The sequence below is a fragment of the Leptonychotes weddellii genome, chromosome 9 (assembly GCF_054177405.1).
Source record: "Leptonychotes weddellii isolate Sample4059 chromosome 9, ASM5417740v2, whole genome shotgun sequence".
Taxonomy (NCBI): Eukaryota; Metazoa; Chordata; class Mammalia; order Carnivora; family Phocidae; genus Leptonychotes; species Leptonychotes weddellii.
This window is the reverse complement of record NC_138377.1, coordinates 79,079,600-79,151,688: the sequence shown is the minus strand read 5'-3', so window position 1 is coordinate 79,151,688 and position 72,089 is coordinate 79,079,600. Positions and strand designations below refer to the sequence as shown.

Below are 72,089 nucleotides of genomic sequence, written 5' to 3'. Positions count from 1 at the left end.
CTTCTCATGTTTAACATCCCTCTGCGAAAGAGAATTCTTTGATTCCTGTGGCCCTTCAAGGTGCTGGACATCAAGTTGTGTGATGTAGTCACTCTAAGATGTGAAAGGTTAGATTTGTAGGAGCAGATTGTTTTGTTTGTTTCTGTCATCTGAGTAGCTTGCCCCTGATGGTCACGTCACACCTTAACATAGTTTTGGTCAGTCACTTGGAATTTTCTCAGAGTAACCTGAAATGTTTGGGGCTACAGCTGAGAATAGCTCAGATCCATCTATTTGTGCTTTTTTGTACCTCTAAAATCATACTGAACACCTTTTTATTAACATATCATCATAAATATTGATTACTCACTATGACATATTATATATGGCCATACATTTTTTTACTGCCCCTTCCATAAAGCAGTGGAGTCTGTTTCTCCCACTCCCTGAATCTGGACTGGCCTGATGACTTGCTTTGATCAAAAGCGAGGGGCAGACATGATTTTGTGTGATTTCCAGCCCTCTGCTTCAAGAGCCCTTAGATAAGCTTCTACTCTCCCTCTCTTGGACCTCTACACCTTGAAACAAGCCCGGGTTAGCCTCTCTGAACACAAGAGAGCCTGTAGAGAGAGAGAGAAACAGAGAAAGACCATGTAGTAATAGAGGTCCAGCCATCCCAGACATCCTACCTGAGGCCCAAGATGTATGAGGTCATCCAGGACCAGCCGGCCTCACAGGCAGCTCTACTAACTGACTGAGTGCAAACATACCAGTAAGCCCAGCTCACCCCATGTGGAGCAGAGGTGAGCTGTCCTAACTGAGCCCAACTGCCAACCTACAGATTTGTGAGAAATAAATGGTTATTGTTGTCAGCCAGTAAATTTGGGAGTATTGTGGTAGACAGAATTCTAAAGATGCTCTCCTGCCAAGATTCCCATTCTCTTGTTATTCAATCAAACACTAAAGTAGGTACTGTTGTGAATGGAGTTTTCAAATATAATTAAAGCCCCAAGTCAGCTGACCTTGTGAAATGGCCCTGACATGATGATTTAAAATGCCGAAATGAGCACTTTAAAAATCAGTCAGGTTTTCTCTGGCTTATTAGAGAAGGGTGCATCATAGAGATTCAAAGAATGAGAAGGAGTTGTTGAACGCTTGCAGATTCACGGATAGAAGGCGCCACGAGACAAGGAGTATGGGAGCCTCTGGAAACTCAGAGCAGAGCCTCAGCTGACAGCTAGCAAGTGGGCTGGGACCTCAGTCATACAACCACAAGAAATTGAATTCTACAAAGAGCCTGAAAGAGTTGAAAGCAGATTCTTGCTCAGAACCTCCACATAAGAGCCTTGTTTAGTCACAACCTTGATTTCAGCCTTGTGAGACTCTGAGCAGAGAACCCAGGCCAGCCTGCCCACATTATCTCTGACCTACAGAACCATGTGCTAATAAGTCTCTATGTTTGTGCTAATTTGTCATGCAACAATAGAAAATTTATACAAGCAGTTATTTTTCATAGTCCTAGATGACAAATACACACACTAACATTTTTACAACACATGGAAAGACACAACACAGAGTAGAGGATTTCAGTTCTGGCTGCACATCAAAATCTTGTGGAGAGAACTTTAAAAATACCAATGCGTGGGCCCACCCCAGAGATGCTGATTTAATTGATTTAATTGTTCTGGGATGTGGCCCAGGCATTGGTATTTTTGAAAAGCTCCCCAGGTGATTCTAATATCCAGCTAGAATTGAAAACCACTAATATAGAACAAAATATATATGGACAGATAAATGAGAGAGAGAGGATGATTTCCAGCCCCTCAGCCCCCAACCTCCTCCACGCTGAGATAACCACCTTAAGAGTATGCTGGGGACTAATATTCTACTACCAGTTCCAATATGTGGGTTTCTTCCTCACACCCAGCAACTCATGGACACTGGCAGGCTGTCCTACAATTCAGCTCAAATCTGACACAACCTACTTGAAAGTAGCGTCAGATTCCACAGGTTAAGGATTCAGTCCTACAAGACTGCTCCACATCTCCCCACTTCAGATGTCAGTTTGGGCTGTTGCCTGTGCTTGGACTAACTAGCTACAGACTGGAGATTCCAACAACCTCCCTTCTTGAATTCAATTAATTTGCTAGAGTGGCTTACAGAACTCAGAGAAACATTTTATGTACTAGATTATGGGTTTATTACAAAAGGGTTTAACTCAGGGACAGCCTGACGAAAGAGATGCACAGGACAAGGTATGGGGACAGGGTGCGGGACTTCCATGCCCTCTCCAGGCATGCCACACTCCCAACACCACCACGTGCTCACCAACCTGGAAGCTCTCTGAACCCCATCCTTTTAGGTTTTTATAGAGGCTTCATTACATAGGCACAGTTGATTAAATAATCAACCATTGGCAATCAATTCAACTTCTAGCCCCTCTCCCTTACCTGGAAATGGGGGGATGGTGGGGGGGCGGTAGGGAGTGGCAGGATGGAAAGATCCAACTTTTTTTTTTTTTTTTTAAAGATCTTATTTATTTATCTGACAGAGAGAGACACAGCGAGAGAGGGAACACAAGCAGGGGGAGTGGGAGAGGGAGAAGCAGGCTCCCTGCTGAGCAGGGAGCCCGATGCGGGGCTCGATCCCAGGACCCTGGGATCATGACCTGAGCCGAAGGCAGACGCTCAACGACTGAGCCACCCAGGCGCCCCAAGATCCAACTTTCTTATCACGGTTGACTCCACTGACATCTAGTCCCCATCCTTAGATTACCTAAGGGCTTTCCTAAAGCTGCCCCATTAGTATATATATATATATAAAAGACATCTTTATCTTTCTCATCACTGGAAATTCCAAGGGTTTTAGGACCCCTGTGCCAAGAGCTGAATGACCACATATATATTGTTTATTATAAATCACAATGTCATAATGGCTCTATCACTTAGGGGACTTTCAGCTGGAAGAAACAATATTAGATCAGCAATGGGAGAGCAAGAACATTAATTTCTCCCTTAATAGCAAATCCAGATACCGGGGTCTTTAAAGTTGGCTAGGTTCAGGAGCTCTATGCAGCCGTCAAGGGCTTTCCATCTCTTTGGTCTGCCATCTTCAGCATGTGGGCTTTCTCCTACTTTGCCTTTATTGTACCAAGATGGCAGCTGCTGATCCATGGACCATATGTCATGCCATCATCCAAAGGGCTGAACTTTCTCTTCATGTACTCCCTTTCTATTAAGGAAGGAAACCTTCCTCAAAGCCTTCCCATACTTTCACTCAGGTTCTACTGGCCAGAATTGGGTTATATATCCATGTCCTCACTGTAAGAAAGACTAGAAAAGATGTATTTGGCATTTTCAGCTTCTATAGTGGGAAGTGGGTGTGCTCTCCTAGCAAGTTAGAAGCAGGGGAAGGTGGGTGGATGGTTAGTGGGTAGACTAATAATCATGTCAATTCTTTCACCTCCTTATGCTCACATAAAAATACTTACTTACGTTTGCATATGTAGATATACACACGTGAATGAGATTATATCATAGATGTCCTTTACTGTGGTCATCCTCCTCTCACAATGCTTTATTGTTATTATAGTTTGGACTCACTGCACTTTATGCAGTAACAAATGTTCTCACCTGGTGTTTAATAATTTTAATAATTTTCTCGGTGCTGGGGTACCTGGGTGCCTCAGTCGTTAGGCGTCTGCCTTCGGCTCAGGTCATGATCCCAGGGTCCTGGGATCGAGTTCCGCATTGGGCTCCCTGCTCTGCGGGAAGACTGCTTCTCCCTCTCCCACTCCCTCCCCCTGCTTGTGTTCCCTCTCTCGCTCTGTCTCTCTCTGTCAAATAAATAAAATCTTTAAAAAAATAAATAAATAAAACATGTCAAACAAAAATTAAAAAAATAATTTTCTCAGTGCTTATATAAAGCATAAAAATGCATACACTTATGTGATGGAGGTGGGGGGTGTCATTTATTTAACAAATAGGATCATGTAGCATATTATGGCAATTCTTTCAAGTCAGGTACATGGAATCACTTAGGTGTCTTGCCTACTAATCTCTAAATGTTACCCATTAATGCCAACTTTTCCCCATTTTACCTCTTATTCAACTCTCCACTTCCTTCAAAGAGCCCAATTAAGATTGAGTACAGAATTCTCTAGCCTAACTCATGCTTTGTTGTTTGGGATGTCAGGGCAACAGAGTTATGAAGCCAAGTGTTCTCTAAGTACTTCTCTAGTTTTAACTAGCTATTGTTAACTAACTTTATCTAACTAGCTGCTCACATGCAGAGAAGTTTTCTGGGTCTCTTGTCATTAATTTTGTCCCTCCTAAGCTTCTGGAAGCTGCATTATCTCCTAGGGGAATTTAAGACTTCCAGATGTTTTGCATTTCTAAACATGCCACATTTTCCCATGACTTTTGCTACCCAAATGGTAGAAGTTTCCTATTGCAGGCTGGAGAGGAATTCATTCTTTTAAGACTCCCTTCCTTCTCTTCCCATGTTTATTCCAACGGAGGGTTTCTTCACAAAGCTCTAAAATTCAACTGTTCTGCCAAGGATTTCTGTTTTGTTTTATTGTTGTTTATTTTTAGGAGCTATGGGCTTTCTGTTATTTTTTAGTTAGATGTGAACAAAACCAAACTGTTGTTAGACAAATTTGTATAGGAGTTATGTTATAGATCTCTGTCAAACATAGTTAGCCTGAATCTTTTACGCGTTTCTTCTAAACAACTCCCTCCATATACTGGTGTCTGAGGAGAGAAGAAAAGAAGCAAAAGACCTGATCACTGGAAAAGACATAAAACCATTCAAAAAGGATTACAGCAAAATGTGATTCCCGGCCACCTATAGTTCAGGCACAGGGCTTTGTCAGATGGGGGCCTGACCAGATTCTAATCAAATGTGACTAAGGCCTAGAGCAGCAGGGGGCTTGAAAAGTTGTAACCAATGTGTGTTCAGTGTGCCCACGTGACCTGTTTTAGGAAGTGGAGACTTAGAAATTAAAATTACTCAACGGGGGTGATTTCATATGTAAAAATGGGAAAAGTACTCTTTCTTAAGAGATATCTCTTAATTACCTGGTAGTAGGTGACTAATCTAAAATCAAGAGACAAGTCCAGTTATGTGACTAATTAAAGTGTTTTTCATACTGAGGGTAATTTTCTCTATAGTGGCTTCATTCTCCCTTTTACATCTTAAGCTTATTCTCAGAGAACAAGAAATTGAACTGTCTTGCTAATTGACACTCTTGATGTAAGTTAGGACAGTGGAAACACCAATGAGAAAAGATGATAATACAACATCACTTATCATCAGGGAAATGCAAATCAAAACCACAATGAGATATCACCTTACAAGTGTCAGAATGACTAAACTCAAAAAGACAAGAAAAAACAAGTGTTGGTGAGGATGTGGAGAAAAAGGAACCTTCCTGCACTGTTAGGAATGCAAGCTGGGGTAACCACTGTGGAAGATAATATGGAAGCTCCTTAAAAAATTAAAAATAGAACTACTATATGATCCAATGATTCCACCGCTAGGTATTTACTACCCTGCTCCAAAAAAAAAAAAAAACCACTAATTTGAAAAGACATATAGACCATTACGTTTATTGAAGCATTATTTACAATAGCAGAGATATGGAAGCAGCCCAAGTGTATATCAATAGGTAAATGGATAAAGATGTGGTATACACACACACACACACACACATATATATACACACAATGAAATATTCGTCAACCATGAAAAAGAATGAAATCTTGCCATTTGCCACAATATGGATGGAGCTAGAGAGTATTATGCTAAGTGAAATAAATCAGTCAGAAAAAGACAAATACCGTATGATATCACTCATATGTGGAATTTAAGAAACAAAGCAGATGAACAAAGGAAAAAAGAGGCAAACAAACAAACAAACCAGACTCTTAAATACAGAGAACAAACTGGTGGTTGCCAGAGGGGAGGTAGATGGGAGGCTGGGGATGGGTGAAACAGGATTAAGGATTAAAAGCACACTTAACCATGGTGAGCACTGAGTAAAGTATAGAATTGTTGAATTACCATATTGTACACCTGAAACTAATATAACAGTGTTAATTATTCTTCAATTAAAAAAAGAAAAAATATGATGGTATACAGCTAAATGATAACTTACAGGCTGAATTCCATTTTGGCTGCCTACACCAGTTAAGATGATCCAAACACATCTTTAATCTCTGTGGTCCACAGCTATGATAGATAGGAGGGGCAAAGTCCCTTCTTCAAAGAGAAAACATGTTAAATTGAGAAAATTCTTTTTTTTTTAAGTTTTATTTGTTTAAGTGGGGCTTGAACTCATGACCTGGAGATCAAGAGTCGCCTGCTCCTCTACCTGAGCCAGCCAGGACCCTCCAAATTCATTTTTTTTTTTAAAGTAGGGGGAGGGGAGGAAACGCAGGGACTTTTGGGAGGGGGTGTGGCTTTCCTGACAGCCTTAACAGGCTCAAAGTCACAGAGAGGATTTTGCTCTACTAATTATTTTGTATTTTCACAAGTTATCATTACCATAACAATCTCATTGTCCTCAGATCTACCTGCTCTCTCTATTCATTAGCTTCCTTGCTTTTTGTTATTCTCGAAGCCAGGGACAGAAGACAAAGGAGTAAATGGGGCTTTGCAGGTTTCTGTGTCCTGCCATTGAGGCTGACTCAGATTCTCTGTTCTGAGTTCCTGCTCTGGGCTCTGAGGCTGCTCATCCAGCTGTCCTGGCTATTCTGCCTCAGTGATAGTTCTGTCCCTTGGAAGCCTCTTTTCTGCCTTTCAGTATTTTCACAATTCCCATATTTCAACAGTTCAGTCCTAACATCTCCCACTAAAAGAGAAATACTGTTTAGACCCTCTAGAAGCCAACGGACATCTAGGTCTATCGTAATCACAGACATCTCCCTTGTAGCTAAATTATACCTTCTAGGAGTTTGTTTTTGACCGTGGACTTCATCATTTCTTGCGACCAGATAACTAAATAAAGTCAGAGGCTGTTTCCAAGGTTTTTTTTTTTTTTTTCTTTTTTAGAGTAAAACTTAGAGACTTTTCCACAGTATATGTTTGAGTGGAGAACATTTCAAAACGATATGTTAGTTTTAATGATTATAACCAGTTTTCAATATTTTTGTATGTTTCTTTCTAGAGTCCTTTCTATATGTGTATATTTACATTTAAAATGATTTGAATTCTATTGCTTTCTTCAGGTTAGTATTTTGCTATTTTCATTAAATAAATTTATAATAAATATTTATGTTAATTAAGCAAACATCAAGAGTTCAACTGTTTCCACCTCTCTGAATGTGGGCTGCAAAGGTAATTGGAAATAATCTCTGAGTAAGTCCTGGTGATCGGATGGACCTATTAAGGGGCAGCCTTAACTGAAGAGTCAGTCATCAAGTCAGGTTGAATCCTAAGTTTGACTTCAATTCTATGAGCTGCTGCAGGTACATAACGCCTAACAAATATCCAGTTGCCTAGGCCAGCAAATAGTCTTATTTTTCACCCTGAGCTGTTATTGAACTTTGGAGCCTAACTCAGATCCCAAATGTTCACTAACACTAGAGGCTTTCACATTTGCAAAAGTATTCCAAGGGTTCCATTTCATTTTTACAGTTTCTAAAGTTTGTCCCCCAAGGCCATGGAATGCTCCTTTCAGAATGTTTAAAGAATTCTATAATCCTCTTATCTGGGGACCTGATTTTGCAAGCGCTAAGAGTGGGTGCATGCTTCTACTATCTTATTAGTATTAACACTGTTGCAAATGTCCAGCCAGGCCATGCTACTTGACCTAGGACGAAGCTTTGGAGCAGTCATTAAATTTGGTCCTTCAGCAGACCTTTTCTATGTGCTTACTCTATGCCTCATGGAGGGCCAGGCAGCTCAAATCATCAGGAAACATTCTCCTTTAAGATAAAGTCTCACTCCTATAGTTCCCCCAATCAGAGGGAGCAGTCAAAAAATTACAACCATATTTAACTCCCAATATGTCACCCCAGAGCAATATGAAGCCATTCCAAAATAAGAAATAAAGTGAATTCTCCCCTGAGACTCTGACAGTCCACAGATGTAGATCTGGCAGGATGCCCAGAAACTTAGATGGGTACAATTTGGACACATCGGGTTAGTTTCTTTTAACATCTCTGCATTCCATCCTCTTTGGTTGCTTTCAGCCTACACTGTGTCAACTCAATCCATGGACTTTTTTCCAAATAATTGATTTGGCGTGTTCATTACGATGGCCCAGCATGTGACTGATTCACTGAATGTTTCATTTTTCACTGGATGTTTGGCACTTACTCCTGGATACTGTAATTATTCTACCTTTTTTGTTTCTCCTCATTATACATGAAGCGTTGGAGAGAGGCCATCCTTCCTGATTGAACACTGATATTCCCTTTCAGCCTTTCATGGAGGGTGTTGGTTTGTGCACAGGGCATGAGTGTGAGAATATGTGAATTAGTCCTGAGTTGTGAATTGGCTGTCATCTACATTTCCATAGTTGTCAGCCCTGTTGACCTCAATTTCTGTCCCTTGAAAACGTGAATGACAAATCTTATCCCTTTTCAGCAAAAAGCATGTTGCGGATTAACTGCATAGGGCTCAAAAGCACCAGGAAAACCCAAGAGGAGCCTGTCCACCCAAACCAAGTGCTGACCCTCTCTCGGGTACCAATGGATGGGCTCATAATAGTTTCTAAATAAGGAAAAAATAAAAACCCACATCCTCCAACTAGGTCTGTGATTAGGTGATCAATTGTGAGCCCAGCTCACCATGAAGCACAAGGGTGGATATATAAAATGCGCAAGGTGTGTCTCATCTTTTAATCAGAGTCAAATTTGCCTTGGAATTGCTATATTCCGAGCAGCAGTCTGACCTCTAATAGTTGTGGCAGAAGCGGCAGTGGCTTTCTGGACCAGTGGTGTCCAAAATAGCATCTCAGTGGCATTGGCTATATTCCAAGTGCTCAGAAGCCATATATTGCATGCTAGTGGCTACCATATTGGACAGCACATATGCGAACATCTTCACCATCACAGAAAGTTCCACTGGACTGGGTTGCTTGACACTGACAAATCTTTCCTCTCACTACTACACTAACTAGCCTCAAGTCCATATTTAGCATCACGTGGGTCCATCTCATACAAAATGAAGAAGAGTCCTAACTAGCAGTGCATATGTAACAAAGTCATGTTTTCATACTTTCCTTCACCCAGCATAAGAAGCTAAGATAAACCAAAGGGCATGTTACAAGGAGATTTATCAACCAGTAATCAATACCTCATTTTAAAAAGAATTACATCATGGGCCAGGGTCTAAAAATATTCTATTTTCTTTTATATGTGAATTCCAATTGATTCATAGTCTGAATATCCAGGATTTGACTGTCCCCCACCCCATCCTCTCACCTCCCCCATTCCTCTGTGAATTAAAGATTGATTTTATTATAGGTCTATTTCCTTCTTGTTTATGGTATCACATCTATTTGATAGAGAATGCAACATTGGCAGAGATTTAAGTATTTTGCATGTTATATATGCAAAAAGGGTAAACATCAACTATAGACCCAAGCTGAATGTCTTAAAGTGCATTGTTTATCAAGCCTGATTTTATTGCTAATCTCACATATATCTCACATCTAACAGGGAACAGGCCTCACACACCCATAAAAAGCCTACAAACCAAGCTATTGAAAGAGTAGTATTTAAGCATAGCATTCATAAAATATGTAATGGAATTGTAGAGTTGACAGATACCATAGAACTGTCAACAAAATGGATGCTGAGCCATCTCTTTTCAAAAATGAGAAAACTGAAATCCACAGAAGTATAGTGCCACAAAGTTATTTGCTGAGTGACGGAGTCAGGATTAGAACCCAGCTCCCACATGGGAGCCAGGGCTATTTTGGACACCTCCTTTGTTGCCCTGCTCTGACAAAGGGGATGGAGAGGATGAGCTGGGAGGGGAAGACAGAAAGATGGCCACTCTAAGACGGCAGGAAATCGAGTCCTCCTGGTACCTGGCCAGCACCCAGGCTACCCAAGGCCCACTACCTTGGATGGGAGATACTCTTTCTTCTTAGCCTACATAGGCATCTCAAGTGTTCCACATGGCTTCAAAATTGCCATTTCCCAGAGTAACCTAAATGCCAATCAATGGGATTTCTGGAACGAGAGTACAGGTGGTCTGTCCCGGTTAATTTATTTTTTGAGTGTGTCTTTATGATGTCTTCCTCATGAAAAGCTCCAAGTTCTCTAATCCCATATCTCTCAAGTGGCATCTAAGCATTTATCTTGAGGATTCACAGATGTGGTTTTAGGGGTCTGTAAATCCCCTGAAAAGGAAAATGAAATTCAGCTCCCAGTTTGTATTATTCATTAAATTATCAAAGATATCCATGATTGAAAAAAGCCAAGAGAAATCTCCTATAAAGGGAGAAGAGAAAGATGCACTTTTTTTTTTTTTTTTGAGAGAGAGAGACAGAGAGGGAGAGAGCACAAGCAGGGGGGAGGGGCAAAGGGAGAGGGAGAAGCAGACTCCCCACTGAGCAGGAAGCCCGATGGGGGGCTTGATCCCAGGACCCTGGGATCACGACCTGAGCCAAAGGCAGACACTTAACCAACTGAGCCACCCAGGCACCCCAAGAAAAATACACTTTTTAGAAGAAAAAAAAATTACTAAACCCAGAAAAACTGGCATGATGACCATAAGGCATAATAACCACCAATTTAATAGAAACAGGCAATGTAAATGAAGGAGAAATCAATGGTTAGGAAGCCCAGGAAGAAACAAGATTGAAGATAGAGTTTCCTTAATTGTCTCTTCCTTCCTCCATTTGCCCAAACCCTAAGAGTTATAAACCAACTTCTGCAAGTCAGTGGGTTGGGAGAAAACCTTCCACCTTCTCCAGCACTGCAGAAGGGCTACAGGCTGACCCAGACTTCCTGCAATGGTGGGGCAGGGTTTCGAGTACCAAGTCAGGCTCCATGACCTGTGGCAGGCACCGGCTCACTGACTACCAGCTGTAGCGGTGGTAGCTGTACAAAGAGGCAAATCACCGCCCCCCCCGCCAATCTTTTCCTCTCATGGGAGAATCCCTGCAAACCCTCCCTCGCATCTCTAGATGGGAGTACGCCATGACAGGAATGAAAAAGGACCCCGGAATACCACTGAACGAATAGTGAAATACAGCAGCCTAATTAGATGACACCACGAAGGAGAACAAGGCCCCCGGACAGGAGTATGGCAGCTCCAATTTCTGTAGAGATGCTGCTGGGGCTCCGGGAGAAAACAGGGCCAGGGAGGAGGTACAGAGGGGCTTGGGGCAGGAGCATAGCTGGAACCGAGGGCACAGAGATTGCTACAGACACTCCCGTCGTCTCTCCCACAAGTGTCGTGACACCTTCAAAACCCCCAAGAGGCAAGGACAGGGGCCACCAGCTCAGCCCATGCTAAAGGCAGGACCAAATGGAATCGTAATTTTGTCTCCTAAAATGGGATCATGATTTTGTCTCCCATTGCCATATTTGGGGAAGGTACCCCTTAACGTAGTCTGTTCGATTAAAACAATGGGATGGAGAAAGGCCGTCTACCAAATAGCAAGAAATGTTCACAGGAACCTGGTTTTCCAGCTGTAATTTTGGACTAAAAGGACATCAAAATTTTCACGTGGGAATACAAATCATGCATTTTAAAACTGCCTGTCGAACTAGGTGTGTGGACAAGGCGAGTCGCTGGTACGTCTGCCTGAAGCATTTGCCTATTGATGGGGGCGCAGTTCATCGGGCTTTCTGCCTCATTTCTCAGTTTCTCAGGGGCTCTGCCTATCAGTATCAGCTTCCCAAGAAGAGATCAGTATCAGCTTCCCCAGAAGAGAACAGTGGCGGAACCATGACCAAGTAGCAAATATTCCAGATAAGAATATTCTGGTACATTTTAAAAGAAACTCTCAGTGGTGCTGATTGACTCTAATAAACATGGTAAGTCATAAACCTCTTCAGTATCAAGAGGCAGGATATAATGATTTGTATATTTTATTTTGACTTTACATGCGGTGTTAAAAACCCAAAGTACATATTATTTACACATCCACAATACAAGTTTACAAGATATCTATACATGTTAAAGTACTCTATAAAACAGTATAGAGCCACTTCACTTTAGGGTTACTTTTTATGCCGTACCATTAAAAAAGATACAATCTGTGTTTACCTTTGCACAAATGGATAAAGCATTTAAAAATTAAATTAACAGGATAGAGACTAGATTTTATGTTAGAAATTTCAACATAAATACCGATAGAACTCACATTACAAACTACAAGGCAGCACAATGTTACAAAATGTTATCCGGGTTCACACAGAGTTACTGTTTCATTTTCCGCACGCTGGGATTAATATTGGTAAGGTGAATTCAAACACGTTTGTTGGCGGTGGACTGAATAGTATTTATCGTTGGTTGGTTTAATTTATTATTAATCTGTAATATTTTAGTTGCAAAGCTGACGTGTTTCAAGAACAGAAGTTCTTCCTAGTTTTTGAGTTTCCAGAGATCTCAGGGAATCACGTTCCTTATAAAACAATATTCTCAAAGGAAAAGAATAACTGTATCAGTATTCTACAATCTGTATAAAAATGCTCTGGTCTTCTGCAACCCATCCTCCCCCAAGTGATACAGATCATCAGTGTTATCACAAGAAATCAGCTGAACTTACTCGTCTAAGTCAGGAGCATTCCTCTGCCTTGGTACTTTCTAGATTAGGTTCAATAAACCATGGTGTGGTGTGCAGCATATTAACTGAAACAGTCATCAGGGTTACACATCATCAACTGTAAGTGGCTTCTGCAAAACTACGAATAAATGACCCTACGGTTCCCGTAGGTGTCACATTACCCGAGAAACCTCATTTGACTTCACATTATCACTGTTTCATCCTTAGGAAAGCAGGAGTGGAATGTTTATCATGGCAAAGGATGTAGTGCCGCTATCTGGGTGGACTGTTGGACAATTAATTGTTCTAGGTTGTTTTCACGATTTTTTAAAAGTCTTTTCAGGTGCTGGTTGAAAAACATTTACAACTGGCACTCTGTAAATGATGTGCTATACTGAAAACACTTGACATATTTTAGTACTTCTATCATTCTCATGAATAAGGCACAAAATGCACAGATTCAGGTAAACTCACATGTAATATTTACAGTATATTGTCATTACCTGCATGACTTAAAAGAAAATTCTCATATAACACAACATAGACAACATGATTGCGCCACTGTTCGGTTTTCAGAGACTCTCTCTGTTAGGCCAATTAGAAATCCTTTCACATCTCCTTCTTTTGTCTTCTGTTTTGTTTTGTTCTTTGATCTTGGGGGTAGGAGGAGTTAAAGGAAGAGAAATTATACTACACAGGAGAAACCAAACAACATCAAAATAAAACCTTATTAGTGTGTCCAAGGTTAAATACAGTGAGTCAGGTTTGGATTCACAGTGGACAGGTAAATTTTACTACTGAATACTGGTTGATAAATCAAGGATACCTCTTAACATCTCTATCTCCTTAAGCTGGCAAGACTGTAATAGAAGTTTTAATGAATAGCAGCACAAAATTACTTAGAACTCTTTACATTCTGGCATTGGGGACCATGTGGGTCAAGTGAATCATTCTGATGGTCAAATCAGCCTTGATTTTATTTGTTTCTGTTCTCAAAGCTGAACCCAATGGACTGCTGTGGGAAGAAGTTATTGTCTCTTGTTCAGTCATGCTCAATGTAAACAAGTCCATAGCACAAAAAGATGCAATGGGCACCAAAACAAATCCTAGTGGGTAGAGAACACACACACACTCACACACACATATGCACAAACGCACGCACACACACGCACACGCACCACAGTTCATTGGTGGCATGAAAAAAATGCCACACTTGAAAAAAATGCTACAGTTTGGGTCAAAGACTGAATTTTTAGCAAATCGTTTGGTAATCTACAAGTTCGTTTCTTTGAGACATTACCATTGTTTTTTGACATTTGTGCAAGAGGCAAGGTGAATGCATACAATTAAAATGTTCACATTTAATGGGAAGACCACACACAATGGTAGTCTAAGTTGAACCCATTTTCAAGTATTTGCTCACAGATTCTTCTGAGTACTGTATCGGCTCTCTCTACTGGTGGGGTAGCCCCTGGGAGCTACACATCTCTTTAGCTTCAAACAAAAGAAATGGAATGACCAGCACCTTCCTTTGTTTTCGGGCAAGTACAGAGAAGCTTTGCTGTTGTAGCTACATGTGGCAAGTTCTGATGTTGCCAAAGTTAGAAAGAGTTTCTTTGGCCACTTGGTTCTCTTCAAATACAAGGGAGTCTCTTATCTTAAGGTACCCTTACAACATCATCCTCTCAACAACATGGACAGGATAAAGCCACACGGAGAATAGCACACTTGAGGCCTAGTAAGTGTATTTGTTCAGTGGTCTGACAGACGTGGTTTGAGGAACAAATGAAGGCTTTGGTGGCACATCAGGTTTTAAGGACGGTGTCCTCTTTAGTCCCGTCCTAGGAAGGGTGCCATTACTTATACAGCTGCTCTGTCTGGAGAGGGAAGGCTGCAGATGAACACTCACTGGCGTGCCCTGAATATAGTCCACCTTAGCCCCAGTGGGGGTGGGCATGTACCCTCCACGGTTCATACTAGGCTGTCTAGACAACAAAACACCATTTGGTGAGTTTAAGTTTTTAGGCATTGCAGATATAGAGTGCCTCTGCGAGGAATTTTTGTGATAACCCCTTTGTCTTTCCAGAGACGTCATTGGGACTCCAGGAGTGGTGGGAACGTCCACTCGCTTGGTTGGGCTGTTTCTGGGGAGAGTTGAAGGAGGAGAGTATAGTGATGCCTCCCGGTTAGGGACCTTGGGTGGGACCTCAGACATAGGTCCCACAGGATCCAGCATTAGGGTCTGGTGGGCCATCTGGATATCTCCCATGATGGCTTTGGGGTTGCTGTTTGGGTCACTTAGATGCTTCAGGAGATCATTGAGGGTATTTCTGGAATCCACAGAACGCCGGTGATCTCTTTTACTGGATGACTTGGTAAGTGGGTGGTCAATGTTTTGAAGCTTCTTTTCAGCTCTGTGAGCATTGGAGTTTGAGAAAGACGTGTTGTAGTCATGAGTAGCATTAGGAAGAACAATGGCACTGGGGATATGCCCGTGACTTAATGGGGAATGGGGTGGTGGACTAGAAGGGAAAAACTGTGGGGTTTCTTTCCTTGAAGCCCCATGGCCATGGGCCTTGTCTGAGTGGCTCTTCATGGCCTGCAAGGTCTTCTGGTGAAGCACAGGTGTAGACTCAGGCGTGGGGAGAGCAGCCAGTTCGGGAGGTTGGCCCCGATGGTCCATCACCATGGATTTAGTATCTCCGCTGGGAGGCAACTCTTTCCGACTGGTCAGCAGGTTACTGTACAATTTGGGAGAATCGATATTCTGTTGATATTCCTTGACCGGGCTGTCAAAGAGACCATTCAGTTTGGCAAAACTTCCACTGGAGTCTGTGCACGACTGGGCAGATTCTGCATCTTTATGAATCTTTCTGTTTTTCCGAACAAACAGGTCACGATAGCAGTATACTGCCACCCCTGCAATGAACGCACCCAAAACAAAAGCGGCAAAGACACAGGTGATGAGGACGTTCATGTGGACCATCTGGTTGGACTCTCCCGACTGGACCTCCCATCGCACACCTGCAACAGACACGCAGAAACAGAGTCTGAGTGAGCTGCTTCTTTCCAACGATATGAGCCAGCAAATGGCTTCCATTGAGCCAATACTACCTTCTCATGGTCCATATGCTTAGCCTGGAGGGTCAGGGAGACTCTCAAATTCTCATCTATATATTTTTCTTGAGTCATGATCGGATCCCCAGAGACATACACGATTGCTGCAAATGCCAGGATAACTCTGATCTCCCACTGATCCGTATGCATGTGTGTTTTTCCCCAAAATCCCTTCTAAGTAGTTGTTATCTAACATTCAAAATTTTAAGAGTTTGGGGGTCTAAAAATTAGGGTTAGAAAGTACGTATTTTCTAAATGGCCAATTTAGAAATGCTTCGAAGTGTTTTGTCTCATGATTTTCTCCTAATTCGTAAGTCAGGATTACTGGGCAACTGCTGGAATTAGGAAAATGTATGGGTTGGCATAAATGTACATTATGCTAAAATAAGTATGCTAAAATAACTATGCTATCTTAACTAGAAAAGACACACAACTGGTTCACAAACAAAAAGCGCCTGCTTGGTCGTTGCTAGCTACAAATACGGACTTCCATGTTTGCTTCGATCTTTTTTTTTCATTCCATCTTGGAGTGAATTACTCTTGAATTGCTTGCTATGAAAGAAATCCAGAGAGTCTAGAGAAGTATAATATGTAGTAGTTAAGTAATATTATCCAACTGTCTTGAGATATTTAAGAAATATTTAAGTTAGACTAGAAGAAGAGTGGATTAGTTTGTAATTGTTGGGATTTTTAATGCAACCACAGACATCTAACAGTCAATCAAAGAAATGTTAGTTCAAGAGGTATCCAAGTCTGTTACATGCTGTAAGCACTGCTATCCCAGGATAAGGTTAAATCAGAGTAATTTTGAAGATTCTGTTGCTTTAGGTTAGTACTAAGGCCTTTGAACATTAGTTGCTTTTAATCAATGTTCGGGATTATGGAATTCAGCGGCACTCGGAAAGACAAAGAAAGAAAGGTAGAAGGAAATGATACTACTGAAGGAAACAAAACAGAAAGAATGATTATAAAACTTTTTACAATGAAAACGTGTAAAACCCAAATCAACAGACGTAAATCATAAATGACAATGTACTGGCATAAAAACTGATTGGAAACCTGATACCGTAGTTTGCTAAGCACCAAAGAAGAGATTTTTTTTTTTTTTTCCCGGAGTAATATGTCTACTAAGCTAGCTCACCAGGCAGCTGTTTTATAACTGCTTCTATTAAGGCTGAAAGTGATAGTTATGGACAAGTGCTCTGTTATGTTTTATTGCTTGTGACATTCAAGCAACTCACTAGCACCTTGCATATCCTTTTCATATTGCATATGGAATCGAAGCTAAACAGAAGGCTGGGAAAGGCTATTAGACGAAACATCTGATACCAGGATATTTGCAATTAATGAGTTTGGTGTTTTGATGTTGTTGGGGTGGTCCTGGAAATTCTCTGACACTGAGCAGCCTCTCAGCGTCTTCAGGCAGAAACCAACACAGACTAGATTGTCTGAGGGGCCATCTTCTCAACCCTTTCTTTCACGGCTTTCCACCTCTTTGGTCTGTGAAGGGACGCACTCCATACAAGCACAGAAACCGGAGTGAGGGCAGCCAGGGGAGGTGGCGTGAATAACAGCAGAGCTGTGTCAGTCCACGCCCGGGAAACCCTACATCCACCAGCTTCTCAGAGATATCAGGAATCAGGTTTCCACTCAGCAAGAGATGAGTTCCCTGGTGAGGCCTTACCCTTTGGGATACCTGATAAAGGATCAGTAAAATCAGAAGTGTTTGGGTCATCTTGAACTACAAATTTCCGGGAGCTCGTCAGTTTAGGTCTCCAGGTATCAATCACTTTAGGTGTAATTTCTGGGATACTTGCCATTGTGGTAACAGATGATGAAGATACCTCCATGTCTGTGGTGGCAAACAGATTTTTATTAACGCGGGTAGTGCTGATAGATTTCTCTGATCTGTTGCATTTTTAAGTAAAGTTTCAATCAATTTTATGAGAAAGCCTGTTCTAGGATTTCATTAAAAAAACACATTCAAAGAGACTATACGAAACCTCTTCCTTGCAAGGGAAAAAGAAAAACTAAAAATTAACCATAAAGACAAATTAAGTGGATTTCAAAACTAGAGACACTGAAAACGCTCCTACCGAAGCCCCTATGTGATGAATGACCCTCGTGGAAAAGGTAATACAAATCCCAAAGATGAACTGCTACTTTCTCGTCTTTTTGTGAGATGGGATCAGTTCATTTCTTTTTGTGTCTATGTCTAAAAGCATTGTCCTGGACGGCTGGAGACGGTGGATCCTTCACTGGGGAACCTACAGGGTAACTTCGTCAGGAAACACCTGCGTGAACACTTGACTTCTGACCCACTGGAGCAGGTTGTTGTGTGTCTACCACGGACCTCCCGTCCGTCTGTGCAGTGAGGCCTCCCACCATCCGCGGTAAAGCACCGAAGCAGGGAGGAACCTCACCTGGGCTTTTCAACATGCTCAGGGAATTTCTTCCAAAGAATTAGCAACAACTCATGCAAAAGAAATGGCATTTATAAACTGAATAAGGATGCGCTGATACATAAGATCTGGCATCCTTTTCTCCCTTTTGAGGAATGAAACTGCTGTGAGCTTTAGAAGCAGCAGGAGGACCGGAAGGAACTGAACCTCTTAGCACGTGTGTTACTGATTTCCACAAAGTAGATTTTCCCTCAGAATGTAAGCATACGGTTTTAGGTTAAAATTCTGGAGACCCCCGTTCAGACTGGTGCAATGGTCGCAGATGAAGACTCCAAAACAGATATAGACAGACGGGCACGGAGAGCCCACTGAACACCTTCATACATCAGATACCAGCTTCATTCAACGGGAGCCTTCTGCACACCACTGAGACCACAACATTCAAAGATTCCCGGGCTCACTGCAAACCATTCAAAAAAAGATGTCTAAAATGTATAAATACACATTTTGGGGAAATGTGTATTTGTTTACTAGGCCTTAGGAGAGGTGAGGAGAGAAGGGGGAAACAATGAAATTCTGCCATCCATTCAGTATAGATGGCCAGAGGGAGCATCCACAATGCACAGGGGTGAGAGAGAAGAAAAGCTTGGGTGGGCGGGCGTGCAGCTGGAATGCAGTCTACGTGAATCCATTTGATTTTTCTTAAGGGATGTGCCTTGGTCAATGATGAACTGTTAACATGCTACACAGGGGTGGAGTGCTGAGTAAGAAAAAGTCTTTCAGTACCATCGGTGATTATGAGTCAAAGCAGAAACATGAAAGGCTGCCAAACTGCGCAAAAGAAGGGGAGAAGGGGCTGAAAATGCTGAACTGAAGGAAAGAAAAGGTTGTTAATTCAAAAAAATTAAAAAAAACTAACCAGATGTTGGACCGCCAAATATTTTGTAATCTGGTGTAGTTGAAGTAGGCAAAATTTCTAAAAGAATTAAAGGAACAAGTAATCAGTAAAAAGTAACCAAAAGAAAGCAAAATTTATGAATTCCAATTAACTAAAAAAGTCAAAAGAAAAGACTATAAATTAAAAGATTAACCTACTGGTTAGACTACCTTTCTCTAGATTTTCTACAAAATTGTAAACGGTGAAGGAAAAAAAAAAAAAAAAAAGTAAGATTCTTCTCTAACGCATCCCCATGACCAAACAGCTCAGCTTTTGCGAAGTTTAAGTTAAATGCTAGGTGGTATGTGTCCTGAGCCATTAAAAGGCTGATTGTAAAATAATGTTCACGTGCAAATGTGGTCAAAAAGAACTGCCAGAAGGAGAAGGAAGATCCGGGCTTACCATGGCAGTCCCCTAGGTGGGCCGTGTTGCCGTATTCTGTGTCTTGTTCGTATCCTCCAGCGCTGTGGTTATGGAAAGCAAAGAAGTCTTCGGTTAACAGCCTTCATAGGGACACAAGTGACAACCAGAGCAGAACCAAGAACACAGACCGATTAGTAAGAATGGGCGGAGAGAAAAAAATGGACATTTCAACACAGCTTGCTAAAACGAGTATTTCTTCTTTCAACATCTGGCCACTAGAATGTTTAAGAGAGGAGAGAGAATTGTTTGTTCTCTCCATCCATTTCCCTCAGGTATTATCCTGTCTACAATCTCCCTTCCTTATTACAGCCCCAGATCTGATCTTTTCTTTTCTCTTTTCTTTTTTACTTCTCCCATATCAAAAAAAGAAAAGAGAGGAAGAAAAGAACAAAAGTAGTATTACTGGAATTTTTCTTAAATGTCTAGCTTTAGAGACCCCAGAGAAGACAGAGGCAGCTCTCCGAAGATCCTGGCTAATGTGACAGAGCATACTTACAGCATCCCTGGGGTCACTCTGCCACAGGTGCCCTGGCTTAACCAGCCACAGTACGGGTCCCGAGATGCAACACAAGACCTGTATAAAAACCAAACAGAATGGAACTTGGATTTTCTCATCATCAAAGGTCACGACGCTGCAAGACCCATGGTAAGGAAAGAAACATCAGCTTACTTTTTACAGGATCCATAACGCTCACAGCGACTGAGGGGGAGGCGAATAACGCAGCTGGAGAATGCCACGTACACAGCGTGATGGTCTTTATCCAACTGTAATGAGATGACCTTTCTGTCCTCCTCATTCTCAGCATTACACCTGTATTTGGGGATACATTTGAAGCCCTATGTTTAGGAAGTCGAAAGCTACACGAAATATGCAAGGCAAGTGGGGTTTGGCTTTGCAATTACTAAGAGCTGGGAGATCCTGAGGGATATTCTCAGTAGCAAACCAGTTAAGTACATAGTTTGGGAAGTAATAATTCTGTTTGATCTTCTGCTACTCTGCAGAATTGGTTAAACTTCAGGTTGGACAAAGAGTTGTTTTTTGGTTTTTTTTTTTTTAAGATTGCTTTCTTGTTCTGGTGACGGAAGGGAACTGTGTTTGTGAAGACCACTTTAGACCAAAGGGAAAGAAAAAGGCCAGGGTTTCAATGCACTTAAATCTTGCTGGGCTAGATGTTTCTGATCTCTTTTTAGTCTCCTTTGCTCCATTTCTCTCACCTACTTGTTGTTTGTTTTAATGGTCCAGTTATCTTTTGTATCAGTGGTTGGAAGACTTGTATTGTGAGCGTGCGCATGTGCATACTTGCAACCAACTGTCTGCTGCAGGCAGCGGCCGAAAATAAACCTGCGGGGCATCAGGGGTGGCTACTAACACGTTATCACTGCCCATAGGTGGAATAAATGAGGGCTGAATTATTTTTAAACTAATCCACTGCCCACCATCCTAGCCCTAGTGGACTCAGGAAAAACAACAAACTCAGGATTTATTTCACTAAGGAAAGACAAAACAAAACCAAACACTAATATGCCCAACCACTGCTAATTTCTGGGGCGCAAAGGAAATTACTAGATGAAATACACGCCGGAAAGTTTCGAGCCGTGCTGAAAAGCCTTCTCGTAAAATACACCTACTTTGCATGGTTGTATGCTTCAATCTCTTCCAGCAATACACTGTCATTCAAAGAGAAAGGACTGGTCTTTGCCAAAACTTTAAGCACCACGCCAGCTTCAGAGCCAACAAAGATGACCGTGTAGTTCTGGTGGGGCCCAGCAGTGTGGTCGACGGCGATGGCCGTCAGTCTGTACCTGCCAGAGGAGGTAGGCCAAGTCAGAGGGGGGGGGGGACCAATGGGAAGAGAAGGTGTTAGAGGGGAGGGGCTGCTGTTCCAGCGGTATTACCTGATCCGGGTCTTTGTGAACCAGGGCTCGTCGGCAATGGGTGGGACGGCAGAGTCCATTAGCGGGTGGGATTTGATGAACGACAACGTTTCATCAGGGAAATCGATGGAGGTTTTATAAGCTTCGGCAAGGCCATGCTTTGCACAACAGCCAGGCCTGAAAGGAAAACAGTGTGTTTTTCCCCCTCACAAACTGTATCTAAGGGAGAAGTGTCCACTCTGAAAGAAGAGGCTGAGAAAGAAAGGAGAATGGGCAAAACCAGAGGAGTAGCGCTCTCTCCCTGCGCTCAGAAGGCTCTCTGCATTCACCCCCGCGGGGCTCAGTGGACTGGCTCTGTCTGCAGTGCCCCCTCCCCCCCCCCGGGGACCCCCTTCCTGGCACGGGAGGTTGGTCCCCCTGCTCTCTGAGGATGGATGCTTCCAGTGACCAGAGGGTTTTGTTAAAGACAAAAACCACTTTCTGTCTTTTTTTTCTTTACCTTGGCTTCGGTACTTTGTCTTCGGGGACTGCTGTCCACACAGAATCTGGGGTTTTCTGTTCTTTAAACCGTCCTTTGAATACTTTTTCAATGTCATCCATGCTAAATGCACACACTGCAGACCCAGGAATGCTGCAAAGGGGGACAGCATCAGGGAAAGCATCCAACAACAGGAGGCCCACTCCTGGGTCCCAGAAGCATGCACAGAACAGCTTGAGAAGTGCCAGGGCTCGGTTCTCACCTGTTGAGCTGTGTGGTGAACACCCCGACCACAGTGGGGATGCCATTGATTTGTATGATGTCTGTAATAGACTGCAGAACATCAAAGTAGAAAAACGAATCTCCGGGGACAGAGCAGTTAAGCCGAGCCTTCAGAAATGAAGTCCAGTGTTTCTCCAGGACCCGCTGGGAGCCACCCATGTCATTTTTACAGATGCGGGCCACACGGGAATACACAGCCTGCCCAGGGGACGAGAGCAAAGCCACAGGGTTATGCGCAGGGAGGGGGAACGGAAAGGAAAAGTTGCTATTTAAGGGAGGGACACAAAAGTGCTAAAGATACGTCTGGCTCGAAAGAATCTAGCAATCTTCTCTCTAGGGATTTGTCCGGTAAGAAGATTTACCTGGGAGAAAAGAGGGCCATTTTCCTGTTCTGCCAAACGAGCTCCCCAAGAAGTAAGCTGTCGATCTGGCTGGGGGAATGCAAACCATCCCCACACTTGGTCTCCCACTTGGTCTCTTATATCGCTAATGAAATGTGCCATCCTTAAACTTGGCAAAACGAGGCTGCGATGCTTCAAAATTATACGGGCTTTTACTGAAGCCCTCAAAATTGAATAGGGGCCTCTACTTTCCATACTGCCTTTTGATGCTGAGGGAAAACAAACGATCAACAGATTTCTAAAGCGTTAAAGAAGTATCCATAGCTCAAGGGTGCCTGTAGAACACTCTCGGCGGTGACAGAACAAACGAAACCATCTCAAGGCCTAAGGTTGCTATTCTCACGCTGGCCATTGTTCAGGTGTTTTCCAGCAATTATTCTCATGATAAGCAATTCACTTCTCTGCACTTGGCCCTAAATGCACTGAGTGCTGGAAACCACGCAAACAGCATAACTCTACCAAAGCGGGCTCAATTCCATGCAGTACAAGTCCAGGATACAAGTCAAGTGCATATACTTGCCTTGCCTAAATTATTATGTTCCACAGCAATTTCTCGAAAGAAGAAATAGACAAAGTTTCCATATTCTATGGCATGAAGAAAATGTGGCTCTGAAAGAGAAATCGAAAACAAACTGGTTCCTAAAGGATAGTTCAATTAGCCCAAGACCCCGGCTGCTCGGCATGACTGACAGACGACACATAGCTACACACAAACTAGTGAGAACCCCAATATGCCAACGCACTCAAGGAGTCCCAGTATGGGTGTGTTGAAGCTTCAAGGAACCTACTGTCTTTCATGTCAGCTAATGGACTGTAAAAAGCCTATGGGAACTGAACTACAGCAAAGGTCTTTGTTTCAACAGATTTATTCATTAACCTATTTAACTAGGGAAGAAAACTTCTTACATGGAGAATGAAAAATCTTGGTATCTAGACTCCAAAGAACAAAGTGGCTCTGCGGAGATGAACTAATTGATAATCAGTGCTAACTCTGGAGGATAGGTAGATGGGAGTGGACAAGGAACATTATGTGTATTCAGAGGTAGGCAAATTGGCACAGAGAAATGAGCTCTTTCTTTTTTGAGGTCAACTGGGATATAACCGTAGATGAATCTACTTTCTTGACATGGCAACTTATTTCCTCTTTCCTTGTCAATGCTCCCGCTTACAACCAAAGCAACTTGTACTTGCTCTAAATAAATAACATAAAGTCATGCACTGAGCCTCCTGATGCCATGGCTCCTGGTCCCATTTGGCCATCCCACTACCCTTGGCAATCCCACAACGCTGCTTTTCAAGGGTACCTTTTATCCATTTGGAATCATATTTTATTGTACGAAGGGCAGATCCATCACCCATGCTTCGATAAATAACAGCATCGCTGGCCAAGAAGTCAGCCACTGTGGCAGAATACAGCTTCCCATCTGAAACCAGAATTATAACTTGGGTAAAATAACCATAATTATCCTGTAGTGTGTTATCCTATGTAGTATGTTATACGTTTTGGAGTGCTTTCACCTGTTATCCCTATATATACAAATCGACCTAGACCTGATGCTCATAATCAACCTGTGACAGGTTGCCCCCTGGTATCACTTCATTTTACAGATTAAGGATCTAAGTATCAAAAAGCTAAGCCACTTATTCAGGGTCATTGACCTAGTTAACAACAGAGCCCAGTGTCAGAATACTTGTAATATGCTCACTTTTAAATCCTCTTTTTTGGAAATTTTTTTCCTAGCTCCTAGACTGTGAAACACCTATAACAAGGTAGCTACCCCACTTATGAGCTTTTTTCTTCCTTTAAATTCCCTTTTACCTTCAATGTCATTAATCATTTATATTCATTACACTAAAGGATCTTACCAGCAAAAAGGGCAACATTGGTTTGTCTGGCATCAAATGGGCATCTTGCCAGGCCACTAATTTCCTCCCCGTCATACTCTAAGGTATTCAACTATAAAAGAAAAATAAATAGCTGGTGTCACATCTGTTCAATGTACCTGTTTGAAGGCAATACTGCTTTATTTGCACCGAAATTCTATTTGAAGAATTTTGTCTTTATTCTTCCATAGCATTAGAGATAAATGGGTTATAGCAGAAAGGATTCAACTCTAACAGCATGACAGCGAAGAAAGAAAAGTTGATAAAAAAAGCACACCATATGAAATATACTCACCCTATAGTATCTACACATGGGATTAAATGCATTGGTACCACATACAAAAACCATCTCATCGTTTCTTGGAACAAATACTTTAATAAAGTTGTGGCATTCATCCTAAAGAAAGTAATAATTAAATTACTATTAGACATTCCATATGCTGACATTGTTGGGTGAAGCCCACATAAAGACTAACTCTGGCAGATAACTCGTCTGTTTTACTTACTTTATGTTTGCCTTTCATAGCACAGTTTTCTCGGTCCTGTTGTCTTGACCGCCATGTCAGTTTCTGTATTAACCAAGCAAAACCAAAGTTCGGTATTTTAAGTGAAACTTTTTGGACGGGAGGGAGACATTATCCAAGTTCTGAGGGAATGCAAATAAATTTCACTTGCTCACCTTGCTCGGTATTACTTCTGTTTTGGGGATTTCATTCAAGTTTACTGTATAAACTTGATCCCTGTTGGAAACAAGGCAGTAAGTCATATCATGTGAATGCATAAAAGTGTTAAGCTGCTTCTTCTTATTTTATTTTTTACAGATCTGCCTTTATTGTATTTTGGAGATCATTTGGATTTTCTCTGTCTCCAACAAAGTCAACAAAGAGTACTTTTTCATTAGTGAGATGCTTTTATATATCACTGTGGTTAGGGAGCAAAGAAAGCTCTTCTCTTCAGGCATAGGTCAAACGGCTACTTGATATTAGCATAGACATACTTCTAATATTTGCTTGAATAATTCCAAGTTAAAAAAGAATAAAGAAAGATTTTTTTTCCCCCTGCTGCTTTAGGAATAAAGAATGGTGTATGATTGCTTGATGGCAGTAATAAAATAGCACTGCTGAAGGCTTTAGCTCTGTATTTGTTCCTGGTAACAAAACACAGACTCTTCTCAGTGATTATTTTTGGCTACTTGCAATTTTTGATCACAATCACATATTAGTTTTTCATGAACTAGACACATTAATGCAAGCACCACAAGAGAAAAGAATTTTAATCTAATAAACCAACGAGAGGAAAATTACCTGCCAGCAATATAAAGTGTGTCTCGAATTTTCAACATCAGCTGAAAGTCCAGCCTGTGCTGGGATTCATTGCCTGAAGGGCGTCCTCTAAAAACCGGATATTGCTTTGAATCTGCAAGTAAAAATGGGCTAAACTATCAGTCAGGATTATGGAGCTGAAGAATCAATATACAGCATTGATTAGCTGTATATACTAGTTGTAGAAGGGTTTTAACTAAATTCCTCTCTTAAGGTCTTGAATACAAATGAATAAAAGATGGTGAATGTTAGCAAATGGTCTTTTTCTTTTAACAGAAAATATATAACCTATATATGGGTTGCTTTAGAAAAGCAACCAACAAAGCTGTCCCATTTTCTCCAAACACTAAGAAAGGGCTCTGGATCAATTAATATGCAAAAACAGTTTTGAGACATATAAAACTCTCTTTCTAAAAACAAATACACGTAGAGGATCAAAACCAAGAAAGCTCCCTTCTCAGAAAAGAAGAATGCTCTTTAGATTACTTACAGTGATAATCAACTGTATTGAGGGGTTCATCATCTTCAGGAAAGCTGACTGCCCTCAGCTGGGAAATCATCAGGAGCAGCATGTAGGCACAAAGCAGGAAGAACCTCATGGTGGGCCAAGATGAAGTCAGAGCAGCCCCTCCTCAGAAATCCCACTTAGCTACCTGGAAAACAGAAACAATTTGGAAAGATCTCTATGCTGTGATGAAACTTTCTCATTTGTAATCAGTTCAATTTTCACCACAAGCTCTCTCCGGTGCCCCCCTCCCACCAGGAACCCTGGCAGCGGTGGGTGAGGTATCTCTGAAAACACAGGCCAAAGATGGCAACATGCCAGCTCTGATTAAAGCATCTGGTGAGTATATGGAAGTTTTAGGCACATTTGCAGGAGTTTTTGAGGTAACTATGTATGTCATCACAGCAAGATCACCAGAACCACAAACAGAAATGCTGGCTGCTGACTTGGCAAGAAGATGGGCTAAGTTGGGATTAGAATTTTAATTAAACTCCAATCTGCTTCCCTTCCCCCAGCCTGAAATACATCCAGTACAGCTTGTCTCTGCACACCCCACCCCCCCATGAAAAGCCCAAGCTGTCTCACAAATATCCAGGGAGCTGATGGTCCTGTCGCCCCTCATCAGACCCTTGCTAAAGGCGTTGCCAAATTCCCAGCATTACTCAAGCCTTAGCCCTAAATTCTTAAGTAGAACAGTTCCCTTAGCTTACTAAGACCAACATGGAAGCAAGGACATGAATGACATTGAATCAGGGTGAAAGAGAATGAAAAGAAATGAAATGATTTCACGATCTACCAATTAAGCAGGACAGGATGGAAGCAGCACAGCTGACACCAGACCACTGGGGAAGTCTACCTTTTTACATAAAACCATTTGGACACAAACCAATACCCTAAGTATGCCTGGCCTCTTAGCTTTATTGAACTTTAGAACCATAGGGAGCCTTAGGGACCATCTAGTCCAACCCCCTCATTTTTCAGATGAGAAAACCATGGGCTAGAAAAATTAAGGGACTCACTGAATTTCAGGGAGCTATTTAGAGCATGATCAGGGTACAGACTCACATCACCTGAGTCTCCATCCGGGCTCTTTTCATTAAATTAAATGACGAAATGAAGTGACTGTTTTTTTTTTTTTTCCTTCAAAAATATAGCATTACAAAAAATCTCTTTGGACTAATGAATATATTCATTATCTTTATTGACATGATGCTTCACAGGTGCATGCATATGTTAGATTTTCTCAAATTGTACATTTACAATGTGCAATATATTTTATGTCAGCATCTCAACATTAGTTGAGCATAATATTAAGCATTAGTTGCACATTACCCGTCAAAAAATTTAAAAAATCTTTAGCTGTTATTAATTTATTAAACAAGAAAATTAGGGCTCTGCTGGGCCAACGGGATGGCTTTTTTGAAACTGTAAATGCTCTACTTTGCAACAATACTACCGCGTCCTCGGCCATAATTATCCCTCACAGCTACTATACTGAACGGTAGAGTAGTTAGCTTTATCTACAGTCTCATCTACCTAAGAACTTTAGGAGAGATCATGAGAATCACTTCAAATTCTGGGTGAGTCCAACTACTCAACTGGGTACTTACTGTGCCTCTTTTATCTTCTTAATGCCAAACACACAGATGCACAGGTATGTAAGCTATGCAATGCTCTCAATGTTTGTCTTTCTAACTAAAGTAGAAACCGAGTATACGTGAATTTTAGAATCCTAGTTTTGCAAAAGAGAGAACAATCTTGCAATACATTTTTTCTTGATGGAGGATTAATTCAGCAGTAAGTTAACCCATCGGAAATGCTCTGCAAAAAGCATGGTGGAGTGGGACCCGTGGCAGCATCATTTTGTACTCAAGTCAAAAAAGTGTGGTTGTTGGCAGTAGTCTGACTTGGGCTTGGTTGGAACTCCACAATTACTAGCTGACTGACCTGAGGAAGCTTCTTCTGTCTCTCTGAGTGTTCATTTATTTATTTATAACATGGGAATAATACCACCTTCCACTGGGTGAAAAGGAAGTAAGTGTCTGGCTCCTATAAATTCTGAGCAAAGTTAGATCTCCTCACTCATTCCCTACTGAACACCATGCACATGACCTTGACCGAAGAATCCGGGCAGAGTCTGGGAAAAAGATGTCCTAAAATGTTAAAGCTATTTGGCCATTTTTTCCCCACAGAGAGTTATTTTAAAATACAAAAGGATTATCTTTAGAATAATTTTCACAACTTGAGCCTATTTATTAAACCTGGAAAAGAAGGTAAAAAATAATCACTGTCAATCTGACCATCCTAACACAACAACTGTAATGATTTGGTTCTAGTCTTCCTGTCACATGCACATATTTTCAATGATGACAAGGTGACCTCTTTTAATGTACGACTTCTCCTAACGCAGAGTCTTCCTGTCTCACTTTTCCATCGTGCTTCCATGTTTCGCCATTTATACAGACCCTGGAAAGTTGAAGTAGTATAAACACGTGAAATGTTGCCATAAGAACAACATGCTGCTATGACATCAATCCCAAACTTCATCCTCTGGATGGAAAGTCACTGGGTGTTTCTCCTGGAGTGTCAGGGGAAAAAATCAGGAGCACCCATCAATCCTAAAGAAACTTAGAAATATCTGTGTGAAAACAAGAGGCAGACGGTTCTGTGAATCTTTCTCCACCATGACAGATAACTGAATGGTTCACATCATGTGGGCAGAACCTTGATGTCCCAGACAGCAGGACAGGGAGGGGCCCTCACCAGGAAAGGTGTCTCTCGCATCTGTGATTCCAGCATTGAGGCTGAGGATGAAATCACTGCTGACTCACTGGCAAGCACCAAGTTGCCGGCTGAGCTATCATTTCCTATAACTCACTCAACTCATCTGACACTGCAGAAAGCAATTTCTCCTCATACCCTACCCCCACCTATCTCATCCTCTAAAAATAAAGCCCCACCACTAATTGCTTCCTGTCCCTGCATAAAGCTTTATTTTAAAAAATTACTTTCAGATTTGCCATAGAAATTATAAATGGAAGTATTTAATGTAAAATATATATCAAAGTAAGACTGAGTTGGGAAGGGGAGGATCTAGAAATACCTGCGAGAAATGAACCAGGGAGATTTATTTTGCATATAAACTCCTCAGACTATCTGGCTTTTACCTTATTTAAATTCTCAGCCCCGAATTCTGGGGCTCAGGAAAATAGTGAGACTACTTATGCTGAAGGAGAACAAGTCAAGAGGTAGGGCAAAATGTTGGAAAAATATAGACCTTGGGGTTTGAAAAGTCTGGTTCAAACTTGCTTGTGCCATTTACTTCCTGGCTCTGGGATCTTGTTTAAGACTAACCTCTTGAAGCCTCAGTTTCCTTAAGCGTAAATTAGGAAATTTGCCATTACTACCTCCTAGGCTCTTCTGAGGATTAAATGAGACAGCCTAAATAAAACACCTAACATAGAACCTGGCCCATAATAAATGCCTAGTAAATTTTAGTGGGTATTATTATGACTATTATTGTTACATCTTATTGGGCAAACATGACCCCAGAAGGGGAAAGAAATGCTTATTACTCTTTTATCATGTACAACCATTCACAAAACCATTTATGAGTACCATCATAACAATGACAGGGGTGTTCTTAGAGGATTAAGATACAGTTTCACAGACATAGATGCTTCTGAGGAGGAGGAAACCACCTTCCTCATGTGTAAGGGTACAGTAAAGAACATGCCTAAATGAGATTTTTTTTTCCTTTCAACCAGAGAACGGGGGAAACTGAGTAAGTGTATTTTGTCATTTTTTGGTATTATATATAGGCATCTCCCACATATATCTGATGTTAAAGCCTAAACATAATGAGGGAAGTTCTTAAAAGCAGTTCAGAGCTGCCAGGATAGCAAGGGTTTGGGTGGCAGAATCCTTGAGAGAAGGGAGGGTGCCAGGAAATGAGCTCCACACTTAGCACTTAATTTCATATTATGGGATTTGCTACTTCTTTTTTTAAAAAGATTTTTTTTTATTTGCAAGAAAGAGAGAGAGAGAGTTGGGGGAGGGCCAGAGGGAGAGAATCTTCAAGCAGACTCCCCGCTGAGCACAGAACCTGATGCGGGACTTGAACTCAAGACTCTGAGATCATGACCTGAGCTGAAACCAAGAGTTGGACACTTAACCAACTGAGCCACCCAGGTGCCCCAGGATTTGCTAATTCTTAAGCTACCTAAAGATGAGAGTGTAGCTATAAAGAAAAGCCAGATTTTTGGTAGTATCAAGTTTAGGGCCCACCATGAAGGAATCCCAATAAATATCTGCAGACTTTCTTTTGGACCTCTGAAGATCTATACCCTAAGGAGAGGAGGCAAACATGAGGTAGACAAAATTGTATAAAAACTCCAACTTGGTCTCCAAAAAACCAAGTGCTGGATTGAATAGATGTAATCTCTTCCCACTCTAGCTCCTTGAATAAAGGATAAGGTGAGTCCTCTCTAGAGGAAAATACTATTATCTGGAGACTACAGTTTTTTATATAAAATTCTTAACAGCAATTACTAGACATTCCAAGAACTAAGACTAAGAGAGAAAGGAAGACAACTGAAATAGGCCCATGGGTAAGCCAGATATTAGAGTTATGAGAGATCAATTTAAAAAATAATTGTTTATTTTGTCCAAGAAAAAAGATGACAAAATGGAAAATTTCACCAGAGAACTGAACTCTATTAATAGAGAATTAGATGGAAAATTTACAACTAAAAAAGCACAATCATTAAAGCATTGTAATAGATGTGTTTAGCAATGTATTTCTTATACCTGAAGACAAAATTAGTGAACTAGAAGATGGGCTAATAGAAAATATCAAACAGAAACATGGAGAGCAAAGATGTTGGGAAAAACAGATGAAAGAGTAAGAGACACATAGGATCTTATGAAAACATCTAACATCAGAGTGCTGGTGAGTGAAGAGAGAGAGAGATGTGGATGGAAGCAACATTTGATGAGATAATGGCGGCATTCTTTTTCAAAACTGGCCAAAAACTGTAAGTCTCATATTCCAGAAACTAGAACTTCTAAATACAAAGAAAAACATACTTGAACACATCATAGTCAAGATGCTGAACACAAAGACAAAAAAAATGTTAAAAGCTAAAAGAAATTTTACCTTCAAAGAAGCAAGAATAATACTGACAGCTGACTTACCAGTAGAAATGATGGAATCCAACAGACCATAGAATGACATTTTTAAAGTGCTGAAAGAAAGTAAATTCTCAGGCAAGATTTCTATTACGAGTGAAAATATTCTTCAAAAATGAAGGCAAAACAAAGACATTTTAGACAGACAAAAGCCTAGAGATCTGTTGTTAGCAAATCCAGACTAAAAGAAATACTGAATGGGAGTTCTTTAAGCAGGATAATGTACAGGGTTTGTTAATAAAAGTTCTTTTTTTTATGTTATGTTAGTCACCATAGTACATCATTAGTTTTTGATGAGAAGTTCTTTTTATAGTTATAGAATAGTGACCAAATTCAAAATTAACGAATCCCAGATAAATAAATTGGCATAGAATCTCTGTCTCCTTGAAAATTATATTAGTGCAAAGGAAATGAGAATTCAGAAATGGAGTAGGCCTACTTTATCCCCAACCCAAAGAACCCAGAAGGATACCACGCTGATTTTAAGGCTCTGGCTATCTTCTGGGGATGCCACTTCTTGAAGAGGAGCTGTTCAGACTCTCCTACTGCATATACCTCAGGATCTGAAAGTGGAGTTGGTTCCTCCCACCTTCCCAATTATTCCTCCAGATCTTGGAACTTCATGCTCTTCAAAACAAATCTTTCTATTTGAGGCCTGCCTCTCCTCCTCCTTTTCAGCTGATAATGTCCTAGTCACTTTCTCTAAGAAGTGAAGTTCAAAGACTTCAGTAGTCCCAGTCTATGGTTCCATTCTGGCACTTGTCATCAGCTGTAGCTTCTTCACCTCAAAACTCATAAAGTCATGCACCTCATGCTTTGCTGTCAATCTCTTGTCCTTCCAGTTTATTTGTCTCACCATTTTCACCATGACTGCTCCTTCTTCTCATCAGGGCCATCAGTCTCCTAACTGATCTCATTTTGTCTAATTCATTAAGCTTCCTCAATCTTGACGTAGCACTTTATCCATCTTAGATGTAACAGTCAATAGTCAATCATTGTAATAATACTTTAGCCTATATTCTAGACTCCTTCATCCTTTGTATCCTTATCAGGTTTTCTTGTAAAGTTCTTGGATGAACTCAACCCTTCACCTTCTGCACCTGCCCCAGCGCAGCTGAGCCCCAGTGAAGACAACCACACTCTGGGACAATTTGGTAGTAACATCACAGAATTCTTGGTCACTGACTACAAGTAGCACTATAATCTGTGGGGAGGGTATGTTTCTCTACCAGGTTTGCCCACTCCCCAAATCAATAAAGTTTAAACTTTTCCTATTCTCTTCAAAGCCCTCATCTGATCTTTTTCCTCACTCCACTACATTCTTCCCTGCTGCCCCATAGCTACTTCAGTCAGAAAGAAAAAGCCATGAGACAGGAACCTTCCTCAATTCCCCTCCTCCCCTTCCCATTACCAGTCAGACTCATTGCATCCTCATCTAGTATTTCTTCCTTCTGTCCTGTTTTTTTTTTTTTTTTAAAGATTTTATTTATTTATTTGAGAGAGAGAGAATGAGAGAGAACACATGAGAGGGGGGAGGGTCAGAGGAAGAAGCAGACTCCCCGCCGAGCAGGGAGTCCGATGTGGGACTTGATCCCGGGACTCCAGGATCATGACCTGAGCCGAAGGCAGTCGCCCAACCAACTGAGCCACCCAGGTGCCCCCTTCTGTCCTGTTTTAAGAGAAGTTTTCACCCCCCACCCAAGTCCTCTCCATGTGCTTTAAACCCAAACCTTTCTGTCTTTCCTGGAATAGAAAAAGCATGGACTATGTTTTTCTCTCTCTGGTATAGTCTCTTTTTATTGATTAAATACTGTCCATCAGCACTCAATTTGTCTAAGCTTCTCTCATCTCAAAAAAAAAAAGGAAAAGTAAAAAGCTTCTGTGACCCCAGATCCTTCTCTAGCTACCACCTACCTCCTTCCTTCCATGCACAGACAGACACTTAAAGTTCTATATTCTCACTGTTGTCATTTCCTCACCTCCCACTCATTCTTCTACTTCCTCTGTTCTAGCTCCTCTCTCAATAACACTTTTCAGTAAAGACATGATGACCTCCAGGTAGCTAATTGCAATGGGTGCTTCCAGCCCTGTCTCATATAATTATCCAGTAGCTTTAGACACAGTTGACTGTTCACAGCTTTTCAAAACACTACCAATCCCTGCCTTCCCTTATATGGCATTCTTTTGACCTCTTACCTATTCTGCCTGCCCCTTGTTTGTCTCTCGATCATGTCTAAATGCAATAAGCATTTTCCTTCAGAATATAAAGCTTATATAATCTCACAATCCTCCAGTAACTTTCTATTACTCTTTGGAGAAAGCCCTGATCTTTATAATGGAGCCATTAAGACTTTCCATGTTCTGAGTCCTGTCTCCATCTCCACAGTCTTATTTGAGCCTGTCTCCTTCTTTACTTGTGCTTCTACCACTCTGGCCCTGTATCTGGCCATGGACTGTGTCATTCCACCTACTTCCATTAAGCCTTTGTTCCTACTTTCACTCTGGATATCCCTTCTTGTCTCCCATCCTTGGCCTAGTTAAGTCTTCTTCATTTTTTTTTAGAGCCTAGGGAAGATTCTTCTCAGTGCCTTGGGATAAGCATGTCTTACGGTTGTCTATACTTGAGACAACTGTGAATGAACAGCAGATGAAGGAAGAAACAAAACTAATCATGGGGCCTGAATCACTACAAGCCCTGCTGAATCTCTCAGGGCAAGATTAGCTTTTCAGACTCCTGTCTAATCTAGATTTATTTAATACTGTTAAATAAACAAACAACAACTATAACAAAGGGCAGCAGAGCCAGGAAACCCTAGGTTCTACTCCCAAACAGCATTCTTTTAGTTGAATATGCTGTGACTAAAGGAAAGAATGGGGGTGAAACCAGAGCTGTAGTGTAAGGGGCACCATTCATTCTATAGTCTATGAAATTCCAGGGGGCACTGTTCACATTGCAGTCGATGAGAATGACGGCCCCTGGAGTTAGTTACAGGAGTTATAGGTCTGCCACCTAACAGCCCCACAGGACAGAGTGGAAAGGGAGCAATGGGTTTAGGTAGATTGAAAAAGAGCAAAGAGAAGCAAGTTAATTGTTATTCTTTGGAACCTACCAATACTCAGAAGGTTGTAATTGAAGGTCAATTACAAAAGGTTCTTGTTTATATAGCATTTTCATGTCTGGATTCGAGCAGTATGTTCTGTGTAGGGCTGTAGATTTTAGTAAGTGCTCAACATCAGTATTTAATCAGAATGATATGACAACCAGGCTGATAATATAGCCTTTTAAATATAAGAAGATGAGAGGAAGAGATGACGAACCTACTAGTTTCAGAAGACCCTTAAGCAGAGTTGAGGTGGGTATTCTAAGCCCTTCTGAGGACCTGGTAGCTCCCTGCATCCAGGCTCACCAAGTGACTCCTGACCAATGGGATCTCTTGGAAGAGCACCAACTCTCTGGTGTAAGGAATGTCTAGTGCTACCCCCACCACACTGCCCAATCGTCTCCTTCACACAGGCTTGTGGACCAGGTGCCATGTGTGAACAAATACATCCTCTCTTACTCTGGGCCAGGAAGAGGTGGCTGAAAGGCTCTTGAATCTGAGAGCCTTCTGCCCTCTGGGAACTTGGGTACCCAAGTTCTCAAAGTGCTCAAAGAGGCTTTGTCATTTTAATGACACTTTATAATCAACCACCTAAAACACTGCCCCATGGCTTGTTGAGGAAGTGACGAATCAGCTCTCTGACTCACCCTCCACACAGCTGAGTTCCTGCTGACACATCAGAATCTGGAAGGATGTGCATTTTCAAGGAGCAGGGAAGAAACCTTGTGGGCAACTGGGGACTTGGAATAAAGAACACATCAGGGATTCTTTTCCCACTGACACTGGCAGCAGGAGGGGAAAGGGACCAGGAACCAGGAGATTTGGGAACATAGACTTGCTGTGTGATCCCCGACAAGTCTCTGGCTTGAGTTTCTTCATGTAATAAAAGTGGGGTGGGGGGACTAGAAGTATAGGAACACCTCTTTCCCTAAGAGTCCATGATCTTCTGAGGGCTGGAGGAGAGAGGACTCCTTCTGCCTACTCAGATAAACATCCTGGTGTAATCCCCATTGCTCCACAGGTTCTTTCCCCTCAACATGTGAGCATCTCAAGTGACTCCCATCACAGACACACAGTATCTCCCCTAATCCTGAGGTGGCCTGTGTTATCTCCCTGTCTCTCACCATCTCCACCAAGTTTCTCTGAAGAAAGGTCTGAGCCCATTGTCTCCATTTTCTCACTTTTTATTAAGTTTTTCACCCACTTCAGTCTAACTTCAACTCTTGTCCATCAACCACCAAATTGCCAAACCCAACTCAACCCTCATTCTAAATCTTCTTTCATCTCCCTGAGGTATTTAATCATGTTGGTCCCTACTCAGCTCTTGAATATCACCTCTGGCTTTCATAGTAATCTCCTTACTTGTCTAGCTACTCCTTTTCAGCAAACTTCTCCAACTTGTCCCACTACACTCACTCTTAGATGTAATTCTTCATGGTTCCACTTGGCTCTTTGGAGATTCACCCACACTACACCCACCTTTTTCACTACCACCAATTAACTGATGAATGCCAAATCCATGTGTCCAGCACAGACCACATTCCTCAGCTGCAGAGCCAGCTGTCCAAAGTCTCTGTCCAAAGTCAGATATTTTGACCTCAGTAAAATATAAGCACTTTAAATTCAGAAAGTGCAAACCTGAACTTCATATACTTTGCCCTGACTTGTCCTCCTGCTAAATTCCCTACAGAGCACAGGCTCTGGGCTCAATGTGCCTGGGTTCAAATTCATACATTGTCACTTACCAACCATGTGACCTTGGATATATTACTTCATCTCTCAAAGTTGCAAGGTTTCTCACCTAAAATGAGGATAATTCCAGCACTTACATCATTACAATGATTCAGTGAAATCATCTATGCAACACATGTAGCCAAATCCTCTGCACCTGGTAAGGATCCGATAGTTACAACTACTCTTATTGTTGCTGTCATTACTGATATTTTTAATATCCTACTCAGTCATTTAAGCCTTAAACCTGAGAGTCATCCTAGATTTTCCCCTCTCTATCATCTTCTCCAATCTGTTAGCACACCCTATTGAATTTCTCCCTTTACTGCTCTAGAACACACCCTTAACTGGTTTTTGCTCTCACAGACTTAAGTTCATTCTCCAAAAGCCATTAGAATGATCTTTCCAAAGCACAAACAGTATCGTGTTACCTTCTTGTCTAAAAACAATTTGATGGTTCCTCCTAAAGGCCTGATGATAAAATTCATTTTCAAGATTTACAGGGTTCTCCACAATCTGATTCTCACCACCTTCTGTTTCATCTACCAGTAATTCCCCACCTTGATCCCAAAGCATTGGCTCCCGTGAACACTATTTTCTCTCAAATGCCCTTCTTGGAAACTGTCTACTTACCAACTCGAAATGTCGCTGGCGTTTGCCTCTTTCCTATTCTTTCCCTCAACCCCAAATTCCTCTCCTCTGGCCACACTGTTCTCCTAAGGATGGCTAATCAACTGTACTACTATGTAAATACTTCTATTACGGAACTTACCATATCATAGTAATTACTTGTGTTCACATTTTCTCTATTAAACTGGGATGCTTGGAAGAGAGAGCAGATTTTAGTCAGCCTCTATCCCAGCATCAGGCATGGGGACTGGCACCTAGGAGGTCTTCAGCCAGTATTTAGTGGATATAGGAAGAGGTAGATATATGAAAGAGGTTGTACATGTGACGGGACTCGGCTATGGCACAGGTGCCACATGCACATGTCTCTACCATTGCCCCAAACACCTACAGTCTTGAGTCTACAATGTTCTCCTACGACGTTGGCACGCAATCCTCATTAGCCCCCAGTCCATGAGTTTCCAGGTGCTGCAAAACCAAGAGGTTCTTTACAAATGGCAACAGATGCCTCTTTTCACACTTACCCATCACTAACAAATGGCTCTTTGATCCAGGAGTGATGGGTAACACAGGCCAAAGGGGTAAATGATTTCTGTCACTCCCCACTGGAATTCCTGTTCATTCTGCAGCTTTCCCAGAACAAAGGAGAGGAAAGCAGGGCTGTTCCTGAGATTAAAGAACAGGGTCTACGGGACTGGCAGGAAGCCTACTTGACCCCCCACTACCCAACAAACAAAAATAAAATAAAAATCAGCCAGCCATTAGGCAGAGATCCTGCAATGGGTAATTCTTCCCTTTGGCTGATAGCCTCTTTCCAGCTAAAAAGTAAGTAGTGCTAAAGCATAACAAAGCCAGAAATCAGTATGAATACCTTTCTAAGATCTTTCCTTTGGGCTTGATTCTGATAGAAGAAAAAAGGAAGGAGGCAGTAGATGCCCGGGAAGGGAGATGCGGGCACGCTGCAGGGTACGGAAGCCTGTTGTGTTCTCTATTAATGCCTTGCCTTTATAATCGATGTCTTCCCCAAAGTCGGGTCAATTATGTTTATTTTAATTTAATTTTACATGCATGAGGAAAGCTGGTTATTTTTAAAGTTTTCTGAAAATTAAAGCAGCTCTTATGTAAGGTTTTCAGTTTAAGTCTGAAGTTTTTTAAAGCAAAGCACACCGACATCTCCATCAGTAATGCTTCTGGTCAAATATTAATAATTCAAAAAGGAATTGAACTTAAAAGGAATTGAGCAGGAAGGGACATAAAACAGGATCTAACCTGCCTTTGCCAAATCCTAAGCAAATCAGAAACAGGGATCTCAGAATTTGACCTCTGAGAAGAACCATGGCTCCAGGGAGCAGAATTCTAGTGACAACTTATCTACAAGTTTTGCCGGTCCGTCCTGACTCAAATTGGGTAACATTTTAAAGCTAAATTGTCCTAGAAGCAATCTTCATTTAATGTGAAAATAACACAAGAAAGTAATGAGAGGATGAGCCCCATATCTAAGCCGAGAGGATCTGCTATCCAGGCAAATGACAAACACATCAACTTCTTAAGAGATCAAGAGGAGGGCTAGCTTTGTGAAAACACAAAACATAGGGATCTTCTATGATTGAAAAAGAAAAAAGAAAATTAGATAGCAGAAGATTGCTGTGGCAGATATGAGCACAACAGTGTGTCCTTTTTTCAGGGAGGACTGCAGGGCTTTCCAGGCTAACTTGGTGACAAGAGAAATTAAAAGCCTTTTTTTTTTTTGTTATCTCCTCCATACACAGAGCCCCAGCTAGGCCCAGCTGCTCCCTGTGGGCCTCCAGGAAAGGAACCATTCTAGACAAAGGAAGAGCTCAGGGTTCCAAGGCAGGACTGAGATGCCAAAGGACTCAGCCTGTCTTTGGAAATTGGCTTATTCTACCAGATGACCTGCTGGGGCTGCCATATGGCCTGCGCCTGACATTCTGTTCAGGATAATAGGGCCTGGGTCCATGCCTGGTTCTGCCCTCTGGGCTGGGATGACAGAAGTAGAGCATGTTTGTTCTGATTCCACTGATTTATCTGATTCTGCCACTATGGAACCTTAGCTTTCGATATCCTCCATGGCACCTTTTTCAGGTTTTCAAAGGACATGAACGATACCCAGGCAAGGAAAGACTAAGGATGAGCGGCTGCCACTATTCCTGGAAGAGAAGAAGCAGATAAATTAAGGGACGTGGGATCCGAGAGGGGGGAAGTCAGTGCAGAACCTAGAAGTCCCCAGAGTCCAGTTCACCATCACTGCCAACAACTAGAGCACTTGCTCAACGTGAAGAGTTCGTGTCTCCATGTTTTATATTCTGCAAACTGCCTCACCAGAGACTTCCAGGAGATGTTGTGACTTAAAACGGTGTCCGAGCGTTTACAGAGGGGTTAAACTCTAACAACCCAGAGAAAGAGAGGTGATCTTTTTTCATATTTTAAAAGCCAAAAATTCCTGGTTCAAGTCCTATGATTTTCAGTTGCCAAAACTAACAACCCAGAGAAAGAGAGGTGGTCTTTTTTCATATTTTAAAAGCCAAAAATTCCTGGTTCAAGTCCTATGATTTTCAGTTGCCAAAAACATGGCCTTTGAATTTGCCTTCTGTATTTGATAACAGTAATAGTTGCTTGTCCATGGCAGATGTGGTGAAAGATCACGAATGGTTCAGAAGGACCCGGAGCATCACCATTATCCACATTCCGTTAGGAAACGTAGTTCTACTTGTTTTGAAGAATGCCTTTTGCAGGTGGGTGGAGAGTGCATGGCCTCTGTACTATTGCTGCAACTTCCTGTGAGGTTATAATTATTTCAAAATCCTTTAAAAAAAAAAAGTGTTTTGTCCTACTGATAGAAATGAGAGCCCTGGTGACTTACGTTAGCCCAACAATCCCGACTTAAAAAAGGTGTCATCAAGAATGAGAATAAATGGCCGGAGTGAATTTCATGGCTGGCAAAACCTCTGGGAAGGCCCAGCCTGGGCCTGAGTCGTTTCCCTGGGACTCACCTACAGACGTCCGTCTGCGCTCCGCATCCGAGATCTGAGTTTTTGAAATACCTGGGTCCGCCGAGGCACACTGGGAGCATAGGTAAATCGTGCCAATTCCCGATTTTTACTAAATCAACTCAACACTCAGAGGGTATGAGAAAAGCGGGGCCCTTCCTTCTGTGAAGGGTGGGGCCTGCCTGAAGTACCGGGCAAACCACTATCGGAGTAGGGATCGTGGACTCTGGAGCCAGAATGTCCAGGAGGCCCAGTTTTGCCACTTAACTAGCCGTTTGTCCTTGAGCCAGGGGTTAACTACTCTCTGGACCTCAGCTTCTCTGTAAACCGGGAATAAGGCTGGCCGCTTTCTCAGAGTTGCTCAGAGGATTGAATGAGTTATTAAAAGAGCATACAGAATTCCCAGCACATGTTAGCGATCGGGTGAGTGGCAGGAAGACTGTGCAGGGCTAAAGGCACAACCTTGAGAAAGGGTTGTGTGCTTCTAGCACTAGCGCTGGAGATAATTATGCTTTACATGTTATATTACCCTTATCTACGTTTATTCTTGCCTCGCATGTTATATTACCCTTATCTACGTTTATTCTTGCCTCGCCTTATGAATCACCTGGGGAGGGGGGTGGTTACTAAGCTTACCTGCAACATCAAACACACCTGGAGTTAATAGGGAGTTAGGAAATCTGGATTCTACCTTTGATTCAGCTTCAGGTAGCGGAGAGGCCATGAGAAAGTCAATGCACCTCCTCTGGCTTCGGTTTCCTCCTCTATATAATGACAGGGTTGGGCTAGAATGTCCTTGGTCTCGAAGGCCCCCTCCAAGTCATTAGATTTTCTGATTCTGAGTTTGGTGCCTGGTTTGAGAAGGGCTCTTTATCAAAAGCAAAATTATTCTCAATTCACACTTCTAAATTTTCCTATAACATTGATGTTGCCTCTTTACCTCTCTCTCTGTCCCCACACGTACTTCAGAGCTGACAGAGGTATTTCATTCCCATCTGTGTGTGACAGTGGCCCTCAGCTCTCAGGGATATTCATCCTACACCAGGGGCTGGGCAATGAGGTTTTACCTTTTAGAGTGTTTTATGCTTTTAAAGCAAATATGCCTTATCTATTTTGGTCCTTAAATGTTAGGACAGAAATTATTATCGCTACTGAATTTCACGTCAGCTTCATGAGGACAGAAGTTACTTCTGTTCTGGGCTTTATCTTTTTTTTTTATTTTTTAGAGAGAGGGAGGGGGTCGGGGCGGGGCAGAGGGAGAGAATCTTAAGACTCCCCACTGAGCACAGAACCTGATATGGGGCTCAATCTCAGGACCCTGAGATCATGACCTGAGCCAAAACCAAGAGTCAGACATCTAACCAACTGAGCCACCCAGGCACCCCTCTCAGCTTTACCTAGTACCAGATACCTACTTAGAGAATTTTTGCTGAGTTAGTGAATGGATCTCCACTATGCAGATGAGAAGTTAAAGAACTGCTTGAGGTTAGGCTGTTAAAAAAAGGCTTCTGCGTCATCTGTCTCCAGGTCTGTTGCTCTTTCTATCACCTCAATGACTAATCTCAGAGAAGCTCAAAATGGATTTGCATAGACAAAAATAAAACCTATGTTTCACGGCAACACTCGGCAGTGACCTTACAAATACAAGGCCGAAGAGGGACCAGGAGACAGCGTTTGGATGATGCTTCTCTTAGCACCCCACGTTCTGGGTGTATGGATTCACCTAATTCCCAAAACAAACCTCCCTCTCCTACCTCTCTGCCTTTGCATGTGCTTTGCCTACCTCCTGGAATGTTCTTCTTATCCTTTCCTCTTCCTTGATATGGCCAACCCTTAATCAGAAATCATGTTCCACCAAGATCTTCTGCCACCGAAATCTGAGCTCACCTTTGTCAGAGCACATACCACACAATGTTCTATTTCCTCATTTTCTCAACTTCCTTTCTCTTCCCCAGCCCCACACTATAAGTTCTTGAGTACAGGGACTGTATCTTTTACATCCATAAATAAATTCCTAAAATGTGGTTGGTACACAGGGTTTTAATAGTTGTTGGTTGAATGAATTGTTGTGTGCAACCCTGTACCTTATCAAGAGAAAAAAAAAAAAGTTGAAAAATCTCCAAAGAGCACTTTTCCCCCTTACGATGAACTGGTAGCAATAGGTCACCCATATGCACCAGTAATGAACACAGGCCAATGTGAGATTATGCTGCGGAACGTGTGGAAGGCATTCTCTCTCGTGGCTGCTGATGTGACCACAGGAAGACATGGGCTGCTGGGGATGCTGCAATTGCAGGGATGGACCCACAGGAGTCACACTGCTCCAGGGATATTGTCTGGCCCATTTCCTACAAGGACCAGACAGAGCCTTGGGCCTGGGGCCCCAGATTCCATCCCAGCCACAGGAAGTGGAAGCACCTGGGGAAGCTACAGAAAAAAAGAGTGTTGCTTTACACATGCAGACAGGCTGGAAAGATTGTGGGGAAAAAGACTGAGGGAAATTAGCCTAATTACCTTTGGAAGGAAAAGTATGGCTGGTTTTCCTTTTCACCACTTACCCTTATTATAGGCTTGCAGCTCCTTGGTAAAAAGCATTATAAAAGTAGGGAAGGTGGGGGTTTGGGGTCTTTTGTATAAAGGATACAGGGACAAAGTGGGATTATAACAAGAATAAGTAAAGAACTCTACCAGGACTGAGGAAAGAAAACAGGAGGGACCCCTAGGTTTCTTCCCAAGCTGTGTCTATTCCAAGCTGGGGTGGGAGGGAGAGCTGTCTCTTTCATGTTGCACATACTGAAGGTTCCAGAGAGTCTTCAGGGTAGTGGGAACTCAAGTCGAGGTGGCCATTAACATAGGCACAAGGCTCACCCGAGTGGGGGTGGGGGCACCACTTTCAGAAGCATTCTAATCAAAAGTTGCCAGGCCCTAAGCTCTGTCTCAGGTGAGTCCCTAACACCTTCTCTGCTTCCTGTGTCTCTGCAGTACCCAACCTTCCAAGGCGGAGGAGGAAAGAGAAGGTGCTGCGGAGCATCCGAGGGCTGGGCGGCCAGGGCCCCATGGGCACGTGTGGACTAGCGTGGCCTCCCACACTCTCAGGCCAGCCCTGTTGCCTCTCCTGAGGTGAGATCCGGGAGCACTGCCGCTGAGTGAGAAAATGGAAGTAAAAATACTTTGACAATTGTAAAGGTGCTATACAAGAGTGAAGTAGTATTATTATCAGTGCTTTATTTGGCTGCAGTTTGCATCAGCACCGTATACTGACGTCGCGGACGCTTTGGCTCCAATACATATGAACATTCCTCGTTCCACAGACGCACCTGCTCCATGAGTTACCAGCCCCACTGGGCCTCCTGCCCTTTGTTCCTGCTGTTCTCTGGACCTGGAAGGCCTTCTGAATGAGGCTGCTCTGACTGGCAAGTTCTTAATTGTCCCTGAGGGGCCACCACCCTTTTCCATCTCTCTCTGGTCTCCTTTCACAACACCCCATCCATTTCAGCTAGGGACTTGCCACGGTGGGGAGCACTGGCCACCTCCTTGCTCGCCTTTCTGATTAGACTGTGAGTTCCTGGAAGGCAGGAGCTAGGACTTGTCAGTGGAAATACGCTCACAGGCCAGTACGTGAGATGTTCCTCTAAGAGAGCAAAGTTTGCCGTCGGTAACAGACTCTTTTGGCTTACACGCCCCACACCTGGAGTTGTGTGTAATCTGCACATGCTGGAGGCTGGAGAAGTACCGGTGATAAAGATCACGACAAGCCATGGAGGAATGCTAAGGAGGCATGAGGCATTGTGCTAAGCAGCCCCCCTAGGCTGCTCATGCTATTTTCCTGAATTTGCAGATGAGCAAATAAAAGAGGCAATCTGCCTTAGGTCCCCAAACTAAATAGCGGGGCTTAAGTCAGTTTGACTCCAACATCTATGGTCTTAATCACTACACCAGGAGAAGATAATGCAGAAGAAATGGAAAAGAGAGGAGAAAAGAGGCATTTGTCATTTACTAAGAAAAGAATATCCTATTTTTAGCTTGACTTCACTATTGTTAAGATATGAACAGCACTATTTCCCCTACATCCCTTCTTCTGTCTAATGACCTGGCAGGTAATGGCAGTAGACAAATAAAATTTCCATGAAACAATAAAATAATACCAGAGGACTTTCATGCAGAAGAGAGCCAAGATCCTGCCTCCCTAAGTCTCGGGAGTTGGCATCCACCTCTTCCTCCCATCCGCACCTTTGAAATGGTCAGAGAACTCTTCCCTCCCATCCTTGACTTAGCAGCAAAGACTTCCAACTGTTTCCAGGGATGACAGGGCAGGGGTGCAGCAGGGCCAGGGAATCGCCTTGTTCAGAGGCTCCTGCGTAGACACAAATTAGGATGGAAGGCCTGAGAGGCCCCTTTGCTGCCAGGTCCTTCAAAGCTAAAGAAAGTTGCACTTGGGAACCCCTTCCATTAAATGTCTGGCGGGCCAGTCAGAGTGGATGTGAGGGGAAAGCACATTACAGGGTAAGTCTCTACCTCTAGAGAGAGGTTGTCTTTTTTTTTTTTTTTTTTTTTTTTTTTACTTTCTGTCTTCAAGGACCAGTAAGAGAGCAGCAAAGGGGAAGTTCTCACCTACACCCCCTCTCAACCCCATAAAATGACTGGAAAAGGGCTGTCATTGTGTGGAACTCAAGGGAAGAGCAATGGGATGATGGTCCATTCTCGTACCACTCCTGAGAATAAACACCCTCATACAATTCAATGAGGAAGCAAGCTTTCAGAATATTCTGGCTCCACCACCCACTAGCTTTGTGACCTTGGAAAAACTACTTCACCTTATATCTGTAAAAAATAGAAAATGATTCCACTCGTCTTAAAGAATTGTTCTGAGGGTTATAGGCTCAATATACAGCAAACCTTTAAAACTGTGCCTGGTAAATAAGTGCGGTAAGTATTAGCTGTTAGCATAGTTATTGCTGTTAGTATTATTATGAGCATCATTCTGTTTTCTCTCTGCTCTGTCCCCTGCCCTGTGATAATCTCACCTATTCTGAAGATAAACTCTAGAGATTACAGTTCCAAATTCTCTCTTGTAATATTCTTTGGAAGACTGGACAAAGAAACCGACTTCAAATAATTTCCCTTTTCATGGCACTGGTAATAGAAACACCTAAGTCAACCACTCAGCATTCAGGCAAGATTCTCATAAAGATGGCAGCCAGCACATTAGAATTTAAGCATTTTGCCAATATAAATGCACCAAATATACCTAATGTCATTATTCTTGAGACTCATCACACACTCAAGCTCATCTATCTTAACAGAAGAGAGCCATGACGACAGATGATTAATAGCACTGAGACTTGGCTTCCTGAAGAAGGCTGGATAATGGAAGGAATACCGCTACATTTCCAGTAGAAGAGAAATCTGTCCAAGAGATGCTGGACTGAATTCTTTGTGGGAAAGGAAATGGGGTGAATGGAGAACTCACTCCTGATGCATTCTGGAAAGCAGGGGTGGAGGTTAGTGCTACAATACATCCCAGTCCATGATGTTCCAAGTATCTAGATGTTCAAACTCTCAAAGGGCTAGAAACTCCATATAGCAATTTAAAAACATGGCACCCCAATATTTTTATACTGTTCCCATTTAGAAGTGGATATATATATGTCCTCCCCTTGCATCTGGGATGTGAGTGTTTGAATAATGGAATATAGTGGAAGTGATGTATCAGTTTCTGAGCCCAGAACTCAATAAATGGGCAGCTTCCACTTCCTATTTCTTCAGACACTTGATGTTGAACCAGCCACCATTGTATGAGGAAGCTCAAGTTGCTCATGGAGAAGGCTTTGTGAAGAGGACTCTGTAGAGAGGAGCTCAGGCCAGTCCTGGTTCAACTCTCTGCTGATGAGCCACACTGGCCCCCATGTGAGTGATCCATCTCAGAACTGGATGCTACAGCCCCTGGCTGAGCTATCGCAGGTGATACTATGTGGAGCAGAGTAGTATCTGCCAAAATGTAGATTCATGAGTCAAATCAATGATTTTTTTTTTTAAGTAAATGCTGTGTCCAGTGTGGGGCTGGAACTCATGATGCCAAGATCAAGAGGAGCATGCTCCACTGACTGAGCCAGCCACCCTCCCACCCAGCACTCCTGATTGTTTTTGTTTTAAACATCTGGTTATGGCATGGTTTCTAAAGCAGTTAGGTAACAATGTATTCCATGTTTAGGGGAGAATCCCTTCCTGGATCCTTTCTAGGTATATTCTCTATCTTGAAATATTGCTTTCTTTGCTTTCTCCTCTTAGACCAGCAAAGACTGAAATTAGCTGTTGGATATATTGCAGATGACAGTAGTTTTCAGTTTGTCTATGTGTCAAACAGTACAAAACTCATCCCTAAGATGTTTTGTCCCAGTCTCTTAAGATAATTCTTCTTATTTTTTATAAGATTTTATTTATTTATTTATTTATTTATTTATTTGAGAGAGAGAGAGAGCTCGAGCAGAGGGAGGGGTAGAGGGAGAGAATCTCAAGCAGACTCCGTGCTGAGTGCCTAGCCTGACACGGGGCTCGATCTCATGACCCTGCGATCATGACCTGAGCCGAAATCAAGAGTGAGACGCTTTACCAACTGAGCTACCAGGTGCCCCTTCTTATTATTAATCGTAGAGAAGCAAATTATATCAATGAGGTACAATCTCAAATTAGCTTTTTTTTTTTTTTTTTTAAAGGATACTATTTAATGCTGGTGAACTTGGGATGAGATCAATATATCACACATGGCAGGATAACTTAGGACAACCATTTAGAAAACAATTTGACAATGTGCACTACACACACTCCCATCCATGTACATTAGCAATACTAACCTTTGACTCAGTAACTTTACCTCTAATGATTTATCTTAAGCAAATAATCTGAAATAAGAAGAAAAAAAAGGAACCTTATTAGAGGAAGATGCTCATTGTAGCCTTATTTATCATGGTGAAAAAATTGGAAGCAGGCTAAATTTCTAAACATGGAGAAGAAATTAAAATAAAAGTATACTGCATCAGCTTTGTGGAATATTATGCAACCATTAAGATGATAACAAGGAAGACCAGACATCCTCAGCTTATGATGTAATACTAAGTGGGAAAAGAATCAGAATATAAAACTGTATATATACTGACTACAACTTTATATAGACAGAGATACATATAAATACACATTAAAATGGAAAAGATAAAAAATTAAGTTATTTTATATAATAACTTACATTAGGTTTTTTCCCCTTTAGAAAGAAAACTTTGTATTTCTTTAATATTTAAAAAGGTAGGATGGAGAGATGATCCATTAAAAAAAATAAAATTACCCTCCACCTCAATTAAGCAGAGAGTTTTCTTGGTCAAGATGGTTGTTATTGCCCTTCTGTTGAATAAAACCAAGAACTAATACTTCGATCCAGTGGTAAATAACTTATTTTAGATGGTAACTTCTTAGACAAAAGTATCTCTATCACTTTATATCATATTTATCCTTTGGGTGTTCAGTAAGAGAAAATGGAAGTAATTCAGAAATTGCAGTTAAATGAGCACATTATATTTTTGGCTTTGTTCCGCTCCCCTCCCAACCTTCTACTTTTCCCTTCCTAGACTTTCAGAACATAAAGTGCTAAAATAAACCAGCAACAACAGTTTCTATTTTTAGAGTGAACTTTAATCTAATTTTCACCAAGATCCATGCCAATTCAAAATCACTGCTCTTCTCTTGGTGCTAGTAATACAGTGATTGTCTTTTGCATTAAAATTTAAGAATTACAGTCACATAGGAGAAAGAAAAACTTGGCTTAGACTTCTTAGTGGTCAAATGTACATTGGCAAAAGCAAATGGAAAACTGATTGCAACTGTGTACTTGGATATTTAAAGCCAACACCGTTTTTACCCCAATGGCTCAAATATTGGCATTAAGGTCCCCTTTCTTGACTCTAAAAACATGCACAGGAAAGTGGAGAAGGAAGGCCTGGCCTATTCAAATTCCAAATTTCCACTTACAGCCCTGCAAGCGAAGGGGCAGGAAGTAAGGACACTTCTTCTGCCGGCTTTCTTGCTCACTGCTGTAGTCATCCCCCTCCTTCACCACGATCCAAATAAGTGACCATCTAAGCGTTAGATTAACTTTTATTTCAATGTGTAGCAAAACATTAAGTACGTGTTCTTATAAACTAATTTCCAAGCAGAACTGTTCATATTTAGAGGTAAATGGCTGCTAGAACACTGAATCTATTTCAGAATTTGGTCACATTGAGCCATTTTTCTCAGGCATAAAATAAATACCATAGCAGATAAGGATAATTCTGTGCTTCTGCCATTGGTTGTTAGAGCAACAAGAAGCCAGACTTCAGCTCTCTCTGTAGCCCTTTACAAATCAGCCCACTCAATACTAATGCAAATGTAAACATATCATTCTGCCAACCACTGGGGCTGAAGGAATATCTTGGGAACTAAAATGTGAACTCCCATTTGGTTCCAAGGCTTCTAGGCTAAGCATCCTATTGCCACAGTAAAACAGGCAGAAGTCAAGATGTTCTCCATCAGAAGAAAATAAAGTTAAATAAGGTAAATTAAATTAAAATAAGTAAATATAAACAAACCCCTAAACTGGGTAACTTTTAGGAGGCCCAAAGACAGGATACTTGTAGCTCTTGAAAGTAGAAAAATTACCATTCTCTCTTTCTTTCTTTCTCTCACATACACATACAAAACCCTAAACTATTTAAGTTGTTTAAAAGAATCTACATTAACACCTCTTGGTCAGGGTCAAAGTAAAAATCGCTTAATATTTAAGTGATGAAATCCATAGCACTAAGCATCAAGGCTTTGATCTTAATTAGCTCCTGCTACTGTGACTTACACCAGAGATGTTTGTAGGCTTTTAACACTACAGACTGGCTCCCCATCTCTTTGCTCTAACAGGCCAACAGCATGCCTATAAAGTAGAGAAGTCCACTTGATGATGCAAATGTGCAGGTGGGTGATTAGAGACACTTTGAGCATCGACTTTTCTTGCGATCTAAAATTTGCTCATGTAGAAGGTGGCTTCAGGCAGAACTAATGATGTATCTAAAAATGACGGCAGGCATCAGTTAATTTAGAGGGTTTTTTTTTTTTTACTTTGAAATGTCTTTATTCAACGCAATTTGCCGGTGACCTCAACTTAATAAAAAAAAACATGAGTGTATCTGAAATCTGTGCTTGCCATGAAATAGCTGTTAGTTTTAATACAGAATTCGTACCTGTGCTCTCAGAGGTGTCAGAATGACTGAACCAGAAAAGATCGTGGTTCTCACACTGAGTAAATGCAGATTCAATGGTGGTGCCTTATTTTTTATACCTTGGAGACACTGGATCTCTGTAGATATCTGGGCCGCCATGAGGATGATGGCACCTTTCTAAAAGTTAATACTGAGTATAAGACGACCCGGAACACATCTTGAGCTGGCATTAACTTGGTCCCGCACTGTGGAGTGTGTTTCAATTGGTCAGTGCCCATGCCAAAGGGCTGGCTAAATATTTTGATTATCACCTTGCAATATACCAAACTTCTTGGATCGTAAATTAGAAACTTCTCAAAGATGTCAATATTTGTATATTAGAATTTTAAGGTCTTAGACATGGATTTCTTTTTAAGTGTGGCAAAAGTACTGGAGTGAGTTAAGTCTCCTCTGGGATATTAGCCTAAAAACCTATAGACAGGAAAGGACAGATCCAAATGAAATGAGCAGAATAATGCCAGCGCTCAATGAATTTGATTTTATGTTGTAAAACTATCAAACAGCATGTAGGCTTAGCCTAGGGTCAAAGGTTTCAACAAGAGCACTGATTTCAACTTTTTTTTTTTTTTCCTTTTGGTCCCCTAATCCCCATGTCTTAATACCAAGTCTTGAGAGTGTGATCATCACAGTTATAATTCAAATGCAGGCCCGACATAATTTTATACTAGTATCTTAGTCTACTGAACTGTGAGGATTGCCTGCAGTGACCCTGGACTCCATGTCTATTCTGCCCTAGTTTACAACCGAGAGAACCAATGCCCAGGGAAATTAGGTGCATTGTCTCAGTATATGATGCGGTGGGAACTCAGGCCCAGAGCTTGGGACTCTTTACAACTCACGTCTGTCTACTCAGATCAATACAAAACAAAGGTCATTGGTGAAAAGAAGCTATCAGGATGGGCCACATGATTTGCAGGGGCCAGTGTAAAATTAATGTGGAGGTCCTAATTAAAAAATTATTAATAATTTTAAGATAGCTACAGAAGAGCATTCTAGGCATGGGGCCAAGTGTGACTACACAGGTAACACCCAGGAAAACGGACCCTGGGTGTCGCGATTTCATTATTTACTGGATGCTGACTCTTGGAAGGGAAAGGGAAAGAAAGGCTCTTTGAACACTGAAAATGCTCAAAAGTTATCTGTCACATGGATAAGTGAATGAATGACTATGCACGTGAGTGAAAGAATGCACCTAGGAAATTACTACTAAGACTCGGGGGCAGGTTGAGTTCATGCAATAAGTCAACCTGAGAACTTGGTCCATTCCTTAACAGTCACAGTTCATAATCTGAAAATACCACATAACATGATCAACCTTCCCAGCCCCGACACAAATAAGTTGTGAGAACTACGTCCAACATGTGAGTGGCCACGTGCGCACGTGGTAGGCATTACTGTGCTATTATGTGCTCAAGAAACGCCAACTGCTTACCAGAACTGTTTTGTATTTTTTCTCTCTTTTTGCATTTAGAAGTATCCATCCAGATACATTTTATGGAACCCATCCATGTGCAAAATCTACAAGCCCTTTCCTTCAGATATGAATATTTCATACGTTGCCAGGCATCCTTGATTTAAAAACAATAGTAATAATAATAAAACTACTACAATTTATTGAGGTTTTATTATGTCAATTGCCAAGTGCTTTGAATATATTTCCTCCTGACGAGGGCCTCATAACATCTCTATGAGGTAGATATATTATGCTGATTTTCCAGCTAGGAAAACCAGGCTCTGAGAGGTTGAGTGGCAGAATCAGAATTTGACCTTAGGACTATTTGGATTCCTGAAGACTCACTGCTCTTTGAAAAGAAAATAGTCCAAGTTGGACACACCAAGAAGAGCAGAGCAGGAGATATTGCTTGACTTGAAAGAATGAAACTTTTATTTGATAAGGCCTGAGTGAAGTTTCACTTTGGTGAACAGAAGTGAAAATCTAGGTGGTTAACCAATTTTCAGCTTACTACAAAGGCCGATCAGTCGTACAAAGACATGTGGAGGAGGAGCCTCCTTGCCCACATTTTATGGGGCCTTCGGCCTGATTTATTGCATTACTATACTAGGAAAAGAGGTTAACAGTGTAACAGTACAGAGTGAAAGAAGGCTCAGAGCCAAAGCTAAGATTTCCTCTCAGGTAGTTTGTAGGATGTTTCATTAAGAGACAAGACAAAGATTTAAAAAAAAATATGGGGGCGCCTGGGTGGCTCAGTTGGTTAAGCGACTGCCTTCGGCTCAGGTCATGATCCTGGAGTCCCCGGATCGAGTCCCGCATGGGGCTCCCTGCTCAGCGGGGGGTCTGCTTCTCCCTCTGACCCTCCCCCCTCTCATGCTCTCTCTATCTCATTCTCTCTCTCAAATAAATAAATAAAATCTTAAAAAAAAAATAAAAAAATAAATAAATAAATAAATTAAATAAAAAAAAATATGTGCATAACTTTCCTCGGTAGATACAGATTTACAATGTGTAATAGAAACACGGGCATCGTTATCTTTAGAGATTCAGCGGTTAATGGTTTTTGGAAGTAGGAATCATAAGAAAATGTGAGTTTATAATCATGAAATGTCTCAGAATCGAAGAAAATATAGTTAGTGTTTCTGTCTCTACCTCTCAGGAGATAAAAGTGCCTTCAGAGTTATGGCTTCTATTTATTATGATGTTTCAAAGTGTTAATCTGGCAGGAGTATCTTACTTCTTATTTAAAACAAGCTACAGAAAAAAATAAGGAAAAAATGTGGAAGCGTAGCAAAAGCAAATTCATTTTATATATATTCTGTCCACATTTTGTAGCATTGTCCTCCAGTGTCATATCTTATATATTTTTTTAATTGCCTGATCAAATAAAAAGTCTATTTTAGGTATGCAGAATTTTCAAATAATGGCAGAAAAATATTTCTGGCCAAACACCAAAGTTTTATAGCTTGAGAACACTCATGAATATGTCTATGTAATATACACTGTATGTACATAGTATGCATATATAACAGTGTGATACATACAAACGATTTGTAACAAAATGCTTATTTTGTTCATGTATCCATCCAATGGTAAGAGAGTCTCCCGCATCTAAGTCCATTGGGATGGTCCCAGTCCCCTGCCCAAGACTGCTTTAGGCTTCAGCCATGAGCAGGTGTCATGAGTATATACAGAGACCCAGGAGAAATGTGTTACTAAGAAAGGCTTCTTAGTTAGACTTGGTCTCTTGATCCGCTGGCTGTTCACTTGGAACATGCCAGTTTACTGGAAATATGAAAAGAGCTAGCCAAGGACAGGACGACAGGCTGGGAATGGCAGAGAATACAGAAAGCACCTGAGTCTTTGATGACATCGTTGAACCAAAGAATTTACCAACCCTGGAGCCACCCCCATCTCAGGACTTCTTTTTATGTGACTTAATACACATGTCCTCATTGCTGAAGCAACTTTGAGTTGGGTTTTCTGCTACTTGTAGCCAAACGCAACATGACTGACACCTATTATGTTCAAAGAACTATTCTGGCCAATTTCCATGCATTTTCTCTAATTGATCTCACATCTCTAAGCTAAGGGATATTTTCTCCACTTAAGAGAAAAGGAAACTAAGACTTGGAGAAACTAATCATATACTCACATCCAGTTATCAGATAGGACAGGATTGCAACCTTAGTCTGCCTGACTTTGAAAGTTATCATTTAAAATCTCTGTATGTGGGGCACCTGGGTGGCTCAGTCAGTTAAGGGTCTGACTCTTGATTTCAGCTCAGATTATGATCTCAGATTGAGCCTGCTTAAGCTTCTCTCTCTCCCTTTCGCTCTGCCCTTCCCTCCTCTGTCTCTTTAAAAAAAAAAAAAAAAAGCCTCCTAAAATCTCTGTATGCCTTTGTGTACAAGTGTGGTGGTATTGCATTTTTATATATGTCCACACTCATACACCTGTGGTGAAGGTGTAGCCCATCATTTATCACATTTTTCGGTCTTTGAAAAGCTAAGATGTTCAACATAAACATGTTGAACATAATAATGTTAAAAAGACTGAGGCAGAATTGAGGGAATATTCGATAAAATAAAGCAAATGGCAAGAGCTGGGAAAAGTAATCATTACCAGGTTTCCTTTCCCATGGGGATTACTTATTTTCCTTCTCACGGGTCAGATAAGTCCAGCTCTGTTCTTGCGGCTAGCTGAGACATCAACATCGTGCCAGATGACATCTGCATTAAATACTTATCAATCTGTATGGATACCATTAATGAGTAGGAATGTCGTAAGGGAGATATGTGTCTCTACAGAAAATACCGAATCAAAGATGGCACATTTCCTGGATGGGGGCTACCATGCACCTTCCATTTTCAAAGAAGACTTTCCTAATCAATCAAGGCATTTCTTTTTCTCCCTGACCTTGGATATAGACCCACAGATTTCTTTAACACTAGCTGCGGCAGCCACTACCAATCAGTCAGGTGTGGCCCTCTACTTGGAAATTCATTTGCCCTGTGTGTCCTACATGTTCCACAGGGGATGGCTCTTCAGGGACATAACTGAAATTACAGGGAAATTGTGCCATGCTAGCTTATCTACCCCTGAGAGCTGAATGAAGCGAAATTACTGCTAACTGAAAATATTATCTATGTATTTCTGAAAATTGAGTCTAAAAACTATATTAGCAGCAATGAAGTTTAAGTGACCCCGAAAGAAAAGGGCAAAGTGTTGTAAAATATAAATGGCAATAATAAATTTGAAAGTTGGACTATTTGTGTGTTCGTCTCTTTTTTACCGATAGCTATATGCACATTCGTGAAGTGAATTCATATTTTGAAAAATCACCATTGGATTCGATCCTATCACCTAGCTAATTAAAATATGAAAATAAATACAACATTAAGCAATCCTACCACTAGAAAGAATCTTGGAGATTCTCTAGACTCTCTGCTGCCCATCCCCACCTCACTTTGTTAAATGAGAAAACTAAGGGCAGGAAGGCCAGTGCCTTGTCCACAGATATCTGCTAACTCCATTAAAACATCTTCCTCACAGCCCTCCAAAATGACCTTCTGGTCCCCCAAATTCTCCTCCTTTACTCAGTCACCCCATGAAAGACAACAGGATTCAGGGATTCTGTAAATGCAGTTAATCAGGTAAATAATACTCATCCTCACAAGAAATAAACGAAAGACTACGAACAGTATGCTGAGTACAAAGTAGGACATGAAGATCAGTATGGTGAATGTTTGTTTTGTTACTACTATAATGATTATTTTTAAAAGCCCCCCAATTGATTATTCTAAAAGTAACAGGGCCCTCCTGAGCACTTATGTTCTATGGCTTTATTGTTTCTTCCACTGATGGAACCAAGGTTTTCGAGTGAGTGGCTGAGTTGTGGGCTTTGAAGTCATCAGACAGGCATGGGCATGAATCCCGACTCTGCCACGGCCTGCTCCTGGTGAGGTACTGAGCTGCGGTAGACAGAATAATGTCCCCACCCCTCCCCAAAGATGTCCACACCCTAATCCCTGAACCTGTGAAGAGGCTACTTTACCTGGCAAGAGGGACTCTGTATATGTGATTAAGGAAAGGATCTGAAAACAGGGAGATTTTCCTGGATTACCTGGGTGGGCCCAATGTAATCATCAGGGTCCTGAAAAGATGGAAGGAGGAGGCACATAGCCAGGAAGGAGCTGGGACTATAGAAGCAAGTGAAGAAAGGAAGGCAGCCTCCGGAAGCTGGAAAAGACGGTTAAATGGCTTCATCCCTAAGGCCTCCGGAAGAAATACAGCCCTGCGGACACCTTGCCTTTAGCCCAGTGACACCCATTTGGGTCTTCTTCTGTCCAGAACTGTGAGGTCACACAGTCACGTTGTTTTAGACCTCGGAAGCTATGAGAATTTGTTATGACAGCAACGGGAAACTAACTGATGCTCCTGAGCATGTGTCCTCATCTATAAAATGGGAATAAAAAAGTATGTGCCCCACAGGGCTGATGAAAAGATTTTATTAAGAGAATATAAAGAAAACACGTTAGTGCTTGGCAGAGATTAAAAGCTCAGTGAATGTTCACTGTCATTATACATGTGATATCATCACATAGACTAGGGATTTATATAGTGCTGATTATAATAAACGGTGATTCCATAAAATGTAATTCATTCTATCATAATAATACCTTACATCTGAGCAGCACTCATCTGGCTTTTATGAAGAACATTCACCTCTGCTGTCTCAGGTGATGCTTATTAGAATTGTGACTCCACAGATGAAGAGACTGAGGGCCCGAGGGGACAGTGCTTTCCTCAGTCACTCAGAGAGCACTCTGTTGGCCAAAGTTGGAGTCCAGGTCATCTGATTCCAAATACCATACACTCCCAATCTCATCATGTGGCTTACAGAAATATACGGGCATGATATGCAGAATCTTAATATGAAACAAAAATGATAAAGCCAAATGATGATGGGGTTATTCATCGCACACCAGACCATTTCCCATACGACCTCACCCAGTGACGTCTTCTGCCAGGGCCTCCAGCCCCCGCTCCTCCAAGCGCAGCCTGAGTACTCTCCCTAATGCATCTAGTCAATTGTGCAAAGCACAAGGGAAAAAATTCCATCCTGACTGCAGCAGGCAATCACCTTATGCCCTGAAGCATGAAGTTTGATTACCCTTATCTCAGTTTATCATTAAATCAAAAACTGTTGCTATGAATACTGGCCTAGGACTCCATTTATGAAATGATATAGGCCAGTCAGCAGAAATAAGTGAGTGCTCTTTTTCTTTCTTAATTTCTGCTCACTGTGAAGATATTTTTTTTTTTTTTTTGAACGAGGGGGAAAAAAAAAGCCTCTTTAGCTTTGAACGGATTTTATTACTTTCTTCACTCTTTCATGAGCTAGCCGGGATGCCTCTGGCTCATCACCATTCTCCCTGTGCTGTAGGCAAGAGGTTTCAGATCTGATACCTGGTGGCCTGCCAATGCTAGCCTTGAGGGATGGGGGGATTGGGTAGGGATCTGCACTCTGGCCATACCAGAGCATCATTTATCAAAGCGTGGTCAAGGGACTGCAGGGTGTGGGTCACCTGAAAATGCAGACTCTGGACCCAGCAGAACAGAGCTATTAGTGCTGGGGCCCTGGGAATCTACCTTTTAACCCTACGTGATACTGATGAATTTTATCATTGGAGGACCGCTGGTAGAGATCAAAGCTGTGGGTAATGACAGGAATGGTCTGGGAATGTGCCTGGATTTCCCGGGTGCTATTCAGCTTTTCATCAGCCCAGGGGTCAACCAGCACAGAACATATGCCAGTCATCTCTATCGGCCTTCAGTACAACCAACAGTAGAAGCCAGATTTCTGCGCTCATGAATCCAAAATGGCTGACATCAGGGTCAGGGATATGCAACTGGGCATCAGGGTCAGGGTTATGCAACCGGGCATCAGGGTCGGGGTCAATCTCCAGGCCACTGGACCTCTCCTGCCAAACTCCCCTCTCCAGTCTGGCTGAATGTGCAGCAAGTGTCGTGCATGAGGGTAGAGGATGGCTGGTGGGGAAACTGACTTCAAGGGCTACAGATCAGTTAAAGAGACATGATAAAAGCCCCCGGGAAGAGACAGCCCAGAATGAGGGCTAAAAGCATGGGCTCTGGAGCCAGACTGCATTTACTTTTGTTTAATAGACACCAAGGCATAGACAGCACTCACCACCTGCCAAGCACTATTCTAAGTGCTGCTCAAATATTAATTCGTTTACGTCTCACTACAGCCCTCTAGGTCTGTACTACCATCATGGTCCATGTTTTCTGTGGTGAAACTGAGCCTCAGAGAGGTGAAGTAATGTGCTCAAGACCACAGCTGATCAGTCACACAGCCCGGACTCACACCCCGACGGGCCGGCTCCACGGTTCATGCTGTTCGATACCCTGCCACGCTATTTCTCATGGATCCAACTCCCCTGGTTTGACCCTTGGAAAACTGCATCAGCCCCCATCCCTCAGTGTCCCCGTGCATAAAATGAGGACATTATTAATAATAGAACCTACCTCCAAGAATGCTAATCAAATCATTTAATAGCTGCGCTGAAAAGAGTATCAGGCACACAGTAAGCACTCAGTAAATGCTAGCTCTTAGTTCCCAGTCGGTCCTACACTCTCAGGGGCAGCCTGAGGATTAAATTAGATAACATATTCAAAGGGTCAGGCACAGTGCCACGGCACACAGAAAGTGCTAGCTGTTATTATTAGCTGAGTTGAGCCAGGCCAGTTTATTTTAGGTCCTGTCTGGAAGGCAACTGGGCTTTATGCGGGAGAAGGCAGCCAGTCCTCCAAAAAAAATAACTGGGTGGGAGCCAGACTAATTATTAGACTGAACAGGTTCTCTGCTTTATGTCACTGGACTATTCCTGAAAAGTTCCTGATAGTGAATTTGTATATGCTTAATCCTTTTTCCCCACTGACCTATTTTATAATTTCTGATTGATCTTTCATTGGCGGTGATCCTTCAGACTTAAGTCTTCCCTCAGACTGTCATGTAACTATTAACTTGTAAAAGACTTAAATGTACCAAGGAAAATTGAACCACTGGAGCAACTCTTGCCAAAGTAATTGGCTTAATCATTCCCTAATGTAATTGTTTTCATTTTATTTTTCCTGTATTATGTGTTCTAATAAGCACGCTTCTACTACACTGAACGTCCCGTCTTTCCTTCCATGAAGATTATCACCTCCACTAGTAAACGTAACCATAGTTAAGTGGTTTGATTACAATTTGTGTTAAGTCAAGGGGTGAATGAAAGCTTGGCAACCCTCATACCCAACAGCCTAGCTTGGAGTAGGGTTGGGCACAGGAGGGAGGACGGATGTGGGGAGGGAGTTGAGAAAGTGGGCTTGTGGGTTGCAACTGCTGGGAGGTGAGTTTATCCTGAAAGCTCAGACCCAGAAAGTGCAGCTGAATCCTTAGGGTCTCTCCAGGATGGGATTTTCCAAAAGGAAGCATTAGGAACTTTCCAGGTTGTTTACTGCTACTTTTTCACTTTATTAGGAAAGAAACTGTCAGCTCCAACCCCATTTTTTGCAGAGTTTACCAGGCATGATAGGCTCTATCTGCAATGTAATAAAATGTTAAACTCAACTGACACGTTTACTAAGATGTTTGCTGCGCATCACTCTGCTACCTTTCAGAGACGAACAGGCAATCCAGCCTCACTGGACCTGCAGTGAGGTCTGAGCACCTACAGTCCAGCTCTTATCATTCTCACAGTTTTGACAAGTAGTTCTACTCTCTTCTGCTTCCTCTCCCCACATCCCCTTTCCCCCTCTCCAAAACCCCCCATATATGTATGCAATTTATTCCTTACCATAGAGTCTATGTCTAACATAGAGTTTTTTCAAGTTTAAAAAAGATGAAACCAGTGAAGCAGGACCCTTCTAGTTTGGTTCTGCTAAACATCCCTGTGGGGGGAACTGTCTCGCTGGGTAATTTGAGGCAAATCATGTTATCCCTTGCAATGTTCCTGTGCAACACTGAACCAGTTGGCAGTTGATACGGGGTTTTTAGCTCTGATCACGGAGCAATCTACTGAATCGCGGCAAGACTGATCCCATTCATTCTGATGGCTTAAGCCATGGGGCCATCTGCTGAATGGCTAAGTAGAGAAAATAGACCAGAGATACTCAATAAATATTTGTGGATTACATGGCAAACTGCCTCTTCACACCTGAAATGCAAGTCTGTCCTAGGCTAGGACTCAAATGTGGACAACTGATCGAGACCCCACCCCCACCCCCACCCCAGGGCCTTTGCCTAAGCTGTTCTCTATGCTTGGAATGCCCTCCCTCTCACCACCTCCCCCACTGCCCCTCACAGTCCACCTGTCCAAATCCTACCTAGTTCAAGGACCAGCTCAAATATCAGCGGCTCCACAAAGCCTTCCCTGACTACTCTAGCCAGAAATAACTTCTCACTCCTCTCAATTTCCATAGGTCTGTGTGTTTGTTTTCGGGCCCTTAAAACGCTCGCCATTTTATTTTGGCTATGTGTTTACCTGGTCTTTTCTATACCACTCAGCAAGACCCTTGAGCTCTGGAACTATGTGTCAGTTCCTCTTTGAACCATCTCCCCACCCTGGCACCTACTTGTGCAGAGCAGACCTTTGGTAAAAGTTGGCTGAATGAACAAATGGTCACCCCAGCAATGACAAAAACAGAAACAACTGCAACATTCTTTATTCCTTCTTCTGCCTCTCCTCCTCCTCCTTCTTCTGTAGCTTTTCAAAAAATGTTTACTTGATCCACCAATTACCCAGGGGAGGAGGTTCAGGGACTTACTGATAGATGTAGACAACTCCACAGACCACAAAAGCTTCCAGAGACCCCTATAATGACAAGTGATGCCTAGGCCAACGTAGACGCTGGGGGAGTCTGAGTCTCTGGTCTGCTGACAGCTGGCTCCTGGGAATGGAAGTGTTATTTTCCCAAAGAGCTTCATCTGCTCTGGTTCATATGTGCCAGCTCCTCGTCTGACTAGAAACTCCTGACTTTATTTTTAAACACAGACTCCAGTAATAGGCTAAGTAATCGCAGATCTTCCCGAGACCTTATTTTACATGTCCCAACATACTGGCCTTCTTCGAACCCATATTTCTTTCCCGTAAATATATGTTGAACACCTTAAATTTCAGCATTCTATGTAGTGGTAGTATGTATTTGTTTTTTTTTTCCCCCTCCCGTAGGAATCCTGAACAAAAAAAGGACAACAAAAGAAATGCTGATGCACGAGTGACAATTTCTCAACAATGCGTGTCTGATTACTCGTCTAGGTAAAAGGATTCTCCTGCAACCATAAGTAAGAAAAATGCGTATTACAATGTAATTCATAGTCAAACGTCAATAATACAATTTCCATCCTGGTGCCACTAAAGCTTGAACAGCTGCAGCTCTCACTGTCTTTGCTGATGGGGCCCATAAATACTCCTGGGAAATGGGACAAGGATACATAATGGATCTTCACCTGCCAAGATCAGGGAAATGAATGTCAATCGCCCCCTGATGCAGACGCACTTCTTGGTGGAGAGTGATGAATATTGCCATTTGTCCTATGCCACTGTAATCTTGGACAGGAAAGCCTACCATGGAGAAAAATGGTGGGAGAAGAAGCTGTTCTAGGACGCTTGAAAAGAAGAGTGTGTCATAATTATTTGGCCACCAGGAATAAAAGTGAAAGAAGTCACATAACAATATGATTTGGTTTAGAAAAGGTTAAAATTCAAGAGGATCCCCACACCGTACATATCCTTTCATTCGGTATAAAATTTTCCCTCAAAACAGGACTCTTTTATTGAAGACCACATGTGAGAAATATCAGGGAGGCACAAAATTGTAGGGTTGTTCATGTTCCCAGAAATAATTCAGTGTAGTGATGAAAGGGTGCGGGTTGACATGTTAGGCAGAAGTGAGTTCAAATCCCGACTCTACCACCCCCCTGCTGGTATGACCTCAGGAAAATGACCTGACTTCTCAGGTCCCTGAGTTTTCTTTTTAGATAGAGCAGTGATAACAACAGAGCCCACCCTGTGCAGTTGATTGAAGGTTACGTGATACAATTATGATGAAGACTAAGAGTAAGTGCTAGGTATTGTGTAGTGGCTGTTGTTTTCCCCTCTTCCTCTTTCTCCATCACCGTCATCTTCGTCCTATCATCCCAGCTGGTACGAGGCAGTCTCCCCAGCCCACATCAAACTCCAAAAGCAGTACTTCTAATCATAAAAGTTTTCTTTTTAAAGCTTCGCAACATAACAAATGTATCCACCTAACTCATGTCATTCTTGTTTTATCAAGCAATGACTATTGTAACAGATACCTTCTTAGTAAAAAGAAGAACCCCCCCCACAAACAAACAAACAAAAAACTGACAGAAAGTATTGGGTACGATCAGACACAAGGCCCAGATTTAGGGACATCACATGTTCTTTGTGAAAAGGGAGGAAGCAATGACATGCCCAGTTCTCCGAGGAACTTAGACAAGGTCTTTTTCTGTTTTCAGTCATTTGGAATCACAGGCTAAAGCCTACTTCATTCTTTTCTTTCCCTTTTTAAAAAAGACTGCCTTCCGAAGGTCTAGGATGAGTGGTGTCTGAGTGGCTTCTTCTAATTCTGGAATTCTGGTGGTTTAATTGTATCAAGCCCACAGAGGCTTTCCTGTGGGTTGCCTAAGGCTATGGCAAGTCCTCTCACAAGTGGAGCTCGCCACTGCGAGTCCGCAGGGCCTTTCCGCAGGTGTGCCCCCAGAACTGGATGAGGGGCCCAGCCCAGGTCGCCAAACAATGGAAACTTCCCGTTCTGGGTGTTAACTTTAGTTACCACAGCCAGACAATGCTGCCAGTGGTGTGGAAGAAAAAATTGCTGTAGCCAGCTGTGCTGTTCACAGTCGGATGGATTCTGTGTAGCTCCAAATGGTGATGGAGCCAGCAGCCTGTTGTAGCCAAGGACAGGATGATGGATGATCTACATACTGTGTCCAAGTAGAAAGAATGGCAGAAGTTCACTTCAGGGTTGTTAAAATGCTAATCTGGGGGAGTTAACAAAGGCTTAATAGAAACAAAAAGTTTGAGAAATAAGTACACCTCATGTGGTATCTATGTGGACCACTGATTTGATCGCCCTTGGTTACCTAAATAGTGGCTTTTCACAGTTAAAACCCTTCCTAGTTTTCCTGTCGGATGAATGGAAGCGGCTCCAAAGCATCTAGCCACACTGCCACTGTTGTCATGGTCCGAGTAGAAAAGTCAGCCCAACAATAGCCACCTCAACTGAAGAAGGTTATGATATGCTTAATATAGTTATATGAATTTTATTCTCTCTCTGTGTCCTGGGAATAAATCAAAACACACTTTTTTTTCTCCCCAACTACAAGTTGGCCGCTGTTCATGAAATAAGCAGCAACCTAAGACATGGGCTTTGGTGGATTTCAAAGTGAAGTCTCCATTCGCATGAGTTCCCCTGTTCTAATGACAGTTTCAATTCGTGAATTACACTAATAGTATACTGAATGATTAGTGTTCACAATTTAGGATTCAATGGCATGCTTCAAGAAAAGGGGCATATTTACATTTCTTGCCAAGTGATCCATTTTGCCACACTCTAGTTCTTTGCATTCTTACTTAAGTTGAACATACAGAAACATGTGTGCCTCACCTGGCGTTGGAACACTGGCTAGCATAGCTTCTTGCAAAGGACAGGTACTCAATAAATACTGACTGGTTGGCATACCCCAAGGGCCTCTTGCTTCCTCTAGAAATGAATCCAGAATGTGCAGGCTTAAAGTCTATTAATTGAAATAAAAGGTAATATTTTATCCTGCGATGTGTGAGGGAAGGAGTTCACCTCCTATGGTTACACCAATAATGGTTAGGCATTCAGCCAGGCTCTTAACTCTGCATAAAATGCATCAGAAGGGTGAAAAATGACCCCATTTCAGATGCATTTTTCACTCTTTGTATCTTAGTGAAACTCACATGCAAGAACAATGACTAAGCTAATTACCAGCGTTTATTATGATGGAGCAGCAAGAAGTGAACTTCTCCAGTTTCAGTTAAGTCCTTAGCAATTATGAGCATCTTTGTGAATCAAAGCTCTGATTCCTGCTTACTTGCCTGTGTGCCTTTCAAGCAAGAGAAACCACCACAGGAGGCTGTAGGGGCTCACTTACCCAGAGCACAGTTACTGGACAGATCCTTCCTGTGCAGTAAACAGCCAGTGAACTGAAATCCACTGGATTTCTAAGTTGCCCTCACTCTAAGGGCTAATAGGTTTACGTCAGAGCCATCTTTCAAATCCATCAAACCAGGGAAGACATGACCAGATGGTGCTATTAGTGGGCACCAAAAAAATGAAAGAGAGAGAGAGAAGAAAGAAGGAAGGAAGGAAGGAAGGAAGGAAGGAAGGAAGGAAGGAAGGAAAGAAAGAAAGAAAGAAAGAAAGAAAGAAAGAAAGAAAGAAGAAAAAGAAAGAAAGAAAGGAAAAGAAAGAAAGAAAGAAAGAAAAAGAAAGAAGGAAAGAAAGAAAGAAAAGGGCAGAATGCTCACAAATCTAAATCAAACTCGAGTTAATCAGCTGTTTGGTGATGGAGAAGTCACAATATTCTTGGCACACTGTCCTGCATCACAGAAATGTTCCTCAAAAAAGGTCATCTATGTAGCATCTCTAGTAGAAGCGAAGATAGGTAGCAATATTCTGTAGGATCCAATAAGACATAGTAACTGTTTGTTAATCTAACTAAATGTGCCAGTGGAAGAAAATGGTTTGCTAAACAACACATTTTGGAAATCTTAGGGTTATTTATTTAACTGTCTTTCTGAGAGCACATTCTAGGGACCTAAATCAGAGCATAGACAGTAACTATAAAAAACACAACCCAGCTATGGCTGGGCTATAGTTTATTTACCTTAAGATGTTTTAAGTTCATGATAATATAGGCCCAAATCTCAGGGCTTACTTGACAATTTCTATTTATCTAAGCCGGGTAAATGTTTGTGTAATATTTGCCAGCCTGACAGAATATGCCCGTCACCCACTACATTAAACAGGACTACACACAACTTAATCTCCTGAGTTAGATAGCTAAGAGAGCACTAGGATTTTTTAACAACTTGAATAAACCAGCATCAAAACCTATTGTTTATTAAACCAAAAGGATAGTAAAATCCTCATCTTGAGCTGTCGGGGATTTTTCTCAATTCTACAAGGACGAAACCTGGAAAAATTTCTCCAAACAAGAATTCTTCCTATGCTGAGGGACAGAGACCAAACCAGTTTAGAAAAATGTTAAACCTTTCCCTAGGACTTTAGCCTTGAAATAAACAAAAGAATCCACTTTATTGCTCCAAACATCAAGCAGAGGAAAGGACAATCCTGAAAAAGCAACTAGACTTTTTACTGCAGACTTAAAATTCTCAGTAGCCAGAAGTTCTTGGGAAAATGACCCTAGACATTTCTTTTCCCAATGTCACTGGAAACACTACCGTTATTTTTGAGAGAAAGCAGCCTCCCACAGTGGTGGACACAAGGTCCAATTACTGTTTACAAAGTCTATACATCTATAATAACGATCTACTGTCCCTTCTGTGTGAAAGTCACCCAGCTGAGACTGGCGAGGGATTGGGCTGCTGGAACGTGGTTTGCTGACTGGTCACCTCAGAACACGGAGTACTACCCTGAGTTCTTCTAATGCTGTAATTAATACTGCTACTTCATTCCCCTCTAGCTTCCACGACATTTAGCTCTTTATAAGTTCAGGATTTAAACACTCTCCCGACAGCGGTGGTCCCGAGAGTCGATTTAGCAGAAATTTTTAAAACCCAGTTCTCATCCACACCAAGTCTTTTATAACCTTTTATTTCAATCCAAGACTTATGCATGATAGAGGAAGCTTTAAGCCCTTCCAAGTTACCCAAGGCGGCTGCTCTATCAGTTTCTGCAGACCAGGAACAAACATCATCGCTGTCAAGACGGGAAATAAAAGTTTCCCTACCTTCCTCCTCACCATCCCCCAGCCAGCGGCTGCCGACGCGAGCGGCGGCTCCCTCCCGGCTGCAGGACGCCTCTCGCCGCCGGAGAAGGGGCTCATGCAAAATTGACTCTTCCTTATTTGTTTCCATCCATAATTGATGGGTAGATGAGAACGTAACACATCTCAGCGCTGGGCTCTTGCCTCCTGGCGGAGACCCTGTCCAAAACGCTTCCGTAAATCATTTCCAGCCGTAGAACAAAGCACGGAAAGTTGCGGGGGAGAGTGGCCAGCGGGAGAAACCGGGGCGCCGGGTGGGTGGTGGGGGTGGGCGGTGGGCAGCTCCGGGCCCCAGAGCCCGCCCGCGGCGCGCTTGGCCAGCAGGGGGAGAAGGAGGGTGGGAAGCGGCTGCCCTCCGGGCTGGAGCCGGGGCGGGAGGTGGAGGTAGCCGAGTACCCTGAGCCCCCGACCCCAGGCGCTGCCGGGGGCTGTCCGAGCCAGGGGCGCACTGACAGGTAGCGGGCGTCCGCGGTGAGCTGCTGGGGTCTCGGCGGCGGCTCTGCGCCCCTTCTTCGAGCGCGGGCGAATGCCCGCTGGTCCGCTCCTCGCCTTGCCGGCGCCGCGCGACCCCGACGGTCCCAGCGTCGGCTCCGGGGGGGCGGGCGGAAGGGGGCGGCCGAGCCCGCGGCCGGTTCTTTCGGCCTTGGCTCGGCTTTCGCGCTGGCTGGAGACGCCGTGCCCGAGCAGCCAGCAGCCCGCGTTCCCTCTGAGAATGTGCGGGGAGAGCGCGGAGCCGGCTCTGCCTGGCAAGAAACTTTTACTTGCCCCCTCCTTTCGCTTTTTTTTTTTTCGGGGGGGGGGGTGTGCACAGTGGAGGGGGCCTCCAAGTCCTCGTGCCCCTCCCCCTAAGCCTCCAGCAATGCCAGTTTGGACCAGTCCGCCAAACCTCTCCGGCCCGCTGCGCGTCCCTTGCACGGCAAGCGGACGGGGCTGCTTGGAAGAGAAATCAACTCTCCAGTGACAACACACACGCACGCACATACACACACACACACGCACGCACGCACACAGGCACACGCACATACACGGGCTGCGATTCAGGCTCTGAGGATCTGGGTCCGATCCCCACCAGGCGCCCGGAGCATTAGCAGATTATAAGACAGTCTTACCTCATGGGGCGGGGGGAGGGGGGGTCGGCTAGTAAAAAAAAAAAAAAGAAAAGAAAGAAAAAGAAAAGCAGCTCGTCACGCGCAGGGAAAAAAAGAAAATAAAGAAAAAATCCGTCTTTCTCTTTAGGTCTTGGCTTGCTCGATATAATCCTGAAACTCGCCACCACCAGCCCTTGCAGCAGGGACGGCAGCAGCAGCGGGACGGAGCGGGAGCAAAACAAATCGAGGCAAGGCAAATGGTGTAATTCGATCCATCTCCAAGTCAATCCATCAGGCGAGCCGGAGCTGGTTCCCACCCCGCACCAGGCAGCTCGCGACGCGGGGCCCACCCCCGGGCGCGGACGGCAGGAGGCGCGGGCGGCCCGGCGCGCTCACCCTCGGCCGAGCGCCGCCTGGAGGCCCCCAGCCCGGCGCCGCGGCCCCGCTGACCCCTTGGTGGCCCCCGCGTCCCTCCTCCCCGGCGCACCCTCCCTCTCCCACCTCTGAAGGGCTGCTCCTTCCAGCAACTCCCAGAGCCTCAGTCATCCGGCTCGCGGTGGCCGCTGCAGCCTGCGAAGCAGCCTTCTCGCTTTCCTCCCTCCTTCCCTCTTTTTCTCCTTCCCTCACTTTTTTTTCACAGCTTTCCTCCAGACATCCAGAGGACAAATCATTGCAGCCCAGAGGAGCTGCAGACGCAGTTGCTCTGTAAAGTTCGGCCTTGGTTTCCTAATCTAAGATTTATTTTTTAAGCACATTCTTACAAAACCGCCCCCATATTACCTTTCTCGTCCCCCAACCCCCTCCAATTTCTCTTTATAACCACGAAGCAAAACAGCTGGAAAGAAGCAATCAAACATGGCTTTATCTTTACAAAATACAGAAATTGCCTACTAAAAATCCCATTTCTACTTTGAATGAAAGCCATTCAGTACAGTATAATTTTGCAGGCTAATGAGCCGGTTTTACAGGCAAGTGTTTCGTGTAATATGTTGTGGGAGAAATGAAAATGTCCTTGAAGTGACATCATTTAAAATTGACTGGCACAAATGAAAGGGAAAAAAAGGCCATATATTCCCAAACAAGAGGATTTTAATCCAAACTTCATTTCCAAAAACAGGGGCTGTGTTTTATTAATTTCCAGTTGAATTATGAATCACGGAAGGCTCTAAATGGCTGGAATGAACCATGATATCTCTATTTAAAAAAAAAAAAAAGAAGAGAGGTTTTTCGCCAAACTTTTAATTTTCATTTGAGTATGGTTAACTACCAGGCAAGAGAGAAGGGACTTGAGAAAGGATTTTCCTTTCCTCAATCGTCCCTGCTTTCTCCCCTGCACAAAGTTACATGTTTACATTTAGGAAAAATACCCTGTTCTGAGTTGTTTCTGAAACTTCCACTGACAGCCTTGAAAAGGAACTCAAAAAAGACACCCCAAGGAACTGCATTGGGACTCATCCCGAGAGCTGTTTCCTCACTAGGTAACACTTTGTTACCAAAAGGAAGAAGGAGGGAGGAGGAGGGAGAGTCTTTTAAAATATAAACTCTCTTCCTGCTGTTCTTCCTATTGGGAAGAAAGGGTAGGGGGCGGAAAGAACAGCTTTGGCAAGGCTGCTCTGTGATTTTTCTGTTGTTGTGAGGGCTTTTGTTGGCTGGCTGGCTGGTGTTTTCTGGTTGTGCTGGGTTCTGACATCATTGCAAGTTACTTGGCAGTCTGAGCCCTTCCCCAGCCAACTTCTGACCCAGAAAGCTGTGCCTGTTTTACTGGCATCCAGTCATCCCTCCCGCATTTTCTCCATCAAGGGAGCAGGCCCCACTTGCAGGCAGAGGGCTCTGTGCACTGAATGAAGATGCAAGGGGATGACCAGTGGCTTCCATGAGAGTCAAATTGCCACCCACCTGGAGGCAGAAAGCTTAGGAACTGTTCTGTGTCTGCAGTAGCAGCAAAGGGGGGAAAAAGTTCAATTCTTTAGATTCCTGAATTCTTTGCTGAAACTCCACGATGGCCAACTTTACAGAGCACCACCCAGTTTATCGTGGACTGAGTTCTTAAATCCAGGAATAAAAAAAACTTTGAGGCTGCAGAAGGATGTGCTAATAGGTCATTTCGAGCCAAGGATTAGACATTTTTTCAGTCTAAGTATCAGTCTCTGAGCCAATCTCGATGTTTGATTCACTGGGGCAGAGAAGTAGGGAAGTAGACAATCCACTGACATGGAAAGAAAGACACCTTGTATCTTTTGGCCGGGATCAAGACATTACTCTTAAGGATTCATCATCTCCTTGGTTCCCAGAATCTTGATAGTCAGGAAAATTACATTCTTTTCATTTGGATTTTAGTGAGAAGAAGTGTAAGGGAAGTGCTCACTCTATGCAGTTTGTTAGCATTTGTCCTTTCCGTTGATTTTATACACTTTTAACCTTTCAGCCCTGTTTACTTCTCTAGTGCGACCCTCCGGCGCACGTCCCACTTTACATCCATGCTAGGCTCTAGCATCGCATGGCCGCTGGTAGCTCCCCACCGTGTCACACTGCTTCATGTCGCCTGTCTTCACTTGTGGTGTCTCTGCTTTTAGGGCTGCTCTTTCCCCATAATTTCAGGTACTTTAATTTCTGCTTTTCTTCACCTTTACCAGAAATTTTGTCCAGGTGTCAGAATGTCCCTCCTCCCACTAGCTCCGGGATGGGTTTAAGCACCTCTTTTCTATGCTCTCCCAGTAAGTTCATCTGTGTAATTTACCACATTGACGGGAAAATACCTGTTTAGGATGTCTTCTCTACTGGGTGCTTCTTGCCTTTTGACCTGGGTAGCCCCCGTGCCTAGCACAGTGCCTGGCATTTACTGGGCGCTCAATAAATACTTCTGAAACAGGTCAGGTAAGGGAGCTTACAACTTTCTCATATTCTTTTATGTGCTAAACCAGAGAGTATAGTCATCTCTAGATTGTGTGCTCCTCCGGAGTAGGGATTTATTCACCTGTATCCCCTGAGCAAGCAGAGTATCCTTGTAAGGATATTGGTTGAGTGAGTGAACAATGAAGGAAGAAAGAAAGAGGAAAGGGAGGAAGATACCTGGCTCTTTCCACACTCAGAAAGAATACTTAAAGGACTCACTGCTGTAGATGGTTAGTGATGATGATGCTTTAGTGTTATCTGCATACATCTCCCATTAGCGCTAAGTAGTAACTTAATTCACAGTCCTTTGTTTCCTTTAGGAGTAAAATTCAGAATTTAATTTCTATGTTTCATTCCCAATCTTGTTTTCAGAATAAAAGCTATCTGAAAAGTATAGAGAATCTGCGTGTAGTAGTCAATGAAAGGATATCAATCATCAAAGAGTACAACTCATTAACTACTACAGCACAAAGCTTTAGTGCTTAATATGTGCCAAACTCTGTTCTTAGCATTTTATAAATATTAACTCACAACAATTCTATGAGGTAAGTACTATTATTATCATTTTATAGAAGAGGAAACGAAGCTTACAGAGTTCACGTGACTTGCCTAAGGCACACAGGCAGTAACTAAGTAGGACCTGAACCCTAACTCTTGCTTAGTTGTAACAGTGTTTAATAGCGAGGTCACAGTTAATAGTAGTAGTTAATAGTGAAGGCTGTAAAACATTAGACAACCTGGATTCAAGTCCATGCTCCTCCTCTCTTGGGATAATTTATTTGACTACACTGTGCTTTAGTCTTCTCATCTGTGAAACAGGGGTGATAACAATATTTCAAATGGGACTTATGAAGACTGAATGTGATAATGCATGTAAAGTGCTTAGCATCTTACCTGGAACACAGCAAGCACTGAATAAATATTAGCTAATGTTATTATACATGCCCTGAAGGCAGTGCAATCTTGGAAGCCTGCAGAATTGAAAGGGAAACTTAATCCAACCTCACATTAAATGTGAGTCTTAGCACAAAAGCACATGGTATACAATAGGTTTGCAATACCTTTTTGTTCCATTCCCTCATCTATGTCTATATATCTGTTAATTCAGATACACTACTCACTATCCAGTGGATATGAAATACCATTTTTGTATGAATTTTAATGAATAATACAGTTTAGGATCTAGAATTTCATGTTCCAGAATAAAAAAAGAGGTATTGAAATTTCAAAGATAGCTACTGTAATTTGGAATGCACATATACAATTCCTTGCGTTCACACATTATAGAAAGTGCTTTTGTGGCAAGGGATTGCTTTCAAAACTAACCTAAGCTCTCCATGACATGATAAATCATTAATAATATAGACCCAAATCTCAGCATCTGCATGGGCACAGCTGGCCTCCTTGTGTCACAGTCTGCATATGAAAGTGACTCTGCCAAGATATTTCACTTTAATGAAAAATATTTATCACACTAAATCTTAAACCTCAAGATTTTACTGACATAATTCATTTCTATTATTATGTACTATGATAAGATACCACCACAGCTATGCTTATGTTTTGAATGATAAAAATGTGCCTTTTTAGTCACTTTGATTACTATTCCTTAGCATGAACAATTTTTGCTGTACACTCTAAGTAAAGGGAATGCACCATGCATTTATGGAAATAATAAATCAGTTACTTATCTAATTTTGCTAATGACCCCACAGGTGCCACTGTGTGGAAGGACAATGAGTGCTCAAGCCAAATAAAATCAGACTTTTTTTTTTTTGTACCATCAGAAAGATGAATGGTAAGCAGCCCTTAATAATACTAGCTCTTTTGAAAACAGACAACAGATCAGAAATGCTATCATCATTTTATCAAAGATGTTTTGAAACAGCAGAAGCAAAATAAACTTTTTAGAGGGAGGGTCAAACAAAAAGATGATAACTTAGTCCAAGTTGCTTACTTGTACTTATATGTACTTTGGGAAGGAGTGCTTAGGATACAGGGATGCTAACTTACATCCCTGCAGATATAGGGAAGCTGAGACTCTGTAAATTCCTCAGAGCCTTCTCTCCACAAATTTACAGTAACCAACCCCCTGACCTTGAGGAATTGGGGCTGAATAATATCTATTAAATGTTAGAATCTCTTCACAAAAATGAAAGATAATACAAATAATCAAAAGTGGTAGAGAATTAGAATATTTTGTTTTTTAAAATATACACTTTTTAATTTTTTTAACAAAGATATCAGATATCTTTTTTTATAAAAGATTATTTATTTGAGAGAGAGGGAGCATGAGCAGGGGGAGGGGCAGAAGGAGAGGGGTAAATGACTCCCCACTGAATGGGGAGCCCTACGTGGGGCTCCCAGGACCCCAAGATCATGACCTGAGCGGAAGGCAGACACTTAAGTGACTGAGCCACCCAGGTGTCCCAATTTTTTTTTTTGAAATAGACCTCACTGCCTAATCACCCTCTTCTTCTCCTTTGCTTCCCCCTCTTTCTGCTTATTTTTTTATGTTTTTTTGCCTCAGCCAATGTTAAAATTCAAATCAACAAAGGGAGAAGAATCTAACTGGGTACTTATTACATCTTAGATACTGATGAGCTACAATAGTGTCCACTTAATTTTTACCATAACTCTTAGAGACAGGCATCATTTAGGAATGGAGAAACCCAGGATTGTTTGAGCTAACCATCTTGTTAAGGTTTCCAGCCTCGTAGATGATGGAGTCTAGAGTCTACCACAGGTCTGTTTGGCTCTCAAGCCTAATTTGCTTTCTAGCACACCATGCTGTAAAAAATGAAAATAGCACAGGTTTGAAAACCAGTGTGTCTTGGATAACACAGGAAATAAAAATACTTAAAACCCACAACTATACTCTCCAAGCTAGGTCAAAAATGTGTGCTTCAATTTCTAATTCTTTGATAGTTGTTGCTTGTTGCATACAAACTAGTATCAGGAATTCTGTGATAGGGTTTATGGCATACTTTAAACTTCCCTACATTATATGCATACTATTACCCATATAACTCCTCTTGATCACTTATAAATAATAATTTTTAAAAAACCTATTTAACAGCATGCAAATTTATATTAAAATAATCCCCACTGGGTAAGCTACAAATGTTTCAATTAATGGTTAAGGCCATAGTGATGGTACCTTTTGCCAAAAAAAAAAAAAAAAAAAATCCTAATCTCTAAATGCTACATATATTAGAACTGTGTATTAGAGCTACAGACTCAATTCATTGCTAGAAACCACTAGCGCCACCTATTGGTTAAAAAAAAAGA

General features: G+C 42.2%; 1 protein-coding gene across 11 annotated transcripts; it reads right to left on the bottom strand.

Moving 5' to 3' along the window:
- Positions 1-12,022: 12,022 nt before the first annotated feature.
- SEMA6D (semaphorin 6D) lies at positions 12,023-66,273 on the bottom strand. Of its 11 annotated transcripts, XM_031028955.2 has the most exons (20): positions 65,928-66,272; positions 64,783-64,977; positions 26,327-26,489; positions 25,819-25,930; positions 25,194-25,254; positions 25,021-25,083; positions 24,810-24,911; positions 24,497-24,587; positions 23,935-24,054; positions 23,151-23,239; positions 22,210-22,427; positions 21,969-22,100; positions 21,491-21,646; positions 21,224-21,397; positions 20,265-20,405; positions 20,091-20,168; positions 19,574-19,674; positions 19,154-19,210; positions 17,517-17,684; positions 12,023-15,739 (listed from the first exon to the last, which is right to left on the bottom strand). In XM_031028955.2, exons 3-20 carry the CDS (start codon positions 26,433-26,435, stop codon positions 14,451-14,453), a joined length of 3,261 nt encoding a protein of 1,086 aa, XP_030884815.2. In that variant the 5' UTR covers positions 26,436-26,489; positions 64,783-64,977; positions 65,928-66,272; the 3' UTR covers positions 12,023-14,450. The 11 variants fall into 11 exon arrangements, with proteins under 11 accessions (XP_030884815.2, XP_030884838.2, XP_030884808.2 ...); XM_031028978.2 differs by having other exon boundaries at positions 17,529-17,684; positions 64,783-66,273; XM_031028948.2 differs by having other exon boundaries at positions 64,783-66,272.
- Positions 66,274-72,089: the final 5,816 nt, after the last annotated feature.

Coding starts and splice junctions, on each gene's coding strand:
- SEMA6D (XM_031028948.2), bottom strand. CDS start 26,435: ATGAGGTTCTTCCTGCTTTGTGCCTACATGCTGCTCCTGATGATTTCC. Junction 22,428..23,150: donor AACATAATAATTTAGGCAAG/GCAAGTATATGC, acceptor TCCCCTGGGCAG/GCTGTGTATTCCCGTGTGGC. Junction 17,685..19,153: donor ATTTGGCGGTCCAACATCTG/GTTAGTTTTTTT, acceptor TTGCCACCACAG/ACATGGAGGTATCTTCATCA.